This window comes from Triticum urartu, chromosome 5A, assembly GCF_056163025.1.
Source record: "Triticum urartu cultivar PI428250 chromosome 5A, HENAU_Tu73, whole genome shotgun sequence".
In the NCBI taxonomy this organism is placed as follows: Eukaryota; Viridiplantae; Streptophyta; class Magnoliopsida; order Poales; family Poaceae; genus Triticum; species Triticum urartu.
Window position 1 is genome coordinate 499,464,643 of NC_141877.1, and position 72,089 is coordinate 499,536,731.

The following is a 72,089-nucleotide window of genomic DNA, read 5'->3' on the forward strand; positions in this document are numbered from 1 at the left end:
ATTACACTTCACCATTGTTTAGGCCTAGAGGGAGGAATTGGGAAGTAATAAGTAGATGATGGGTTGCTAGAGTGACAGAAGCTTAAACCCTAATTTATGCGTCGCTTCGTAAGGGGCTGATTTGGATCCATATGTTTCATGTTATGGTTTCGTTTACCTTAATACTTCTGTTGTAGTTGTGGATGCTTGCACTGGGGCTTAATCATAAGTGGGATACTTATCCAGGTAAGTACAGTACCCAAGCACCGGTCCACCCACATATCAAATTATCAAAGTACCGAACGTGAATCATATGAACATGATGAAAACTAGCTTGACGATAATTCCCATGTGCCCTCAGGAGCGCTTTCCTTCATATAAGAGTTTGTCCAAGCTTGTCCTTTGCTACAAAACGGATGGGGCCATCTTGCTGCACCTTATTTACTTTTATTACTTGTTGCCCATTACAATTTATCTTATCACAAAACTATCTGTTACCGATAATTTCAGTGCTTGCAGAAAATACCTTGCTGAAAACCGCTTATCATTTCCTTCTGCTCCTTGTTGGGTTCAACACTCTTACTTATCGAAAAGGCTATGATAGATCCCCTACACTTTTGGGTCGTCAAGACTCTTTTCTGGCACCGTTGCCAGGGAGTGAAGCGCCTTTGGTAGGTGGAATTTGGTAAGGAAAACTGTATATAGTTTGCTGAAATTTACTGTCACTTTTTACTATGGAACACAATCCTTTGAGGGGCTTGTTCGGGGTATCTTCACCCCAACCAATAGAGCAAAGAGTTGCTCCTCAACCTACTGAACCTACTGAAAATGTTTACTTTGAAATTCCTTCGGCTATGATAGAGAAACTGTAGCTAATCCTTTCATAGGTGATGGAACATTGCATCCTGATTTACACATAATCTATGTGGATGAAGTTTGTGGATTATTTAAGCTTGCAGGTATGCCCGATGATGTTATCAATAAGAAGGTCTTCCCTTTATCTTCGAAGGGAGAGGCATTGACATGGTATAGCCTATGTGATGATATGGGATCACGGGACTACAAGCGATTGAAATTGGAATTTCATCAGAAGTTTTATCCTATGCATCTTGTTCATCGTGATCGTAATTATACATATAATTTTTGGCCTCATGAAGGAGAAAGTGTCTCTAAACCTTGGGGGAGCCTTAGGTCAATTTTATATTCATGCCCCAATCATGAGCTCTCAAGAGAAATGATTATTTAAAAATTTTATGCTCGGCTTTCTCTCAGTAATCGCACCATGCTCGTTACTTCTTGTACTGGATCTTTTATGATGAAGACTATTGAATTCAAATGGGATTTATTGGCAAGAATTAAACGCAACTCCGAAGATTGGGACCTCGACGAAGGTAAGGAGTCAGGTATAACACCTAAGTTTGATTGTGTTAAATCTTTTTATGGATACTGATGCATTTCATGAAATTAGCTCTAAATATGGACTTGACTCTGAGATAGTAGCTTCCTTTTGTGAATTCTTTGCTACTCATGTTGATCTCCCTAACGAGAAGTGGTTTAAATATAATCCTCCCATTGAAGTAAAAGTAGTTGCACCTACTAAAGTTGAAGAAAAGACTATCACTTATAATGATCCTATTGTTCCTACTGCTTATGTTGAGAAACCACCTTTCCCTGTTAGAATAAAGGATCATGCTAAAGTTTCAACTTTAGTCAACAAAAGTAATATTAGGACACACAAACCCCGTGAGCAAGTTAAAGTTGAACCTAATATTGCTACGATTAAAGATCTCTTGGCCGATAATATTGATGGGCATGTTATTTACTTCTGTGATGATACTGCTAGAATTGCTAGACCTGATACTAAAAATAAACATAGACCTGTTGTAGGCATGCCTGTTATTTATGTTAGAATAGGAGATCATTGCTATCATGGCTTATGTGATATGGGCGCTAGTGCAAGTGCAATACCTCATTCCTTATACAAAGAAATTATGCATGATATTGCACCTGCTGAGATAGAAGATATCGATGTTACCATTAAGCTTGCCAAATAGAGATACTATTTCACCAATTGGGATTGTTAGAGATGTTGAAGTCTTGTGTGGGAAGGTTAAATATCCTGCTGATTTTCTTGTTCTTGGTTCCCCAGAAGATATCTTTTGTCCCATTATATTTGGTAGACCCTTCTTGAATACTGTTAATGCTAAGATAGACTGTAATAATGATATTGTTTATGTTGTCTTAGGGGATATGTCTCATGAGTTTAATTTTGCTAAGTTTCATAGACAACCCCGTGATGAGGAATTGCCTAGTAAAGATGAAATTATTGGTCTTTCTTCTATTGACGTGCCTCTTACTGATCCTTTAGAACAATATTTACTAGACCATGAAAATGATCTGATCATGAATGAAAGAAGGGAAATAGATGAAGTATTCTTTAAACAGGGACCTATTCTGAAACACAACTTGCATGTTGAAATCCTAGGGGATCCTCCTCCACCCAAGGGTGATCCCGTGTTTGAGCTTAAACAATTACCTGATACTCTTAAATATGCGTATCTTGATGAAGAAGATACATCATGTTATTATTAGTGCTAACCTTTTAGAGAAGGAGGAAGAAAAATTATTGAAAACTCTGAAGAAGCACCGCACTGCTATTGGATATACTCTTGATGATCTTAAAGGCATTAGTCCCACTTTATGTCAACACAAAATAAATTTGGAGAAATACACCAAACCAGTTATTGATCACCAACGATGGCTGAATCCTAAGACGAAAGAAGTGGTAAGAAAGGAAATATTAAAGCTCCTTGAGGCAGGTATAATTTATCCCGTTGCTGATAGTCAGTGGGTAAGTCCTGTTCATTGTGTCCCTAAGAAGGGAGGTATTACTATCGTTCCTAATGATAAAGATGAATTGATTCCACAAAGAATTATTACAAGTTATAGGATGGTAATTTATTTTCGCAAATTAAATAAAGCTACTAAAAAGATCATTACCCTTTTCCTTTCATTGACCAAATGCTAGAAAGATTATCCTAACATACACATTTTTGCTTTCTAGATGGTTACTCTGGCTTCTCTCAAATACATGTGTCAGCTGATGATCAAGCAAAGACCACTTTTACTTGCCCTTTTGGTACTTTTGCTTATAGATGTATGCCTTTTTGTTTATGTAATGCACCTGCTACCTTTCAAAGATGCATGATCGCTATATTCTCTGACTTTTGTGAAAAGATTTGAGAGGTTTTCATGGATGATTTCTCCATTTATGGATCCTCTTTTGATGATTGCTTGAGCAACCTTGATCGAGTTTTGCAGAGATGTGAAGAAACTAATCTTGTCTTGAACTGGGAGAAGTGCCACTTTATGGTTAATAATGAAGGTATGTCTTGGGGCATAAAATTTTTGAAAGAGGTATTGAAGTTGATAAAGCTAAAGTTGATGCTATTGAAAAGATGTCGTGTCCCAAGGACATCAAAGGTATAAGAAGTTTCCTTGGTCATGCCGGTTTTTATAGGAGGTTCATTAAGGACTTCTCAAAAATTTCTCGGCCTCTGACTAACCTATTACAAAAAGATATTCCTTTTGTCTTTGATGATGATTGTGTAGAAGCACTTGAAATACTTAAGAATGCTTTGATTTCTGCACCTATTTTTCAGCCACCTGATTGGGATTTACCCTTTGAAATTATGTGTGATGCTAGCGATTATGTTGTAGGTGTTGTTCTAGGACAAAGAGTTGATAAGAAGCTGAATGTTATGCTAGTAAAACTCTAGATAGTGACCAGAGAAATTATGCTACTACTTAAAAAGAATTTTTAGCAGTTGTTTTTGCTTGTGATAAGTTCAGACCTTATATTGTTGATTCTAAAGTATTCACACTGATCATGTTGCTATTAAATACCTTATGGAAAAGAAAGATGCTAAACCTAGACTTATTAGATGGGTTCTCTTGCTACAAGAATTTGATTTGCATATGCTATGTAAGTGTCACTTCAAAGCATATGGAGGACACCATGCTTGAGATAGAACTGCACATAAGGTATTAAAATCCGGTTTTTATTGGCCTACTCTCTTCAAGGATGCCCGTAAGTTTGTCTTGTCTTGTGATGAATGTCAAAGAATCGGTAATATTAGTAGACGTCAAGAAATGTCTATGAATTATTCACTTGTTATTGAACCATTTGATGTTTGGGGCTTTGATTATATGGGACCTTTCCCTTCCTCTAATGGGTATACGCATATTTTAGTTGCTATTGACTATGTTACTAAGTGGGTAGCAGCTATTCCAACTAGTAATGTTGATCATAATACCTCTATTAAGATGCTTAAAGAGTTGTTTTTACGAGGTTTGGAGTCCCTAGATACTTAATGACTGATGGTGGTTCACATTTTGTTCATGGTGCCTTTCGTAAAATGCTTGCTAAGTATGATGTTAATCATAGAATTGCATCTCCTTATCACCCACAGTCTAGTGGTCAAGTAGAATTGAGTAATAGAGAGCTTAAATTAATTTTGCAAAAGACTGTTAATAGATCTAGAAAGAATTGGTCAAAAAAACTTGATGATGCATTGTGGGCTTATAGAACTGCATATAAAAATCCTATGGGTATGTCTCCGTATAAAATGGTTTATGGTAAAGCATGTCACTTACCTCTTGAATTAGAACATAAGGCATATTGGGCCATTAAAGAGCTCAACTATGACTTCAAACTTGCCGGTGATAAGAGGCTTTTTGACATTAGCTCACTTGATGAATGGAGAACCCAGGCCTACGAGAATGCCAAACTGTTTAAAGAAAAAGTTAAAAGATGGCATGACAAAAGGATACAAAAGCATGAGTTTAATGTAGGTGATTATGTATTACTATACAATCTCGTTTAAGATTTTTTGCAGGCAAACTTCTCTCTAAATGGGAAGGTCCTTACGTTATCGGGGAGGTCTATTGTCCCGGTGCCATAAAAATCAACAACTTCGAAGGAACAAATCCTAAGGTGGTGAACGGTCAAAGAATCAAACATTATATCTCAGGTAATCCCACAAATGTTGAAACTAATATTATTGAAACCGTAACCCCGGAGGAATACATAAGAGACACTTTCCGGAATGTTTCAGACTCCGGAAAGGAATAGGTACGTGGTACGGTAAGTCAACCGACTCCAAAATAGTTCTAATGGCAATTTTTCTCCGTTTTCGAATATTTAAGAAAATAGGAAAATAAGAAGCAGACCGGAAAGGACACGAGGCTTCCACGAGGGTGGAGGGCGTGCCCTACACCCCTTTGCGCGCCCCCTGCCTCGTGGGCACCTCGTGCGCTCTCCGGACTCCGTTTTCTCGCACGATACTTCTTTTGGTTGGTAAAAATTCACTATATAATCACCTGAAGGTTTTGACCACCGTATCACGCAAATATCTCTTGTCTTTGTTTCGAGATGTCCTGCTTCAGATTGAGCAACATGTCGTCCTAGGATTCGGAAGGAGAAAGCTATGTGGATAATTACCTTGCAGATCCTAAAGTCTATGGGGATGTGGAGCATTGTGGCTGGACTACGGAAGAATCAGAAGAGGACTATGAAAAAGGGAAAGGAGGAGACGAGCTCAGTTGAAGATGAATTCCCATTACCTCAACCTGGGGACATGCATGTGGAGTTCAAAAAGTCAAGCCTCCTGGATAGAGCAAAGAAACCAAAGATCGAGTTTATCCCTTTTCGCCTCTTGTAGGAAAACAAGTAGGAATTATGCAAAAAGATACTAAGCCTGGAGCAGGAGATCGATGACCTGAGGGATCAAAATTCTGTCCTCAAGCGCAAATTAAGGAAGAAGCCTACGCCATCAACAAAACCATCATCTTCTTAACCAACAAAGAAGAACTGAGTACCGCGTATGGGCACTCCCCTTGGCAACTGCCAAGCTTGGGGGAGTGCCCCGATATCGTATCACCATCACTTTTACCTTTACCGTTTTTCTTAGTTTGATCCTTTTGATAATATCTTGATCTAGTAGAGTAAAGTTTTAGTATGATCTAGTTGTGAGCTTTGCTTTATGATCTTCCTATGTAATCGAGTCCGTGAGCTATATAATAAAGATTAGTGTTGAGTCAAGGGCTTGATTATTTTGCTATGATCTTGAGGGAATAAAATAAAAGAGAAGAAATAAAAAGAAATAAAGAGATCATATGGATCTTATGGAGAGTAATGAGCTCACATATAAAGAGTATGATGAATAAAAGTTGTTGAGAGTTGACAAACATAGTTTTGGTCATCGTTGCAATTAATAGGAAGTAATAAAGAAAGAGAGGTTCACATATAAATATACTATCTTGGACATATTTTATGATTGTGAGCACTCATTAAAGTATGATATGCTAAAGAGTTGACGTTGGACAAGAAAGACAACGTAATGGGTTATGTTTTCTTACATCTGAGATAAATTATACTGTCATGGATCATCCAACATGTTGATCCTGCCTTTCTGTCTCTTGCTAGACAATTTCTTTACACCAAGTAGAGATACTACTTGTGCTTCCAAATATCCCCCCAGTTTTGCCATGAGAGTCCGCCATACCTACTTATGGATTGAGTAAGATCCTTCAAGTAAGTTGTCATCGGTGCATGCAATAAAAATTGCATTCTAAATATGTATGACTTATTAATGTGGAGAAAATACGGACATGAGGGCATCATGATCATTATTATTGGGCACAAGAAGTACCAGAGGGGGGCCACCCACCAACCACGAGGGTGGGGGTGCGCCCTACCCCCTGGGCTCGTCCCCTACCTCGTGGGCTCCCTGGTGGCCCTCCGATGCCCATCTTCTGCTATATGAGGGCTTTCGTCCGAGAAAAAATAATAAGCAAGCTCACGGGATGAAACTGCGCCGCCACGAGGCGGAACCAATCTAGGGCTCCGGCAGAGCTGTTCTGCGGGGGAAACTTCCCACCGAGAGGGGGTCAATCACCATCAACATCTTCACCAGCACCATCTCATCTCAAACCCTAGTTCATCTCTTGTATCCAATCTTTGTATCCAAACCTCAGATTGGTACCTGTGGGTTGCTAGTAGTGTTGATTACTCCCTGTAGTTGATGTTAGTTGGTTTACTTGGTGGAAGATCATATGTTCAGATCCATTATGCATATTAATACCCCTCTGAGTATGAACATGAATATGCTTTGTGAGTAGTTACGTTTGTTCATGAGGACATGGGAGAAGTCTTGCTATTAGTAGACATGTGAATTTGGTATTCGTTCGATATTTAGATGAGATGTATGTTGTCATCCCTCTAGTGGTGTCATGTGAACGTCGACTACATGACACTTCACCATTGTTTGGGCCTAGAGGGACACATTGGGAAGTAATATGTAGATGATGGGTTGCTAGAGTGACAGAAGCTTAAACCCTAATTTATGTGTTGCTTCGTAAGGGGCTGATTTGTATCCATATGTTTCATGCTATGGTTAGGTTTACCTTAATACTTATGTTGTAGTTGCGGATGCTTGCAATGGGGGTTAATCATAAGTGGGATACTTGTCCAAGTAAGGACAGTACCCAAGCACCGGTCCATCCACATAGCAAATTATCAAAGTACCGAATGTGAATCATATGAATGTGATGAAAACTAGCTTGACGATAATTCCCATGTGCCCTCGGGAGCGCTTTCCTTCATATAAGAGTTTGTCCAGGCTTGCCCCTTGCTACAAAAAGGATTGGGCCATCTTGCTGCACCTTATTTACTTTTATTACTTGTTGCTCGTTACAATTTATCTTATCACAAAACTATGTGTTACCGATAATTTCAGTGCTTGCAGAGAATACCTTGCCGAAAATAAATTATCATTTCCTTCTGCTCCACGTTGAGTTCGACACTCTTACTTATCGAAAAGGCTATGATAGATCCCCTACACTTGTGGCTCATCACCCGCCAGCTCCAATGCACTAATCCTCCTCGTTGGAGTTCGTGATCTTTTTGTCGCCTGTAGATGTGAGGTCGTCGTGCCACCGGCGCCAACGAAGCGTCGTTTTGGTGTCCCGAAGGACGCACAACTGCCAGTATTCTCGTCCGCGATCTTCAGCGCCGCCTCCGCGTTGCGAGTGGCGTGAGCGCACGCGGCCTCGTAGAGCACCTGCTGCTCGGTGGGGAAGTTGTGGTTCTTCGCCATCATGGCCGCCACAGCCTCGCGCGCGTTTGCAGTAGATTTGGCCCTCTGCTAGCCGGTGTGCTCGAGGAGGGAGAAGCTGTACCGCTGCTCCTCCTGCATCTGCCGGAACGCCGACAATGGTGGCAGCGTCACCTCCTCTTCTACCATGGTGTGGTAGAAGTGCGTCTGCACATGCTCCACGATCAAGTCGGCATGTACCGAGTCATCGTCAGAGCCCGTATCCATCGTTGGGTCGTCGTTGGAGACCTCTGGGGAGCTGTGTGGCATGCCAGCCTCTATCCTCCTGGCACGGCGGTCCTGCCAGCCAGGGGTAAGGGTGGCCACCTGATGCTTCTGCTCCATCGAGAGGCTCTCCCACAACGTGTTGCTGCTCACAGTTATGGCAGATGTGGTCCATGGGTGGAGGATGAGGAGCGACTGTGTTTTTGTTGTGCCGTTTGTGTTGGGAGTGGCCTTGTTTAAATACTGGATGCCGATGAGGCCAAGGGGTTGGATGTGCCAATGCGGGTGCCGGAGTTGGTTTCTTGGCCGGCATGCATGTTTAATGATGGCAGGTGGACAGATGGGCAAACCGTTTGAATGTGGTAGATATCCATCCCGTCCTGCCCGGTAACGCCTCTCCGGCGGTAAACAGGCACGGATACTAAAGACACGGCACAAGCGGCACTCTTGGTCGGCGAGTCGCTTCAATGCCGACATCAATGAGAGGTCACGTCCCCTCTAGGTCGACATCAATGCGGAGCTGGCGCTCTAGAGCATTAGTAGAAAACAGGGCTTTGGTTCGGGCATGGCAAGCCCATTAGTCCCGGTTCAGTCACTAACCGGGACCCATGGGGGCATTCGTGCCGGTTCGTGAGCCCAGGGGGGCGGCCAGGGCCTCATGGGCATTGGTCCCAGTTCATATGGACCCATTTGTCCCGGTTTTAGGCACGAACCGGGACCAATGGGCCTCGCTCCTGGCCCACAACCATTGGTCCCGGTTCTTGGCTTGAACCGGGACAGAAGGCTGGGCTTTAGACCTGGTTCCAGCCACGAACCTGGACAAATGAGTTGCCTATATATACCCCGTCACCGCAGCACATCACTCCACAGTGCTCTGTTTTTTTTGGCCGGCGAGGAGAGGGCATTTGGGTGCTCTAGCTCACCTCCTATGCACAAGAGGTGTTCGTTGAAATGCCCGAGCCACACTAGTTAAGCTTTCTCCTCTCGAAGCTCGACCTCCAAGCTACATTTTCCACGAGATTTGCATAGGTTTAGCAGTCCGTCACGTCTCGTCCCCGTCTTCACCGCTGCCGATCGGCCGCGTCGATCTCGTCGCCGGCACCACCGTGGTGAGTCTCTTGTTCTTATCTTCTTTCTGAAAGAAAATAATTCTTACTTTAGATAGATACTTGTCTAATTTTCTAACTTTTATTATTGCTTGTTATTATATAGTGCGATGGTTTTGGTATTCGCCCCTGTCGGTCCTCATCCTGTCTATGATTCAGATGTGGTATATATTATCCTTTTATAACTATTTTGTTCATTTATTGTTTATGACAATTATGCCGACCAATGTGACATAGATTTTATTTATGTAGGAGGTAGTTGAACCGAAAATTCCAACCGACCCTATTGTCGAGAGGTGAAATTTAGTTGAAGAAGAAAACAATTATTTGAAGGAAAAAATAAAAAAATGAGGAGGAGAAGATGATATTGGAGTTGCATGTTGCGGATGTCGTAGATGATCAAAAGATCAAGATGGATGCAATGCGGTTGAAGATTAGAAAGATTAGAAAATATTCCATTCATACCGAGGCTTGGTGTCATTATGCCGTTGGATCAATTTTTACCTTGGTTGTGATTATGATCACATTTGTTGTTGCATTGAAAGGTTTTACATAGTTTCAATGTATGGTTTAACTAGATGCTCTGGAGAGCTATATGTTGTTCAATGAGAACTATGTATGTACTTTGTTTTTAATGTGATGATGAACTTCTATTAATTTGATCACTTATCTTTTCATGAGAGCTATATGTTGCCTTCAGTTTTGGGTCTTATAGCTCAAAATAATCAGTAAATGCATGAAAAATAAAAAATGAAGTCAGAAAGGGTTGAAAATTGATGATGTGGCTTTGAATTATGCATTTTGAACATATAAAAACTATGGAGTTCAAATAAGTTAAAAATGAAACCCCTTTGTAACAGACGAGTTTCCGTATGAAACCCTGATACTTCGAAAGAGATTGTTCGTTTTGTACATGAAGTGCATCCAGTTTTTGCCATAACCCTCTCTACTTTCTTGCACATGCTATGTGGATGAAATGATGATACCATGCCAACTTTCAACCTTTTCAGAGTTCATTTGAAATGCTTTTCAACTTCAGGATCTTATAGCTCAAAATAATCAGTAAATGCATGAAAAATAACAAATGAAGTCAAAAAGGGTTGAAAATTGATGATGTGGCTTTGAATGGTGCATTTTGAACACAGAAAAACTATGGAGTTCAAATAAGTTAAAAAATGAAGTCCCTTTGTAACAGACGAGTTTCTGTATGAAACGCTGATACTTCGAACACTAGTGCAGAACCGAGCAATAGCACCGGTTCGTAAGGCCCTTTAGTGCCGGTTCCATAACCGGCACTAAAGTGTGGACACTAAAGCCCCCCCCTAGTACCGGTTCAGCATGAACCGGTGCTAAAGGGCAACCACGTGGCACGAGCCAGCTCCGGGGGCCGGGAGCCCTTTAGTACCGGTTGGTAACACCAACCGGTACTAAAATGTTTGGGGGTTTTTTGGTTTTATGATTTCTTTTTCGTTTAATTTTGTGTTTTCCATTTTAATTCTTTTTCGTTTGCTGGTATTTTACGATACTACACATTGTACACGTTATGCATATATATATATAATAGAATTTCTAGTAGAACCAATCATATATATATCATCAATGTCTCACAAACCACCATATTAATTCACACATACACACATGTATAGCTATATACAATTTCTCCGACATATGCATGTTGCCTTCGGAGCCAGTGGCATTAACCTAATTGGTGCCTTCGGAGCACGATGACAATTGGAAGTGGTTCATGACCTGGTCGATGGGGGCGGTAGCGGGTAATAGTATTCTCCCTTCGGATTTATGACCTGGTCGAGTAAAAATCCCGCTATTTCCTCTTGAAGTGCTTCTACGAGCTCCGTTTCTAGGAGCTTGTCCTGCACCTCTGTGAACTGTTAAGAAGGAGATGAATATGCATGTGTATTAGTTGTGTGACTAGATATCGATAATGGTGTAAAAATTGTGAATAGTGTTCTGACAAGCGTACCCATTCCTGTCTTTGAGATCTGCTCCTTTCGGACGCCATCATGCGAATGTTCTCGCAAACACAGAATGCACACAGATCAGTCTCCTGCGCCTGCTTCAGGGCCTTTATTACGAGAATGGAATTTAATTTGATCAGATAATAATTAATCAAGCATGATAATTAAAGAGATGGCAGTCATCAGACCGCTCCGGGTGTTTGGAGCGTAGCAAATTCTTGTGTTCATCCATATACGAAGCCACCAAGGCGGAATTCTGTAGAACTGTGTAGTGTGGTTCAGTGAGAGAATGTTCGTCCATACATATTATTTGTTCCCCTCCTAGGGTGACTTTTCCATCCAGTCTACCCTTATGCAGCGATTCAGGAACACCAATCGGCTTAAGGTCAGGAATAAAGTCAATACGAAACTCAATGACCTCCTCATTTTGACGGCCCTTGGAGATGCTTCCTTCTGGCCTAGCATGGTTATGAACATATTGCTTTAAGACTCCCATGAACCTCTCAAAGGGGAACATATTGTGTAGAAATACAGGACCCAAAACGTTAATCTCTTCGCATAGGTGAACTAGGACGTGCGTCATGATGTTGAAGAAGGATGGTGGGAACACCAACTCGAAACTGACAAGACATTGCACCAAATCATTCTGTAACCTTGGTATGATTTCTGGATCGATTACCTTCTAAGAGATTGCGTTGAGAAATGCACATAGCTTCACAATGGCTAATCGAACGTTTTCCAATACAAGCACCCTCAATGCAACCGGAAGCAGTTGCGTCATAATCACATGGCAGTCATGACACTTAAGGTTCTGGAACTTTTTCTCTGCCATGTTTATTATTCCCTTTATATTCGACGAGAAGCCAGACGGTACCTTAATACTGAGCAGGCATTCAAAGAAGATTTCCTTCTCTTCTTTGGTAAGAGCGTACCTTGCATGACCCTGATGTATGCCGTCTTTTCCGTGCATACGTTGCTGGTCCTCTCGTGCCTCAGGTGTATCTTTTGTCTTCCCATACACGCCCAAGAAGCCAAGCAGGGTCACACAAAGATTCTTCGTCACGTGCATCACGTCGATTGCGGAGCGGACCTCTAGGTCTTTCCAATAGGGCAGGTCCCATAATATAGATTTCTTCTTCCACATGGGTGCGCGTCCGTTAGCGTCATTCGGAACAGGTTGTCCACCAGGACCCTTTCCAAAGACCACCTTCAAATCCTTGACCATATCATGTACATCAGCACCAGTACGGTGGCGAGGCTTCGTCCGGTGATCCGCCTCACCTTTGAAATGCTTGCCTTTCTTTCTTACGGTATGCCTGCTCGGAAGAAATCGACGATGTCCCAGGTACACATTCTTCTTACAATTAGCCAAATATATACTATCGGTATCGTCCAAACAGTGCGTGCATGCGCGGTATCCCTTATTTGTCTGTCCTGAAAGGTTACTAAGAGCAGGCCAATCATTGATGGTCACGAACAGCAATGCCTTTAGGTCAAATTCTTCCCCCATGTGCTCGTCCCACGCACGTACACTTGTTCCATTCCACAGTTGTAAGAGTTCTTCAACTAATGGCCTTAGGTACACATCAATGTCATTGCCGGGTTGCTTAGGGCCTTAGATGAGCACTGGCATCATAATGAACTTCCGCTTCATGCACAACCAAGGAGGAAGGTTATACAAACATAGAGTCACAGGCCAGGTGCTATGGTTGCTGCTCTGCTCCCCAAAAGGATTAATGCCATCTGCGCTTAGACCAAACCATACGCTCCTTGCGTCATCTGCAAACTCCTTCCCGTACTTTCTTTCGATTTTTCTCCACTGCGACCTGTCAGCGGGTACTCTCAACTTTCCGTCTTTCTTACGGTCTTCTCTGTGCCATTGCATCGCCTTGGCATGCTCTTTGTTTTGGAACAAACGTATCAAACGTGGTATTATAGGAGCATACCACATCACCTTGGCAGGAATCTTCTTCCTGGGGCGCTCGCCCTCGACATCACCAGGATCATCGCGGCTGATCTTATAGCGCAATGCACCACATACCGGGCAAGCTTTCAAATCCTCGTACTCACCCCGGTAGAGGATGCAATCATTAGGGCATGCATGTATCTTCTGCACCTCTAACCCTAGAGGGCAGACAGCCTTCTTTGCTTCGTACGTACTCTCGGGCAATTTGTTGTCCTTTGGAAGCATATCCTTTATCATTACCAGCAACTTTCCAAATCCCTTGTCAGATACACCATTCTCTGCCTTCCATTGCAGGAATTCCAGTGTGGTGCCCAGCTTTTTCTTGTCAGCTACGCAATTCGGGTACAACAATTTTTTGTGATCCTCTAACATGTGCTGCAACTTTTTCTTCTCCAAATCACTTGCGCAGTTTCTCTTTGCATCGGCAATGGCCCGACCTAGATCATCAACGGGCTCATATGATGCCTCTTCTTCAGCGTCTCTCCGCATTGTCGGCTCAGCTTCTTCCCGCATTACCGGCTCAGCTTCTTCCCCCATTGTTGTATCATCGTATTCAGGGAACCCATGGCCAGGATAGCTGTCGTCGTCCTCTTCTTCTTCATTGTCTTCCATCATAACCCCTCTTTCTTCATGCTTGGTCCAAACATTATAGTGGGGCATGAAACCGGACTTAAACAGGTGAACGTGAATGGTTCTTGACGTAGAGTAATTGTGACCATTCTTACAGCCCGCACATGGAAAAGGCATAAAACCATCCGCCCGCTTGTTTGCCCCAGCCGCAAGCAGAAAAGTATGCACGCCCTCAACGAACTGGGGAGAGCATCGGTCATCGTACATCCATTGCCGGCTCATCTTCATTACAGAACACCGAATAGACCAAATTAATACAAGTTCATACATAAAGTTCATAAAACACTTAAATGCAACAAACAAATAACTCTCTAGCTGAAGCATTTAAATGCAACAACAAATGCGATCAAGATCGCAACTAAGGTAAAATGGATCCAACAGCATAATGATACCAAGCCTCACTATCGATGGCATATTTTCTAATCTTTCTAATCTTCAAGCGCATTTTCTCCATCTTGATCTTGTGATCATCGACGACATCGGCAACATGCAACTCCAATTCCATCTTCTCCCCCTCAATTCTTTTCAATTTTTCTTTCAAGTACTCGTTTTCTCTTTCAACTAAATTTAACCTCTCGACAATAGGGTCGGTTGTAATTTCCGGTTCACATACCTCCTAGAAAAATTTCTATGTCAACTTGATGGGCATAATTTGTCATAAACACGAAATGCAATTAGTTTTAAAACAGAATATATATACCACATCTGAATCATAACAAGGACGAGGGCCGACGGGGACGGATATCAAAACCATGTCACTATATGTATAACAAACAACGTACGGGTAAGATAATTATACGAGTAACTATATATCCAAATCACACAAACATCAATTTTTATATAAAATTTCATGAACAAGAGGCTCACCACAAGGTGGTGCCGGCGATGGGACGGTGCGGGCGATCGACGGTGGTTACGACGGAGATTTAGAAGGCACTAAGTAAACCACACCTACATATGCAAACTAAGTGTTACTTTTGACCTCAAATTGCATATTAATCAAATACTAGCACATATATATATATCCTCCCAAATTAGTAAACTCACAAATTAATCACTATATAAAGCATTGCAAGAGCCAATCTAGCAATGAGAGATGAAAGGACAAAGTTGCTAACCTTTGTGATCATTTGAATGGATGGGGGCCTTCAAATCCTGACAAATTTTGGGCAAAATGTGTGATGAGCTCGAGAGGAAGAGGGGAAGAACAGAGAGGAGAGGGGAAAGGGGAAGAACAGAGCGAGCTCGGGTGGACGAAGGGTTTATGTAGGACGACCTTTAGTACCGGTTCGTGCCAAGAACCGGTACTAAAGGGGCTGGAGGGGCCCCAGTCTGACAACATCCTGCCACCACTCTCATTAGTACCGGTTCGTGGCACGAACCGGTGCTAAAGGTTCTCCACGAACCGGTACTAATGAAAGAGACCCGGCTAGCCGTTCGAACCGGCACTAATGTATACATTAGTGCCGGCTCAAATACAAACCGGCACTAATGTGCTTCACGATTGACCCTTTTTATACTAGTGGAAAGAGATTCTCTATTTTGTACACGAAGTGCATCCAGTTTTTTCCATAACCCTCTCTACTTTATTGCACATGCTATGTGGATGAAATGATGATACCATGCGAACTTTCAACCTTTTCAGAGTTCATTTGAAATGTTTTTCAATTTCAGGGTCTTATAGCTCAAAAGAATCAGTAAATGCATGAAAAATAAGAAATGAAGTCAGAAAGGATTGAAAATTGATGATGTGGCTTTGAATGGAGCATTTTGAACACAAAAAACTATGGAGTTCAAATAAGTTAAATAACGAAATCCCTTTGTAACAAACGAGTTTCCGTATGAAACCGTGATACTTCGAAAGAGATTTGTTTTGTACACGAAGTGCATCCAATTTTTGCCGTAACCCTCTCTACTTTCTTCCACATGCTATGTGGATGAAATGATGATAGCAAAAAGAAAATTAACTAAAAAACTTTTATAGAACTCTAATAGCAAAAGGAATGAACTAAAAATCTTTTATAAACCTCTAGTATTTTTTAAACTAAAATTATATAAAATTCATGCCACTGAAATTATCAAAGTATTTTCTGTTCAAAACATGAAAAGCAGAAAGAAACAAAATAAAGTTTAATAAAAAGTAGAAACAAAACAAAATAAAATAAACTTTAATAAAATAAATAAGTAGAAAAAATAACCTTTAATAAAGTAAATTAAATAAACTTTAATAAATAAGTAGAAACAAAATAAAATAAATTAAAATTTAATACAATAAATAAGTAGAAACAAAATAAATTAAATTAAAATTTAATAAAATAAATAAGTAGAAACAAAATAAAATAAAATAAACTTTAATAAAATAAAGAAGTCGAAACAAAATAAACTTTATAAAAGTAAAATAAATAAACTTTAATAGCAACAGTAAGTTTTTTGTTGTAAGTAGAAACAAAATAAAATAAATAAAGCAACAAAAAAATAATAAAAGTGCCTCCTACTAGGCCACCACAGCCTGAATACGACTAGAAACCCAACCATGGGCCAGGATTCAGGCCCGCAGGAGGCCCAATAGGCCCACAAGCACATCGTGACAAATTAGGCTCGAAAGCCTGCAGTTGAGAGGAGCTCGAGAGGGTTGGCGCAGCAGCGCTTATAAACCACTCTCGAGCTCTCTCAACTAGCGAGGTGAGACTAAACTTTCAGCCGTGACACAGGCAGCACACGGCCTTTGGTCCCAGTTGGTGCCACCAACCGGGACTAAAGTGGTACACTGGTACAAGTTCGTGGCACCAACCGGGACCAATGTCCCCCCCTTTAGTCCCGGTTGGTGCCACCAACCTGGACCAAAGGCCGCCGCTTCCCGCCCTTTGGGCTGCTGAAAAGAGACCTTTGGTCCTGGTTGGTGGCACCAACCGGGACCAAAGGCCGCCGCTTCCCGCCCTTTGGGCTGCTAAAAAGAGACCTTTGGTCCCGGTTGGTGGCACCAACCAGGACAAAAGGTTGGCATTGGTCCCGGTTAGTACCACGAACTGGGACCAATGCTTTGTGTATATAAGAAAACATTTATCAGTTTCTGCAAAAAATACTTCTTCTCGGCCCCGAAGCCCCCACTCTGCTCCTCATCGCCGTTGCCACCGGTCCCTGCCCCGACGCCGTCAGGCTACTCCACCTCGCCGTCGCCGCAGAGCCCTGCCCCGACGCTGTCAGTCTGCTCCACCGCATCATCGATGACGCCATCAGGCTGCTCCGCCTCGCCGTCGCCGCCGTCGTCACCACTGCGCTCTGCCCCGAGGTCGCCGCCACTCCCCAGGCCCCTACTCGCCCTGACGCCGCCCGCCGCGCACCCCTGCCCGCCCCGACGCTGCCTGATACGTCTCCAACGTATCTATAATTTTTGATTGATCCATGCTATTATATTATCTATTTTGGATGTTAATGGGCTTTATTTTACACTTTTATATCATTTTTGGGACTAACCTATTAACTGGAAGCCCAGCCCAAATTGATGTTTTTGCCTATTTTAGGGTTTCACCGAAAAGGAATATCAAATGGAGTCCAAACGGAATGAAACCTTCGGGAATGTTATTTTCTCAATAAACGTGATCCAAGAGACTTGGAGTGGGAGTCAAGAAACAATCGAGGAGGCCACGAGGAAGGGGGCGGGCCTACCCCCCCCCCCCCCGGGCGCGCCCTCCACCCTCGTGGGCCCCTCGTTGCTCCACCGACGTACTTCTTCCTCCTATATATATCCACGTACCCCCAAACATCCAGGAGCACCACGAAAACCTAATTCCACCACCGCAACCTTTTGTACCCGAGAGATCCCATCTTGGAGACTTTTCTGGAGCTCTGGTGGAGGGGCATTGACCACAAAGGGCCTCTACATCAACTCCATGGCCTCTCCGGTGATGTGTGAGTAGTTTACTTCAAACCTTAGGGTCCATAGCTAGTAGCTAGATGGCTTCTTCTCTCTCTTTGGATATTAATACAAAGTTCTCCTCGATTTTCTTGGAGATCTATTCGATGTAATCTTCTTTTGCGGTGTGTTTATTGAGATCCGATGAATTGTGGGTTTATGATCCACATTACCTATGAACAATATTTGATTCTTCTCTGAATTCTTCTATGTATGATTGGTTTATCTTGCAAGTCTCTTCGAATTATGAGTTTGGTTTGGCCTACTAGATTGATCTTTCTTACGATGGGAGAAGTGCTTAGCTTTGGGTTCAATCTTGCGGTGCCCAATCCCAGTGACAATAGGGGAAACGACATGTATTGTATTGTTGCCATCGAGGATAAAAAGATGGGGTTTATGTCATATTGCATGATTTTATCCCTCTACATCATGTCATCTTGCTTAAGGCATTACTCTGTTCTTATGAACTTAATACTCTAGATGCATGCTGGATAGCGGTCGATGTGTGGAGTAATAGTAGTAGATACAGAATCATTTCGATCTACTTGTCGCGGACGTGATTCCTATATACATGATCATGCCTCGATATTCTCATAGTTATTCGCTTTTCTATCAATTGCTTGACAACAATTTTTTTACCCATCGTAATACTTATGCTATCAAGAGAGAAGCCACTAGTGAAACCTATGGCCCCCGGGTCTAGTTTCCATCATACAAGTTTCCAATCTATTTTATTTTGCTATCTTTACTTTCACTCTATATCATAAAAATACCAAAAATATTTATCTTATTATTATTATCTCTACCAGAGCTCACTCCTGCAAGTGGCCGTGAAGGGATTGACAACACCTTTATCGCGTTGGTTGCGAGGTTCTTATTTGTTTGTGTAGGTACGAGGTGACTCGCGCGTGGTCTCCTACAGGATTGATACCTTGGTTCTCAAAAACTGAGGGAAATACTTATGCTGCTTTACTGCATCACCCTTTCCTCTTCAAGGAAAAACCAACACAGTGCTCAAGAGGTAGCAAGAAGGATTTCTGGGGCCGTTGCTGGGGAGATCTACGCCAAGTCAAGACACACCAAGTACCCATCACAACTCTTATCCTACGCATTACATTATTTGCCATTTGCCTCTCGTTTTCCTCTCCCCCACTTCACCCTTGCCATTTTATTCGCCCTCTTTTCCTTTCGCCCTCTCTTTTTTGTTCGCCTCTTTTTCCCTCCTGGCTTCTGTGTGCTTGTTCTTTTTGCAATCTGTTGCCATCATGTCTGAAACTGGGGAGGTTATCGTTGATAAGGATAATAATATGGAAAACTTTGATGATATTGACGATCCTCTTGAAAATGCTACTATTTTACACACTAAAAAGTTTCGGATTGGTAGCGGTAATATTATTTGGAAGGGAGTTATTCAAGATTTGTTTACTTGTACCCATGCTTTGCCCACCACGAGTGGATATATCCTTCATAAAACTAGTAGTCTCGACGATGCTATATCTTTCCTCATAGTTGAACTTGAAAGACAATTTTTACATATGCATCCTTCCATACAAAGGATTTTCCTAGAAGTTTCTAATATTGAGAATTCTTCTGTTAAGCGAGCTGCTACCATCTTTTTAACTCATGAGTTCAGATTTATAATAAAAGAAGCCAATTCATTTTTTGCGCATTATGGGTGGATGCTGGCCGTCCTCCCATAGAAGCAATCCTTTTCTAGCAAGAAGACATTATGCGTTTACGATCTTTAGATCATGTTGCTTTTAATGAAAACCTTAGAAAAAAGGTTCCTACTAATGCTCTTGTTAATAGGATCTCTGAACTTAATGATAATTTTTCCATCCAGAACATGGGCTAGGATTTTCCCTTGAACAAAGACTCATGACTTTTTGCCAAAAGAATGCTTATAACGATGAATTGATTGTGCAATATGAGGGGCCAAAGGAGGAACAAACTCCTCACGAGCTTGATCTTGGGGACTTTTGTCCCATTAAATTTATCCATTTTGATTACTTTTGCTTGCCACAAATAAAGCTTGCTGCTGAACGTAGGGAATATGAGATGGGCTTCCGCGATCTACCTTATCATTACCATGGCAATACCTAGATGAATCCTTACTTTTATGCCTAGCTAGGGGCGTTAAACGATAGCGCTAGTTGGGAGGCAACCCAATTTTATTTTTACTCCTTGCTTTTTGCTCCTGTTTAGTAATAAATAATTTATCTAGCCTCTGTTTTGGTTGTGTTTTTTGTGCTTAATTAGTGTTTGTGCCAAGTACAACCGTTGGGAAGACTTGGGGAAAGTCTTTTATATCTTGCTGTAAGAAAATAGAAACTTTAGCGCTCACGAGAATTGTTGCCGTTTTTATTCGGAAAGTTCTATTTAGTTAATTATTTGTGCAGATGATTAATAGATAAATTCCTCACGTCCATAAATTTATTTTAGTATTTTTGGGGTTCTAGAAGTTTGCGTTAGCTACAGATTACTACAGATTGTTCTGTTTTTGATAGATTCTGTTTTTCGTGTGTTGTTTGCTTATTTTGATGAATCTATGGCTACTCACTACTAGGGAAAAGCCTATACACAGAATCTTACCAGCAGCGCGCTTTAAAATCAGGCGCTGCTGCTAAGTAGCAGTAGCGCGGGTTTTTAACCCTCGCTACTACTAACTTGATAGCAGTAGTGCTGGTTTTTTACCCTCGCTACTACTAAGCGGTCTCTACCGTGCCCCCCGGGACATGCCATAGTAGTAGCGCGGGTTTTTAACCCTCGCTACTACTAAGTTGATAGCAGTAGCGCTGGTTTTTACCCCTCGCTACTACTAAGCGGTCTCTACCGTGCCCCTGGGCCATGCCATAGTAGTAGCGAGGGTTATAAACCCGCGCTACTACTAAGTTTTTACCCCTCGCTACTACTAAGAGGTCTCAACCGTGCCCCTCCGGGACATGCCATAGTAGTAGCGAGGGGTAAAATCCCTCGCTACTACTAAAGGTCCCATTTTGAAACTCTACCCCCCCTAGTGGATCGCCTTTTCAGTTTTGTAAAAAGCAAAAGAAAATGATAAAAACTTCAAAAATTAAAATCCTTCGAGATGTAGTTATGTTACTACATCTACTAGTTAGGAAAATTTAAAAACTTAAATTTGGACATGTTTTGCAAAAAGTGTAGGGAAAATGTAAAACGGCTATAACTTTTGCATACGATGTTAGAAAAAAACGTATAATATATCAAAATGTTTCAAAAAATTAAAATCCTTCGAGATGTAGTTATGTTACTACATCTACTAGTTAGGAAAATTTAAAAACTTAAATTTGGACATGTTTTGCAAAAAGTGTAGGGAAAATGTAAAACGGTTATAACTTTTCCATACGATGTCAGAAAAAAACATATAATATATCAAAATGTTCAGCACGAAAATCCACATACGATGGAGACGGCCTATGGCCTGTTTGCAAATTTTTAGAATCCTCAAATTATAAAAGGAAAAAAAGTTATGTTCAAATTTCAGTTTTTTTTAATTTTGGTCAAATCTGGTCAAACTGTGGTCAAACTACTTATTCAAGAAGTATTAGTGTTACTAAATAATTATTCAAGAATATTAGTGTTACTAAATAATTATTTCAGTTTTTTGGAATTTTGGTCAAATCTGGTCAAACTGTGGTCAAAATGTGGTCAAACTCCTTATTCAAGAAATATTAGTGTTACTAAATAATTATTGTTTTTAGAACAATAGTTTTAAACTCAAACAACGAAATGTGTGACTTCATGCTCAAGCTAAACTCCCGAGAGTTAATAGGATTGACATCTTACTATTGTCAGGAAAACAACAAGTGCAGACTTGGAATCGAGGGAGAATAGAACCCGGAAGTTAAGCGTGCTCAGGCTGGAGTAGTGAGATGATGGGTGACCGTCCGGGAAGTTAGATGATTTGGAATGATGAGGGGTGATTAGAGTTTAAATTGAGCAATGATGAGGGTGATTAGAGATTAGAGGTTAAAATAATTCAGAAATTTGAAAATTCGTGCAAAAAATTCGAAAAAAAAAATTCGCGGGTTAGTAGTAGCACGGGTTTTTACCCACACTACTACTAACGGACGTAGTAGTAGCGCGGGTGGCACCCGCGCTGCTGCTATACGTTAGCTGTAGCGCCTTATTAGTAGCGCCTGCCCCCGCGCTGCTAATAGGCCCAAAACCCGCGCTGCTGCTAGGCTTTTCCCTAGTAGTGACTAAAAGTGTTTATAAACCATAGATAAGTTGGAATACAGTAGGTTTAACACCAATATAAATAAAGAATGAGTTCATTACAGTACCTTGAAGTGGTGTTTTGTTTTCTTTCGCTAACGGAGCTCACAAGATTTTCTATTTAAGTTTTGTGTTGTGAAGTTTTCAAGTTTTGGGTAAATATTTGATGGATTATGGAACATGGAGTTGAAAGAGCCTAAGCTTAGGGATGCCCATGGCACCCCAAGGTAAAATTCAAGGACACCAAAAATCCTAAGCTTGGGGATGCCCCGGAAGGCATCCCCTCTTTCGTCTTCGTCTATCGGTAACTTTACTTGGAGCTATATTTTTATTCACCACACGATATGTGTTTTGCATCGAGCGTCTTGTATGATCCGAGTATTTGCTTTCTAGTTTACCACAATCATCCTTGTTGTACACACCTTTTGAGAGAGACACACATGATTTGAAATTTATTAGAATAATCTATGTGCTTCACCTATATCTTTTGAGCTATATAGTTTTTGCTCTAGTGCTTCACTTATATCTTTTAGAGCATGTCGGTGGTTTTATTTTATAGGAATTGTTGATCTATAATGCTTCACTTATATTATTTTGATAGTCCCTTAGAACAACATGGAAATTTTCTTTTAGGAATAATATAAAAACTTTCATAGAAGTGCATTGAATACTATGAGAAGTCTGATACTTGATAATTGTTTTGAGATATGGAGATGGTGATATTAGAGTCATGCTAGTTGAGTAGTTGTCAATTTGAGAAATACTTGTGTTGAAGTTTGTGATTCCCGTAGCATGCACGTATGGTGAACCGTTATGTGATGAAGTCGGAGCATGATTTATTTATTGATTATCTTCCTTATGAGTGGCGGTCGGGGACGAGTGATGGTCTTTTCCTACCAATCTACCCCCTAGCAGCATGCGCGTAATACTTTGTTTCGAGAACTAATAGATTTTTGCAATAAGTATGTGAGTTCTATATGACTAATGTTGAGTCCATGGATTATACGCACTCTCACCCTTCCACCATTGTTAGCCTCTCTAGTATCGTGTAACTTTCACCGGTACCATAAACCAACCATATACCTTCCTCAAAACAGCCACCATACCTACCTATTATGGCATTTTCATAGCCATTCCGAGATATATTGGCATGCAACTTTCCACCGTTTCGTTATTATGACACGCTTCATAATTGTCATATTGCTTGCATGATCATGTAGTTGACATTCTATTTGTGGAGAAGCCACCGTTCATAATTCTTCATACATGTCACTCATGCATCATTGCACATCCCGGTACACCGCCGGAGGCATTCACATAGAGTCATATTTTGTTCTAAGTATTGAGTTGTAATTCTTGAGTTGTAAGTAAATTAAAGTGTGATGATCATCATTATTAGAGCATTGTCCCAGTGAGGAAAGGATGATGGAGACTATGATTCCCCCGCAAGTCTGGATGAGACTTCGGACGAAAAATTAAAAAAAAGAGAAAAAAAGAAAAGAGGCCAAAAAAAGAGAAAGAAGGCCCAAATAAAAAAATAATGAGAGAAAAGGAGAGAAGGGACAATGTTACTATCCTTTTTCCACACTTGTGCTTCAAAGTAGCACCATGATCTTCATGATAGAGAGTCTCCTTTGTTATCACTTTTATATACTAGTGGGGATTTTACATTATAGAACTTGGCTTGTATATTCCAATGATGGCTTCCTCAAAATGGTCCTAGGTCTTCATGAGCAAGCAAGTTGGATGCACACCCAATTAGTTCTTTTGTTGAGCTTTCATACACTTATAGCTCTAGTGCATCCGTTGCATGGCAATCCCTACTCACTCACGTTGATATCTATTGATAGGCATCTCCATAGCCCGTTGATACGCCTAGTTGATGTGAGACTATCTTCTCCACAACCACCATTCTATTCCACATATAGTGCTATATCCATGGCTCACGCTCATATATTGCGTGACGATTGAAAAAGTTTGAGAACATCAAAAGTATGATACAATTGCTTGGCTTGTCATCGGGGTTGTGCATGATTTAAATATTTTGTGTGGTGAAGATAGAGCATAGACAGACTATATGATTTTGTAGGGATAACTTTCTTTGACCATGTTATTTTGAGAAGACAGGATTGCTTAGTTAGTATGCTTGAAGTATAATTATTTCTGTGTCAATATTAAACTTTTATCTTGAATCTTTAGGATCTGAACATTCATGCCACAATAAAGAAAAATTACATTGAAAAGTATGTTAGAAAGCATTCCACATCAAAAATTCTTTTTTATCATTTAGCTACTCGAGGACAAGCAGGAATTAAGCTTGGGGATGCTTGATACGTCTCCAATGCATCTATAATTTTTGATTGCTCCATGCTATTATATTATCTGTTTTGGATGTTAATGGGATTTATTTTACACGTTTATATCATTTTTGGGACTAACCTATTAACCGGAGGCCCAGCCCAAATTGTTGTTTTTTTGCCCATTTTAGAGTTTCGCAGAAAAGGAATATCAAACGGAGTCCAAACGGAATGAAACCTTTGGGAACGTGATTTTCTCAATAGACGTGATCCAGGAGACTTGGAGTGGGCATCAACAAACAATCGAGGAGGCCACGAGGCAGGGGGCGCGCCTACCCCCCCCCCCCCCCGGCGTGCCCTCCCCCTCGTGGGCCCCTCGTTGCTCAACCGACGTACTTCTTCCTCCTATGTATATCCACGTACCCCCAAACATCCATGAGCACCACGAAAACCTAATTCCACCGCTGCAACCTTTCGTACCCGAGAGATCCCATCTTGGGGCCTTTTCCGAAGCTCCACCGGAGGGGCCATTGATCACGGAGGGCCTCTACATCAACTCCATGGCCTCTCCGGTGATGTGTGAGTAGTTTATTTCAGACCTTCGGGTCCATAGCTGGTAGCTAGATGGCTTATTCTCTCTCTTTGGATCTCAATACAAACTTCTCCTCGATTCTCTTGGGGATCTATTCAATGTAATCTTCTTTTGCGGTGTGTTTGTCGAGATCTGATGAATTGTGGGTTTATGATCCAGATTATCTATGAACAATATTTGATTCTTCTCTGAATTCTTTTATGTATGATTTGTTTATCTTTACAAGTCTCTTCGAATTATCAGTTTGGTTTGGCCTACTAGATTGATCTTTCTTGCAATGGGAGAAGTTCTTAGCTTTGGGTTCAATCTTGTGGTGCTCGATCACAAGTGACAGTAGGGAAAACGACACGTGTTGTATTGTTGTCATCGAGAATAAAAAGATGGGGTTTATATCATATTGCATGAGTTTATCCCTTACATCATGCCATCTTGCTTAAGCCGTTACTCTGTTCTTATGAACTTAATACTCTAGATGCATGCTGGAGAGCGGTCGATGTGTGGAGTAATAGTAGTAGATGCAGAATCGTTTTGGTCTACTGGTCGCGGACGTGATACCTATATACATGATCATGCCTAGATATTCTCATAGTTATTCACTTTTCTATCAATTGCTCGACAGTAATTTGTTTACCCACCGTAATACTTATGCTATCTTGAGAGAAGCCACTAGTGAAACCTATGGCCCCCGGGTCTATTTTCCATCATACAAGTTTCCAATCTATTTTATTTTCCTATCTTTACTTTCAATCTATATCATAAAAATACCAAAAATATTTATCTTATTATTATCTCTATCATATCTCACTCCTGCAAGTGCCCGTGAAGGGATTGACAACCCCTTTATCGCGTTGGTTGCGAGGTTCTTATTTGTATGTGTAGATACGAGGTGACTCGCCGTGTGGTCTCCTACTGGATTGATACATTGGTTCTCGAAAACTGAGGGAAATACTTACGCTGCTTTATTGCATCATCCTTTCCTCTTCAAGGGAAAACCAACGCAGTGCTCAAGAGGTAGCACTGCCTGCCGTGCCGCCCTGCTCCTGCCCCGACGCGTCCCTCTGTGAGCACCGCGCCCCTGCCGACCCTGCCGCCGTCGTGCTTTTTAGTTATATATGCTATTCTTTTACATGTTTTTAGATGTTTTTACATGTTTTTAGATTTTCATATATGTATGTATGTATTTTTTAGATATATGTATTTTTTTAGATATATGTATTTTTTATGTATGTTCATATATGTATGTATGTATTTTTTACATGTTTTTTGTGTGTATGTATGTATTTTTTCAATTGTAATATGCATGATGTCTTAAAAATACATTAATTTTAGTACATTAATGTTCTATGATTTAGTACATTAATTTTAGGTTAGTTTCATTTGTAGAAAAGTTTTACATATTTAGGAAGAAGGAAGAGAAGGAAGAAGAAAAAAATTTATATATGCAAAAGTTACATTTTTAAAAAAGTTTTATATATCTAGCTGGGAACGGAAGGAGAAGAAAAAGAATGAGAGGAAAAAGGAAAATAAGAAGAGGAAGAAAGGAGAAGAAGAGGACAGGAAGAAGAGGGGAAATACATAAGAAGAGGAAAAAGAAGAAAAAGAAGACGAGAAGAAGAAAGGAATAGAGGAGAAGAAGAGAAAATATTCTTTTTTTTTCTTCGATCTTCTCCTCTATTCCTTTCTTATTCTCCTCTTTTTATTTCTTCTTCGTCTTCTTATTTTTTATCGGGTATGTCATTGTCGATATACCCCGTCCCGATAACTTCGTTTAGTTTTAGGATTATTTTAGTTTATGTTTAGTTTAGGAAGAAGGAAAAGAAAAAGGAGAAGAAGAGGAGAGGAAGAAGAGGAGAAATAAATAAGAAGAGAAAAAAGGAAAAAAAAGAGGAGAAGAAGGAAGGAATATTTTTCTTCTTCTCCTCTCTTCCTTTCTTCTTCTCTTTTTTTCTTCTTTTTTTTCCTTCGATCTTCTCCTCTTTTTATTTCTTACCCCTCGGCCCTCTCGCTCGACCAAAACTCTCGAGGACACCCAAGCCTTAGAAAAAAAACGATGTCGGTCTCCTACCCCCTCCCGCCGCGCCCCTACCCGACAAACTCTCTTGAGGCCACCCAAATATACAAATTTAAAAGAGTGTTGTCATTGAGGCCACTCCAAACCCTTGAAGAATTGCTGAGGCCACCCCAAACCCTTGAAGCATTGCCGAGGCCACCCCAAACCCTAGAGAAGCGTCGAGGCCAGTAATATGATTCCTTATTGTGATTAGCTAGCTAGTTCTACGTTTGCCACTAATATATCCATCTGTCATGTTTGAATAATAATTGCCATGTTGTAAATATTTTCAAAAACTATGGAGCACCCCCGAGACGAAGCAACAGAAGCGATGTTGGGGGACATAATCACAGCCGAAAGTGATGCCGTCATGTCGTTTCTCAACGAAACCGATGGTCTGGAAGGACAGGGTGAAGAAGCTGGCTACAGTGATGGAACAATGGAGGAGGAAGGACATGATTATGATGGCTCCGGTGACCGAATGCTGGTGGAAGAAGGACACCTTGATGACGGCTCTGGTGACCGAATGCCGGTGGAAGAAGGACACCATGATGACGGCTCCGGTGACCGAAGGGAGTCCGGCCAGGTATATATATTAATTAAGCTTGTGCTGACTATAGCTAATTGATGCATTAATTGTTTTTGGTATGTACACATATTAAGTAATAACTCTTGTCTTTTTCTTTTCTCTAGCCCTCCGAATCGAGCACAATTTCGGAAAGAAACAAGGCCCAAAGAAAAAGTTGCTCTCGGATGAAAGGTTTAGGATCACAGCAATCGCGTGCGATGGCCGACCGATTGAACCCATTTGGACAAAGGAAGCATTTGCTGCTTAGTGTGGGGTTCTTGTTAGGGACAAGATCTCGATCAGCATCCACCAATGGTATAAGCCGGCTAAATATGACCCTGAGGTGTCTTATGTCAACGATATGCAGAAAGATGATCTTTGGACCGCGCTGAAGGCAAATTTCACCCTACCGCCAGAGGAGGATCCGTAGAAGCCAGTTATAGAGCAATTGATCAAGTCTCATGCTCTTAATAAGATGGCAGAACTATTCAGGAGATGGAAGAATGAGCTGAAACCAATGTTTGTCGGCAAAGAAGAGACACCAGAATTCACCGGCCGGTATGAGTGAGGGAGTCCTGGACTAAGGGGTCCTCGGGCGTCCGGCCTGTTATCCATGGGCCGGACTGATGGGCTGTGAAGACATGAAGGCCGAAGACTGCACCGTGTCCGGATTGGACTCTACTTGGCGTGGAAGGCAAGCTTGGCGACCGAAGATTCCTTATGTAACCGACTCCATGTAAACCCTAGATCCCCTCGGTGTCTATATAAACTAAAGGGGGTAGTCCGGAAAGGACAACACATATACTCATGACATACTCACATAGGCTAGACTTCTTGGGTTTAGCCATTACGATCTCTTAGATCTACTCTTGTAACACTCATATTCATCAATATCAATCAAGCAGGACATAGGGTTTTACCTCCATAGAGAGGGCCCGAACCTAGGTAAACATTGTGTCCCCCGTCTACTGTTACCATCGATTCTAGATGCACAGTTCGGGACCCCCTACCCGAGATCCGCCTGTTTTGACACCGCCATTGGTGCTTTCATTGAGAGTTCCACTATGCCGTTGACAAAAGGCTCGATGGATCGCCTTGTCATTAAAGACAATATTACCACAGGGGTAGTTTTGGCCTCGGGCCAAAATCTCTGGCTGGGTGACTTTACTATGATCACTCGTTCGGCCGCAGGGCCGACGATGACCTCTCGGGCCATCGAAAATCCCCTTGGCATCAACTCCGAGCACTCCAAGCAGATGGATCCGATTGATTTTTCATCCTTAAACGAGCTCCTAGATCGCATCGCTGCTTTGGGAATCGCCACAGATTATGACCGGATCGGGCCTAAAACCGATCAGGGAGAAACCGAAATCCCACCGGTCACCCACCAGATCGCGGCAGTCCTGGAGCAGGACGGCAAGTCTTCTTCTATATTGAAGACGGACTATGTTCAGGTCGCCGTTCATGAAGAGCCGGATACTCAACTACGAAATGACGCAACCAGCCCTCCGAACATAGCATCGGACGGCGTTCCAAACAATCAAAAGATATTCCGAAACCCGGACTGTCTAGTCCGGAAGGTCATCGGACCCCGGACAACCGGTTAGGTTGGGGTTCAGATTTAAATAGACAGGAGTCGCATCAAACAAAGTAACACAACCTTCCGGGGAATTATTCCTAGTCGGGAGGCGCGGTGCGCGGGCAAAATCACACTTGACGTGGTATTCGGATCACCGGAGAACTATCGGTCCGAGGAAATAACCTTCCAGGTGGCCCCTTTCAGCAGCGGATATCACGCCCTGTTGGGGCAGGATGCTTTTACACGCTTCCAAGTTATACCTCACTATGGACATATGAAGCTCAAAATGCCCGGACCAAACGGTATAATCACTCTCGTCAGTGATTCGGACATAGCACTTCGCGCTGAAAACAAAACTGCATCCTTAGCCCTGGAGGCGCTATCTAAAGCCCTCGCGTCCGAAGAATTAACTCCACTACGCTCCACAGTGGACAGGGATGATGTGATCCTCGACAAACACCCCAAATCCACCTCTTTCAAACCGGCAGAGGAAATAGTCAAATTCCAGGTCCACCCAACGGACCCCAAGAAGACAGCATCCATCGGAGCTCAACTGAACCCAACAGTTGACGTCGCACTACAAGCATTCCTGTGTGAAAACTAGGACATATTTGCATGGCGCCCTTCAGACATGCCAGGGATCCCACGCAAGCTGGCCGAACATAGCCTCAATATATTAAAGGGGTTTAAACCGGTTAAGCAAACACTGCGGCACTTTTCTGAACCCAAGCGACAAGCCTTGGGGGAGGAGCTGGCCAAACTCATCGAGGCCGGATTCATTCGAGAAATCAAACATTCGGACTGGCTGGCAAACCTGGTGATGGTACCAAAGAAGGAAAAATCCTCGCACCTGTGCGTCGATTTCAATGACCTCAACAAAGCCTGACCTCAGGATCCCTTCCCCCTCCCCCGCATTGATCAAATCATTGACGCCACCGCAGGACAGGACTCACTGTGTTTCCTTGATGCATACTCCGGATACCATCAAATCAAAATGAAAGAATCCGATCAAGCTGCAACAACATTCATTACCATATACGGGCCATTCTGCTTCAATATCATGCCCTTTGGGCTTAAGAACGCCGGCGCCACATATCAACGCATGATTCAAACATGCCTGGAGAAACAGATTGGAAAAACAGTAGAAGCTTACGTTGATGACGTCGTCATCAAAACCAGGCACGTGGAAACACTAATAGACGACTTACGTCTTACCCTCGACAACCTAAGGGTGTATGACATCAAGCTCAACCTGTAAAAGTGTGTCTTCGGCGTCCCCGCTGGAAAACTGTTGGGCTTCATCGTCTCCAATAGGGGAATCGAAGCAAACCCAGCCAAAATCCGGGCTTTGTCACAATTGGCTAAGCCAACAGACCTTAAATATGTTCAAAAACTTGCAGGTTGCATGGCAGCTCTAAGCCACTTTATCTCCAGATTAGGAGAAAAGGCACTACCACTCTATCGCCTTCTACGACGAACCGACCACTTCGAGTGGACAGACGCGGCAACAGTCGGACTGGAAGAAATAAAAACCCTTCTTGCGAGCAATCCAATCCTGGCCGCACCAAACGCCGGCGAACTGATGTTATTATACATATCGGCAACACATCAGGTGGTGAGCACCGTACTCGTCGTTGAACGAGAACATGATGGACATAAATTCCCGCTTCATAAGCCAGTATACTACATGTCTACTGTCCTTACACCATGCAAATCCCATCACTTGGCCTTTCGCGATCTAGGGACTCGACATGGTTGGACCCCTTAAAGGGGAAGGCATAAGAAAAAATATCTGATGGTTATCGTGGAAAAATTCACTAAGTGGATAGAGGCTAAACCAGTCGAAACGGTTGAGTCCGACCCGGTGATAGACTTCATATCCGATGTTGTGCACAGTTATGGTGTCCCACACAGTATCATCACTAACAATGGCTCCAATTTCACAGCCGACGAGGTAAAAACCTGGTGCACTACTCTAGGTATCAAACTCGATTACGCCTCCGTCTACCAACCACAAACCAACGGTCAAGTAGAACGCGCCAACGGTCTTATTATGAGCGGCATCAGGCCCAGACTAGTGCGGTCTTTGAAAGAATCAGACAAACACTGGGTTGAGGAGCTCGACTGCATACTCTGGGGGCTGCAGACCACGCCCAACCGTACTACCGGATACACAACTTTCTTCATGGTGTATGGTGCAGAGGACGTATTGCCCTGCGATATTATTCACGACTCACCTAGAGTGCGTACGTACGAAGAAAGAGAAGCCGAGCTCGATTGGTAGGACAACCTAAATGCCCTGGAGGAGGAACGCGATGTCGCAAAAGCTCGTTCAGCAGTTTACCAACTGCAGGCTCAAAGATATCAAAGTAGAGAAGTACAGGCCAAGATTTACAACGTCGGCGAACTCGTTCTACGCCTCCCGGAGAAGAAAAAGGACAAACTCAAGCCCAAATGGGAGGGTCCCTTAATAATTGACGAAGTTCTCACCGGAGGAGCATACCGTCTTCGCGATGCATCAGACAATTGCCTCGAGCCGAACCCCTGGAACGCGGCCAGACTCCGGAGATTCTACGCCTAGCGCTACACTCATTGTTAGTCTCCTCCTCCCATGGAGTTTCCATTATTTTTTCTCCCTTTTCCGATTAATTTCTTTTTCTCACTTTAAAAGCCTTAAGTACGGCTAGACCGCACACCATCGGCAGATACATCTTTAAACATGTATGCCACTTGTACCTGGGGGCTTATCGGACAGAAGTTCTTGTCATTTCTTGAGTATCAAGCTCCTCACATATGAGTTTTTTCCATATGTACCTTTCCTTCGCCACTATATGCATCGATATGACTAAAGTTTCGGCCAAGCTGGGTTGCCTGGCTCCCGTGCTTATGCCCTACGTTCTCGTTAGTTCGGCTAGGGCATAAAGGGAGCACCTCTGCGATTGTTACTACCGGGTCATCCGGATGTGTACCTCAGACTGGGTGAAGCCGAAAGCTAGCATTCTTAAGGGAATATTCAGTCGGTGAATTAAAGATGTTTTCTAAACTCACTCCATTGTGCACCCCCAGAAGTTATACGAACTATAGTGCTCGCATCACAATTCTGACATGTACATTAAATGCATGCACACCCATGGAAAGGAACCCTTAACGGAACTATTCTCTCTGGAAGATGTTTCTTATGATATCCATGTAATATAACATAGCTAGCCGGATACAACTTGTCTGTTCAAGCAACTATGACCCTATGCCTAGTTTTCCAAGCATACCGCGGCCTATTCGGCCGCGACGGTATTCGGAAACACTCCGCACCTTAGAGTCCAGAGGTTGAAGAGAAAAGGTCTGCCATGACAAATGATATATAATTCAGCTAGATGAGGAAAAGTACACAATCACTTGGACTCGAACACCTCTTCCTCTAGACCTTCCAACAGGCAGTCTAACTTACAATCCTGTTGAGAATATTTGGCGGCCACCTCTACTTGGTCATATACTATACTAACGGGAATTTCTTCCCCATTCGGCCCTACCAGCCCGACACGAGCCATGTGATTAGGATCCAGCTTGGTATGGCGCGTCGTCACCATGGCCCAGGCCTCTCGCGCACCCTCTCGGCAGGCAGATATCTTCCACAGCCGGATACGCCGCCGAGCTCCCTTGAACAGCTCTACCAGCTTCTCCATGCTTCCTGGAGGGGAGTCGGATGGCCATAAAGCCTTGGCTACACTCCATATAGCCTGTCGAGCTTGCTCGTGCAACTGCGACAGGTCCTGCTGAAGATCATTTGATGATCCGGACACTTCCACTTTGGGGTGGTTCGTCAACAAACCTGCAATTACAGCTATATCAGCTACCGCTACCTCCAAACGGCCACATACTGAATATGCTGCCTCGGAGCTTCTTCTTCTCCTTCACAGAGTCGGCTAGCTGCGCTCGCAGATCTTTCAGTTCTTCGCCTAGGTTGATGTTCAAATCCTGGAGTTTGTTTTTCTCTTCAACGACCTTTGTCAATACACGCTTGCCCGCTACTAGCAATTTTTGGCTCTGTGTTCTTCTCTTCGAGCGGCGTCCAGCTACTCTTGTACTTGGTCTAAACGACCCAACACAAAAATTAGAACCCAGATTCACACTGTCGGTGTAGCCTTTTGAATTTTTGATGGAGGAAAATATTACCTAGAGATGCCTTTTATTTCTCCAGTTCGGCGTTAGCACCAAGTAGTTGACGCTGACACTTTTCTAGTTCCTGAGCCAGGTGGGTATTCTTCTCCGTAAGAATCTGGTTGTACGTTGATCCTTAAATCAGTTTATTCCACTCCTTTAAGTCCCGGGGGCTACTGGCATATGGTTGTCGTAGTCAGACAAAGTGAATTTACCTGCACATCTTTCAGATCTTGCTTTGTGGCCCTGCTGATCCCATCTCAAGAAGCCCGGATGTACGCATAGGCTGCGTTGAAGGCGTTAAACGACTCTTCCGAAAAGCCTGGATCTTGTAAAATGGCCCGGCGGTGCCAATGATTCATAGCACTCTCCACTTCTGAGTTGGTGACCGATACATTGTCTGAATCCTCGGCTAGAGGACAGTCCGGCGTCGCCCCTGCATCAGCCCCCGTCTTCACGACGGGATTTGTATCCTGGTTGTGGGAAGTACGGCCGCTCGGACCCTCGGATACAATCCGGTGCGCCTTCCTCCTGGCAAATGGAAAATGGGAAGGTCACAGTTGAACATGACTGCTCAGGGGCAGGTTGGCGAATTCATACCTCTTTGATGAAGGCACGGCCGTGTCTTCATTTGCTTTCCTCTTGGAAGGATTATCCGGCGCGGGAGCCGATCTCTTCGAAGCCGCCGAACGTCTCCCGCTGAAGCATGATACGGTGCGATGGGTGAGACGGAGTAAGAGCACTCTTTTAGAGAAGGTGATTTCTTAATTATTTACCCGAGAAGCAGGAAGAAGGCGTGGATAGTCTGCGGTAATGGCCACTTCTGTGCCGTCGTAGCTGGTCTGGTAGAACACTCCCCCCGCAAGCACCACAAATATATCTGTGTCCTCTTCGAACCCGGGATCTAGTTCCCGGTTGTGGTCCTCCGGCTGTGGGATGGGAATATAAAATCCCTCGGTGACCTTTCGCCAGTGTTGTCATAAGAAAACAAGCTAGAAGTTTATCAAAAGCAATTTTATGCGGATAAATTCCTTTTCCTTCCCTTTGAATAGTTCGGCTAATATCTTAGCCAAAGCGGCAGGGGTATCCGGACCTTTCCGGCCACAGCGAGAAGCATCGTCCTCCCCATTATAGTGCCACCTGGGAAGCCCTCTATATTGGAGCGGTTGAACCCCTCGCGCTATGGAAATCGCCATAACCTCGATTACTGTGAGTCTGGACTGAGTAAGCTCTCTTATCCTACTCATCAGCTGACGAACCTCTGTGCCGTCTTCCTCTTCGAGACTCCAGGGACGCCAACTGTGGCGTTTCTTCAGCGGGACACGAGCAAATTCGGGAAGACCCTTTCAAATCGGGTCAGGAAGCGCAACGTCCTCTATATAAAACCATTCGGAGGGCCATTCATCAGGTGCCTTGCTTGGTGTCTGGATGGATATCCGGTATCGGCGATGCGCCACACTTCGGCTCTGCCCACTTCAAATATTAACCCTTCGTGATTGCACGGGACGAGACAAAACAGCTTCCTCCACAACTCGAAGTGAGCCTCGACGCCCGGGAAAAGTTCACATAAAGTGACGTAACCCGCAATGTTCAAAATAGAGGCCGGAGTGAAGTTGTGCAGCTGCAGGCCGTAATATTCCAGAAGCCCTCGGAGGAACGGATGGATTGGAAATCCGACGCCTCTTAGCAGGTAGGGGACAAAACACACTCGCTCCCCCCGGACGGATTGGGGAAGTCCTCTGCCTGAGTCCCCTCATTGAAGGAAGCTAGCCCTGATCGAACAGGGACTAGATCTGCATGGGGAAGGAACCCCTGCATTTGCAACTTCGTCAAAGGGCTATGAGACATAGAACACCTCTCCCACTCGCGTTTCTCTGGGCCGGGACGAGCGGAGGAGCTGGGAACATTAGCCATGCCGGAATGGTTTCTCCTAAAGCAGTCTCTAGGGATTTCTCCTGCATAGCGTTGAATGGATCTGGGGTCCAATCTCTTTAAATAGGCGCTCTTCCTCGCATGAAGGTGGTGTAATTCGCAAAAATACCCTGACTTTCCACATTCACTCGACACGTGGAGGACAAAGACTATTCAGCGCGCGGAAGCCAAGGAGGCGACATTGGATCAATGGCCGAATACATACTTGGAGATCGTCGAAGGGAGAACCCGCCTTGCAATGCCGAAGACAGTATGTGTGCCGAGGACCTCGTTATTGAAGACTGGTTCGGGGGCTACTGAGGGAGTCCTGGACTAAGGGGTCCTCGGGCGTCTGGCCTGTTATCCATGGGCCGGACTGATGGGCTATGAAGACATGAAGGCCGAAGACTGCACCGTGGAAGGCAAGATTGGCAACCGAAGATTCCTTCTTATGTAACCGACTCCATGTAAACCCTAGATCCCCTCGGTGTCTATATAAACCGAAGGGGGTAGTCCGGAAAGGACAAAACATATACTCATTACCATACTCACATAGGCTATACTTCTAGGGTTTAGCAATTACGATCTCGTGGTAGATCTACTCTTGTAACACTCATATTTTTCAATATCAATCAAGCAGGACGTAGGGTTTTACCTCCATGGAGAGGGCCCAAACCTAGGTAAACATTGTGTCCCCCGTCTCCTGTTACCATCGATCCTAGACGCATAGTTCGGGACGCCCTGCCCTTTTGACACCGACAATGATAAGATCAGAGATCAGTGGGATGACTTTGTGGCCCACAAGACATCGGACAAGAGTAAGAAGATGTCTGCGACAAACAAGAAAAATGCTGCGAAGAAGAAGGTTCACCATCGCACAGGGTCAGGTGGCTACCTCAAAGCCCGGCCGTTGTGGGCAAAGGCTGAGAATGACCTGTTTAATAAAGGGGTCGAACTAGAGACATTGAACTGGCCAGACCGTTGCCGGACTTGGTTCTTCGGGGTTGGCGGAACCTTGGACCCTGTATCAGGGAAGTGCCGTTGGACGAACGAGCAAATGCGAATACCCGTCATGAAGCTTCGGCAGTATATGGATGCAGCGCAGCAAGGGGCGTTTGTTCCAGACAGAGAGAACGACGAGCTCACAATGACCCTCGAGAATCCTGAGCACCCTAGACGGACCCGAGGCACGCCAGGCTCCGTTTCCTGGAAGGTTGGGTTTCTGGACGCAGCCGGTTACAAATGCCAGGCGAGGAGGAAGAAAGTGGAGCAGACCCAAATTCAGGCGCTTTACGCAAGAGTACAAGTGATAGAGCAACGAGAAGCAGATCGCAGCAAGCAACCTGCCGAAGCTTCCCCCGAAGCTACCCCGCCATCTCAGCGGAGAAACAGCATGGCTTCCACCGAGCTGCTTCAACTGGAGCCTATCTTCACGGCTCCTGCTAGCTACCCCTTGGACTTAATCACAGAGTCTCAAAATTGCCACCTCATGACGCAATGGATGAAATTTAAAGTCAAGGCGGTTGTTGGCTCTGTTGCACCTCCTGAACCTGGCGCAACTTTTCATTGCCGGCCGATTCCAGAAGGATATGCTAGGGTGATGGTGGATGAAATAACGGACGGATTTGAGGACCTCGAGCTTGACCACCCTACAGGTGAAGGGGAGACTCGGCTGGGTTCTTGTCTGTTGACTCCATGCCTACGGCAGAAGAAGCTCATCAACCTTCCGAACTGGATGCCTCCGCCTCCTCCTCCTCCTCCACCTCCTCCGGTGAGTGATCAGGGCACTCAGCCTCCTTCTCCGGCGCGTGGCAGCACTCCGCCTACGCCGGCGCGCCCGAGCAGCTAGGCTCCTCCTGATCCGCCTCGCCAGCAAGGGCGGAAGAGACCCGATGCCGCTCCGGCTGCTCCGGCGCGTCATAGTCCTTCTCCTCCGCCTCTTAAGCAAGGAAAGAAGACAGCCGCAGCTGCTCCGTGTGCTCCGGCGTCTAGCAGTACAGCCAGAGGCGGGAGGCAATACAGATTCGGTCCTTCTCTGAAGACTCCAGAGAAGTTACCATACGAGAGGAGCCTTGAGGAAAACGCGAAGATCGTGCGAGCCGAAGTGACGAACTTATTTGAAGGGGTGAAAGCAAAGAAACATCCGCCTCCAGAGGAGAAGATAGATCTGGTGAAAGCGAAGCGCACTGTGGATGCCCTGAAGAAACCACCAAAGTCTCCATCGAAAGGAAACTATGAGCGCATTATTGAAAAATCATTTATCGAAGCAGAGTGGTCGGGAAGTACTGTCAGTGATCAAAGGTTAGCGGAATGATGAGCTGGGAAAAAATTGCCCAGCTCGGCGAACAAGCCAACCAATCGTGCCCCCCGCTCAAGGTGTCTAGCGATATTGTCGCTAATGATCCGAGGATGGTGCCCGATTATACCAATCTTGGAGATTACCTACCCGACGATGTACATTATGATTTCTTGGAGGTGGACGAACACAGATACGAGTACAGGAAGCCTCTCGTCAAAGATGAAAGATCTCTAACAACGATGATGCGAAGATTCCATGATTGGTACATGAAAACCTGGACAGAGTCTGGGGGAGGAATATTTTGACGCTGAGAGTTAAAGATGAGCATGACCTCGTTGGAACTGATCTGTTGAATGTTCCATTTGAGGAGTTCTTCCATTTTTCAATCAGAAGGCCTTCGATAAATTAACGGTCACTTGCTACTGTCTGTAAGTACTACTTCTGCCATTAAGTCTCTATATATAGGTCAGCTCTTTCATTGCATGTATTTATAATTATCCTCACTATATTATGCAGATTGAAGATCGTCGAATTGAAGAAAAGACAAATCGGTGATATTGGGTTCATTAACACAAATCTCATAGATGCATATTCGGTTGAATTTCAGGAAAAACATACCGAGGCCAACTTGCTACGATCATTGGTATTAAATCAAAACAAAGCTATAATACTCTTTCCTTACAACTTCAACTGAGTGTTACTTTCTTGTGCATATTCGGTTTCCCTTATTAGTCGAGGTTATAGTAATGTAATTGATGAGTTATGCATGCATGCGCAGGTTCCATTATATTCTCCTAGAGATTAAGCTTGAGTAGGTACTAGTAACCGTCTTAGACTCGAGACGAAAAGATACCAAGGAGTATGCGGACATGATTCAAATGCTCGAGAAGTAAGTTAAATCGATCATTATCGCACCATATCGGCAACTTTGTTCACTTCCTAAAATCAAGTAATTGTTTTCTTTGTCTGGCAGGGTTTGGAAAAAATTCACCTCAAAAGCTCCAGAACTGCCGAAGAAGATGGAATTTAAACACCCGAAAGTAAGTACTACTAGCAAGTTCCGCGCATCTCCTAGTGATTCAAGCGCTAGTTTTATCAATACCATTTAGCATGCTTGCTTATCAGTTTGATTGACCTCTATTTCTTGTAAAGTGGTTGTCGCAGGAAGCCGGGAATAATTACTGTGGATACTACGTTTGCGAGTCCGTCCGCCACATGACCTATGAGCGGGGCTACACTAAAAAACAATATGAAGTGCGTAAGCAATAATATTCAGAATTTTATTGTATTACCATCATTTGTGTTTATTTTCATTCTTTCATATATATGTATTGACCCCCTTCTTTAAATTAGATGTTTCGGATGCAGGATGAACTCCTAGCACTAGATCGCATGCGAGCAATTCAAGAGGAATTGGCGGCATTCTTTCCTGACCACGTGCCTGATAAAGACGGAGAATGCCATGTGGACCCTGAGTTCATATATAATTAGGGGATTATATTGTAAGAGATCTTATATTGTATATATGTAGCTGGTAGCGTCGGATAGATATACGAAAACTTGTTGTTCGACCAATCTCTCAGACAAGGAGAGGTCGATATCACTTCTCTCTATATGCATATGTTCATGACGATCTTTTGTTTCCTTCATTTTTGCTTACTAGCTAGCGTGTCGAGTCCTCTCTATACGTATAGGACACTTCTCTCTATTAATTAGCTAACTAACACAATATATGAAACACCTAAATTAACCCTCCAAAACCCACTAAACCTACCCCTTCAAAAAAACAAAAACCTCAGCTCCTACGAGTTGCTGACGCGTGAATGCATGTTGGTCCCGGTTGGTGCCACCAACCAGGACCAAAGGGCCTCCTGCCTGGGCTCGCCGCACCGGCCACGTGGAGGCCCATCTGTCCCACCGGGACTAAAGGCCTAGGGCTTTCGTAACGACCCTTTAGTCCCGATTCAGCAAGCGGGACAAATTACCCTTACGAACCGGGACAAATGGCCGTTTTTCTACTAGTGGAGTGGCATGAATATGGGGCAACCACTTCGGGCAGGAAAGGGTGCGAGTGAGGGAGAGGGTTTTGGGTGGGTCCAAGGAGTCGGACACGTGCATGGCAGTGGTTCGGACGCCCGCTAGGCCCCCTGGTTGCTTCCAGTTTTGCACAAATCGGATGCCCCGACCGATCTGCCGACGCATGGGGTATCACGTTGGATGGCACATTGCATTCGGACCACGTGACCGGACGGATGCAGGCAGTTTGAGGACAGCATTCGAGATTCCTTAAGAACGTAGGAGCCAACTCCTCCTCAGAATCAGTGTGCATGCACGCAAGAAGAGTAGAGTGGTTATCAGAACTTACTACCTGTTGAATAACAAAACAAAAGTAAAGTTTAAATCTAGCTCACCAATTTCTGATAGAACCGATCATTGGCCACAGTTGAACGTGAGTGGTGAAGAGAGTTTCAGAGATTGATGATCTCCAAGCAATTTGTCTCCATAAAATTGCTATGGACTAAACACACGAAAACTCACAGGGGCACATGGGTGCCTGGTGACTTGCAAAGTCGTTGAATCCCGCAGGAGATCACAAGTTTTAAACCTTAGTTGCCGAAACTTACGATTTTGTTAGTGGTAGGTTTTGAAACTTACGATTTTATCGGTTGCTCGTACCAAGTTTCAGAAGTTGAAACTTGATGAAGTTTAAAAAAAGCAATCATCAAAACATATTCAAAATGATTTCATTTGAAAGCGCATGTGATCGAGAACATGTATATACAAACGAAACTTAATTTAGACTTTTAGTTCAAAAGATATGAAAGATTAAAAATGAAAAGTCAAAAGAAAAAAGAGGGTTGCGTGCCCCCGCACCTATGCTACAAATCCTCTCCTTATATAATATGGAATTTTGGTTGAAGAATATGACTACCCGCAATGTACACAGAAGACTTAAATGATTATTATCTTCTACAGAGATTACAAATGACCGTATTGTATAATGAAAATAATCATCGGATATACACTTAGACCACTATTTGATATTTTTAAATTCTACTCAACTCCTTGCCGCCGTTCCGTGCACCTATTATTGCATACAGTCTTCTATTATTACAAAAATTTCATAATTCAAAACATCTCAGACATATGTGCAGTGCAGAAGGCAAAAAGGATTAGATAAACCAAATGGTAATAATATTACATGACGCCTCGTGCTTCAATAATTCTATAATGACCACCAACCATATCATTTGAACATAGCCCCTAGCTATTGTTTCCCATTGGCTACACCCAGAATCCATGAACTTCCAACCCTCTGCTAGCTGTAGATAAGACTGCATACTGATCCACCTGGAAGCCATGAAAGTTACCTTAAAAAAATGCAAATTCTCATGGTAATAAAAACAGTATCAGTACTACAATTTCATCTCACCCGAAATAAAATCGCATATAACCCCATAGATTGAGCCTTAACATAGGGTGAATTCCCACCCACTAATTTTTGAACATACTCGTAGTATTTGTATATGATAATAAGACATATGCTACATGAACAATACATCATGAAATGGTAGCAAACAGGTAATATAGAAACAAATGCTCATTATCATCACATATTTTTTGTACAACCTTGCCATATATGTATTCTTTGGCTATCTTTAGTGAAAACAACTCGTTGGTTACAATTTCAAACATGTATTTACAAATGAGCCTAGGCCCTTTAGCCCGACCCGGACAACTTCATAACCTGTCCGTACAATTGTTGGAACTTGGGTATCAAGGTCTATCTCAGTCGACTCAACTGAACAGTCGCCTATAGCTAGTGAGGCACATAGGTGTCAACAATTGCTATGCATCACACATCGTCGGCAAATTTGATAATTTTGACCTGTGAATGAAATCATTTCACAAAATGAATTGCCCCTAAAAAAATTCACTCAGGTGACCTTTTTAAGTGACGCCCGACACGAAGGCGCCACACTACACTGTGTAGCGCCTGACTGACAGGCGTTGCACGCCTAGCCAGCGTTGCACCCGTGTGATCCAAAAATTACTAAATCAGTGTGCAGCGCCTGAGAGCTAGACGCCACACTATATAGTGTAGCGCCTAGCTTCTAGGCGTTGCACTAGTGGTTGTGCAACGCCTAGAAGCTAGGCGCTACACTATATAGTGTGACGCCTAACTCTTAGGCTCTGCACATTGACTTAATAATTTTTAGGCGGTCCGAGGTGCGACGTTGGCCAGGTGTGTAGCGCCTGTCAGTCAGGCGTTGCACAGTGTTGTGTGACGCCTTCGTGTCGGGCGCCACTCAAAAAGGTCAGCTGAGTGATTTTTTTTTTTAAAAAGGGTTCATTATGTGAAATGAATTCATTCACGCGTTAAAATTGTCAAATTTACCCGCATCGTCCAGGAGAGCACATCAACATTTCTCTTTTGCAGGCTTGTTTCTGCCACCTACCTCTAGTAGTACGTGCATACGCTTGTGCTGTGGACACCCATACATGGCTATAGGCAAGGGTCCACACTAGCTTGCCCATGCGTTCTCTCTGTCTATAAAAGATCCTTCAAATTTGTCCTTTTCTCCCTGTCTTACCTTGTTGTTCAATGTAAGTACATACTTCCTCCATTTCACAATGTAGTGCTTCATCTATCCACGTGCTTCAACTTTTACCGTAAATTTAACTACCAAGACCGATTGCGGCGGGAGCAAAAATTATATCAATGAATTCGTATTCGAAAGAAGTTTTTAATTATATAAATTTTTCTTCCGCCACAGTTGGTCTCGTTGATTAAATTTATGGTCAAAGCTGGATCTCAGGAAGCGCGGGCGTACTATATTTTGGAATGGAGGGAGTATGATATTAACGACACAAATGCCTAACATACTAGATTAATTATCACCCTACCATAATGCACATCCTCGTGGATTATATATTTCGCTCTCCCGCACCCCTCAACCATAATTAGTACATGCTATTACGGTCCAGAAACAATGGATGTCATATCTGCTAACTACAAAGCGTTTGTGGCAATTTTTTCAGTCTCGATATCTTTCATCTCAGTATCTCGAACATACTAATAGCAATAGGATGCGTATGAATGCATTCATAAGGGTAACGTACATGCGTGTTCGTGAGGGTCTGCTTCTATAATGTGTTTCTAAAAAAAAGGAGCATCCGCTAGCAAATTGCTCCAATTCCATCACAAGAATACATTGAAAGATTCAAAGCTGATGTTGTTAGCAAATATATCAAGTAACGTCTGTTAAAAAAAATCAAGTAATGCAGCGTGCGAGTACCCACATTGTAGGGTAATACAAGGACGCAGCTTCGGTGCCTTAAAGGCATCTGTTTTTGGGTCACTGACATGTGGGCCAGCCACCTGTTGTGCTCACGTGTCATAGACACAAAGGTAGGTATCTTAAGGCACCGAAGCATCGTCCGTAATGCAATGGGGTAGTGGCACGAAGAGCCGAAGACATGGCGTCTGCTTTTCACTAGGTTCTGTAAACCTATGAGATCAAAGGGTGAAATCATAGATGATGTTTCGAATAGTTTAGCTGGCAGGGTGTGAGAGCATCTCCAGCCGTTCGGCCCCCAGGGCGCCGAAAAAGAGCCGCCTGTTGGTGAGCCGGCGCTAGATTGGCACGTGGCGACGACTTTGTTCCCAGTCATCGGCCCACAGGTTGCCTCGGGTTCGGCGATGTTCCGTACAAATATATGCAAACTCGGCGATTTTTGCACGAACACGGCGAAACATCATTGAAATTTATACAAAAAACATGAAAACATGCAACTACGCCCAAACTACATCTAAACTACGCCTAGTCGCCACCGCCGCCGCCGTCGCCATCATCTACATGCCGAGAAGCCTATAGAAGTGGGCGTAGTCGCCGCCGTCGCCATCGTCGTCGTCGTCATCGCGCGGCTGGCTTGGGCCCGCGTAGTCCCTGCTGCAGCACTGGCCAGGGTCGCCGAGGCACGGTGGTGCGCTGGACGGCCCGGCCTCGTCCTCCTCGTCGCTGTCGAGGACGATGACGCGACCCTCCTCACGCCCGCGGCGCCGGGTCTGGAGCTCCGCGTACGCCCGGCGCTGGCGGCGTACCTGCTCCCGGACGTAGTCCTCCTTAGCCCACTTGAGGGCGGACTCATCGTCGGGGGCCGCCATCTCGACGTGCTCCGGCTTCATCGGGAGCAGCCCCGGCTCCGGCTTCAGCCGGACCAGGCGGAAGGAACTGCGTGGGGAGGGCCGGGCACCCTCGTTGATGACAAGGGCGCCGCCGTGGGTGCGGCATCTCCTCCGGTTCGGGCTTGACGGGGCGGAGCGTGGCCGGCGAGCCAGAGCCCGACGACGAGGACGACCCCGGCTCCATCCGCCGCGGCGTCCAGGAGCTACCACGGCGGCGAGAGAAGGATGGCCGCGGCGGGTACTCGAGGCGCGGCACGTTGCCGGTCTCGATGTGGTCGAGGACGGACTCAAGGGTGCGGCCTGGCATGCCACACCACTCGTGCCGCCCGTCGGCATTGAGGCGGCCCCGTGGGATGACATCGTTGGTGGAGGTGACCTGCTCCTCGCGGCGGCGTTGTAAGTACATGGTCCAGAGGGTGTGGCTGTCAGCGGCGTAGCGCGGCTTGTTCCGCTGCTCCTCCGCCAGGGACGAGCGGATGCGGGCGATCTCGGCCCGCCGCGCCGCCCCTTCGGGCACCGGTGGCACCGGGACGCCGCCGGCGCTCATCCTCCACATTCCCGGCACCTGCATGTCCGGAGGCGTCCGCTGAAGGAAATATGCCTTAGAGGCAATAATAAAGTTGTTATTTGTATCATGATAAGGCTTATATCATGATAGATGTTTATTATTTATACTAGAATTGTATTAACCAGAAACTTAGTACATGTGTGAATACATAGACAAAACAGAGTGTCCCTAGTATGCCTCTACTTGACTAGCTCTTTATTTAAAGATGGTTAAGTTTCCTGACCATAGACATGTGTTGTCATTTGATGAACGGGATCACATCATTAGGAGAATGATGTGATGAACAAGGCCCATCCATTAGCTTAGCACAAATGATGGTTAAGTTTTATTGCTATTGCTTTCTTCGTGACTTATACATGTTCCTCTGACTATGAGATTATGCAACTCCCGAATACCGGAGGAACACTTAGTGTGCTATCAAACGTCACAACGTAACTAGGTGATTATAAAGATGCTCTATAGGTTTCTCTGATGGTGTCTGATGAGTTGGCGTAGATCGAGATTAGGATTTGTCACTCCGTGTATCGGAGAGGTATCTCTGGGCCCTCTCGGTAATGATCATCACTATAAGCCTTGCAAGCAATGTGACTAATGAGTTAGTTGCGGGATGATGCATTACGGAACGAGTAAAGAGACTTGCCGGTAACGATATTGAACTAGGTATGATGATACCGACGATCTAATCTCGGGCAACTAACATACCGATGACAAAGGGAACAACGTATGTTGTTATGCAGTTTGACCGATAAAGATCTTCGTAGAATATGTAGGAGCCAATATGAGCATCTAGGTTCCGCTATTGGTTATTGACCGGAGATGTGTCTCAGTCATGTATACATAGTTGTAGAACCCGTAGGGTCCGCACGCTTAACGTTCGATGACAATTTGTATTATGAGTTATGTGATTTGATGACCGAAGTTTTTTCGGTGTCCCGAATGAGATCACGGACATGACGAGGAGTGTCAAAATGGTCGAGACATAAAGATAGATATATTGGAAGGCTATATTCGAACATCGGAAAGGTTCTGAGTGGTTCGGTTATTTTTCGGAGTACCGGAGAGTTATGGGAATTCGTCGGGGGAAGTATCGAGCCTTCATGGGCCTTAGTGGAAAGGAGAGAAGGGCCACAAGGGGAGGCCGCGCGCCCCCCCATGGGCTGGTCCGAATTGGACTAGGGAGGGGGTGGCCTTCTCCCTCTTCTTCTCCTTCCTTTTTCTCCTACTTCGACTAGGAAAGGGGGAAACATACTCCTACTAGGAGTAGGAATCGCCCCCTTAGGCGTGCCCCTTGTGGCTGGCCCTCCTCCTCCTCCCCTCCTTTATATACAGGGGAGGGGGCACCCCATAGACACACAAGTTGATCTTTAGCCATGTGCGGTGCCCCCCTCCACAATTTTCCACCTCGGTCATATTGTCGTAGTGCTTAGGCGAAGCCCTGCGTCGGTAAATTCATCATCACCGTCACCACGCCGTCGTGCTGACGAAACTCTCCCTCGGCCTCAGATGGATCTAGAGTTCGAGCGACATCACTGAGCTGAATGTGTGTAGTCGCGAAGGTGCCGTGCGTTCGGTACTTTATCAGTTGGATCGCGAAGATGTTCAACTACATCAACCGCATTACTAAAAGCTTCTGCTTTCGGTCTACAAGGGTACATAGACACACTCTGCCCACTCATTGTTGTGCTTCTCCTAGATAGATCTTGCGTGATCATAGGAAAATTTTGAAATACTATGTTCCCCAACAGTGGCATCCGAGCCAGGTCTATGCGTAGATGATATATATATATGCACGAGTAGAACACAAAGAGTTGTGGGCGATAATAGTCATACTGCTTACCAGCATGTCATACTTTGACTCAGCGGTATTATTGGATGAAGCGGCCCAGACCGACATTACATGACCGCTTTCATGAGACCGGTTCTACCGCCGTGCTTTGCACATAGGTGGCTAGTGGGTGTCTGTTTCTCCAGCATTAGTTGAATCGAGTGTAACTATGTCTGGTCCTTGTTGAAGGTTAAAACAAAACACTTGACGAAAAATCATTATGGTTTTTGATGCGTAGGTAAGAAAGTTTCTTGCTATAAGCCTGTAGCTGCCACATAAAACTTGCAACAACAAAGTAGAGGGCGTCTAACTTGTTTTTGCAAGGCATGTTGTGATGTGATATGGTCAAGACGTGATGAGATATAAATTGTTGTATGAGATGATCATGTTTTGTTAAAGATATCAGCAACTGGGAGGAGCCTAATGGTTGTCTCTTTATTGCATAAGATGCAAGCGCCATATTATCGCTATGCGATAGCAATAGTTGGAAAAACATAGTTGGCGAGGCGGCCATGTGAAGACACGTTGATAAAGATCAAGATGATGGAGATCATGGTGTCATGCCGGTGACGATGGAGATCATGACGGTACTTTGGAGATGGAGATCAAAGGCACAAGATGATGATGGCCATATCATGTCACATATTTATCTTTTATGCATCTTATTTTGCTTAGTACGGTGGTAGTATTATAAGATGATCTCTCACTAAAATTTCAACGTGTAAGTGTTCTCCCTGAGTATGCACCGTTGCGACAGTTCTTCGTGCTGAGACACCACGTGATGATCGGGTGTGATGAGCTCTACATTCACATACAACGGGTGCAAGCCAGTTTTGCACAAGCAGCATACTCAGGTTAAACTTGACGAGCCTAGCATATGCAGATATGGCCTTGGAACACTGGAAACTGAAAGGTCGAGCATGAATCATATAGTAGATATGATCAACATAGTGATGTTCACCATTGAAAACTTATCCATCTCACGTGATGATCGGATATGGTTTAGTTGATATGGATCACATGATTATTTAGACGACTAGAGGGATGTCTATCTAAGTGGGAGTTCTTAAGTAATATGATTAATTGAACTTTAATTTATCATGAACTTAGTACCTGATAGTATTTGCATATCTATGTTGTAGATCAATTGCTCGCGTATAGCTTCCCCGTTTTATTTATGTTATGTTCCTAGAGAAAACTAAGTTGAAAGTTGATAGTAGCAATGATGCGGACTAGTCCGTGATCTGAGGATTATCCTCATTGTTGCACAGAAGAATTATGTCCTTAATGCACCGCTAAGTGACAGAACTATTGCAGGAGCAAATGTAGACGTTATGAACGTTTGAGAAGCTCGGTATGATGACTACTTGATAGTTTAGTGCACCATGCTTTACGGCTTAGAACTGGGACTTCAAAAATGTTCTAAAACTCCATGGAGCATATGAGATCTTCTAAGAGTTGAAATTGGTATTTCAGACTCATGCCCGAGTCGAGAGGTATGAGACCTCTGACAAGTATTTTTTCCTACAAGATGGAGGAGAATAGCTCAACCAGTGAGCATTTGCTCAGAATGTCTGAGTACTACAATCGCTTGAATCAAGTGGGAGTTAATCTTCCAGATAAGATAGTGATTAACAGAGTTCTCTAGTCACTATCACCAAGTTAGTAGAACTCCGTGATGAACTATAATATCCAAGGGATAACGGAAACAATTCCCAAGCTCTTCGCGATGCTGAAATCGGCGGAGGTAGAAATCAAGAAAAGCATCAAGTGTTGATGGTTGACAAGACCACTAGTTTCAAGTAAAAGGGCAAGGGAGAGAAAGGGGACTTCAAGAAGAATGGCAAGTAAGTTGCCACTCCCATGAAGAAGCCAAAAGCTAGACCCAAGCCTGAAACTGAGTGCTTCTAATTGCAAAGGAAATGATCACTTGAAGTGGAACTGCCCTAGATACTTGGCGGATAAGAAGGATGGCAAAGTGAACAAAGGTATATTTGATATACATGTTATTGATGTGTACTTTACTAGTGTTTACAAGCAACCCTTCAGTATTTAATACTGGTTCAGTTGCTAAGAGTAGTAACCCGAAACGGGAGTTGCAAAATAAACATAGACTAGTTAAGGGCGAGGTGATGATGTGAGTTGGAAGTGATTCCAATGTTGATAAGATCACCATTGCACACTCCCTTTACCTTGGGGATTAGTGTTGAACCTAAAATAAATGTTATTTGGTGTTTGCGTTGAGCATGAATATGATTGGATCATGTTTATTGCAATATTGTTATTCATTTAAGTCAAAGAATAATTGTTGTTCTATTTACATGAATAAAACCTTCTATGGTCATACACTCAATATAAATGGTTTATTGAATCTCGATCATAGTGATACAAATATTCATAATATTGAAGCCAAAAGATGCAAAGTTAATAATGATAGCAACTTATATGTGGCACTGCCGTTTAGGTCATGTTGGTGTAAAGCGCATGAAGAAACTCCATACTGATGGACTTTTGGAATCACTTGATTATGAGTTACTATGCTTGCGAACCATGCCTAATGGGCAAGATGACTAAAGACTCCATAATCCAGAACAATGGAGCGAGCAACTGACTTATTGGAAATAATACATACTGATGTATGCGGTCCGATAAGTGTTGAGGCTCGCGGTGGGTATCGTTATTTTCTGACCTTCATAGATGATTTGAGCAGATATGGGTATATCTACTTAACAAAACACAATTCTGAAACATTTGAAAAGTTCAAAGAATTTCATAGTGAAGTGGAGAATCATCGTAACAAGAAAATAAAGTTTCTATGATCACATCGCGAAGGCAAATATTTGAGTTACGAGTTTGGCCTTCATTTAAAACAATGTGGAATAGTTTCACAACCCACGCCACCTGGAACACCAAAGTGTAATGGTTTGTCCAAACGTCATAACCGTGCTTTATTAGATATGGTGCAATCTATGATGTCTCTTACCGATTTACCACTATCGTTTTGGGGTTATGCATTAGAGACAACTGCATTCACATTAAATAGGGCACCATCTAATCCGTTGAGGCGACACTGTACGAACTTTGATTTGGCAAGAAACCAAAGCTGTCGTTTCTTAAAGTTTGGGATTGTGGTGCTTATGTGATGGGTTTCAAACTGATAAGCTTGAATCCAAATCGGAGAAGTGCGTCTTCATAGGATACCCAAAAATAAACTATTGGGTACACCTTCTATCACAGATCTGAAGGCAAGATTTTTGTTGCTAAGAATGGATCCTTTCTAGAGAAGGAGTTTCTCTCAAAAGAAGTGAGTGCGGGAAAGTAGAACTTGATGAGGTAACTGTACCTGCTCCCTTATTGGAAAGTAGTTCATCGAAGAAATCAGTTCCAGTGATTCCTACACCAATTAGTGAGGAAGCTAATGATGATGATCATGAAACTTCTGATCAAGTTACTACCGAACCTCGTAGGTCAACCAGAGTAAGATCCGCACCAAATTGGTACGGTAATCTTGTTCTGGACGTCATGTTACATGACCATGACGAACCTACAAACTATGAGGAAGCGATGATGAGCCCAGATTCCGTGAAATGGCTTGAGGCCATGAAATCTGAGATGGGATCCATGTATGAGAACAAAGTGTGGACTTTGGTTGACTTGCCCGACGATCGGAAAGCCATAGAGAATAAATGGATCTTTAAGAAAAACACTGACACTGACGGTAATGTATTGTCAACAAAGCTCGACTTGTTGCGAAAGGTTTTCGACAAGTTCAAGGAGTTGACTACGATGAGACCTTCTCATCCGTAGCGATGCTTAAGTCTGTCCGAATCATGTTAGCAATTGCCGCATTGTATGATTATGAAATTTGGCAAATGGATGCCAAAACTGCATTCCTTAATGGATATCTTTAAGAAGAGTTGTATATGATGCAACCAGAAGGTTTTGTCGATCCAAAAGGTGTTAACAATGTGTGCAAGCTCCAGTGATCCATTTATGGACCGGTGCAAGCCTCTCGGAGTTGGAATATACGCTTTGACAGTGCGATCAAAGCATATGGTTTTATACATACTTTTGGAGAAGCCTGTATTTACAAGAAAGTGAGTGGGAGCTCTGTAGCATTTCTGATATTATATGTGGATGATATATTATTGATCGGAAATGATACTGAATTTTTGAATAACGTAAAAGGATACTTGAATAAGAATTTTTCAGTGAAAGACCTCGGTGAAGCTGCTTATAAATTCGGCATCAAGATCTATAAAGATAGATCAAGACACTTAATTGTACTTTCACAAAGTTCATAACTTGATAAAGTTTTGAAGAAGTTCAAAATGGATCAAGCAAAGAAAGGGTTCTTGCCTATGTTACAAGGTGTGAAGTTGAGTCAGACTCAATGCCCGACCACTGCAGAAGATAGAGAGAAAATGAAAGTCATTCCCTATCCTTCGGCCATAGGTTCTATCATGTATGCAATGTTGTGTACGAGACATGATGTGTGCCTTGCTATAAGTTTAGCAGGGAGGTACCTAAGTAATCCAGGAGTGGATCACTGGACAACGGTCAAAATTAACCTTAGTGGAATAAGGAAATGTTTCTCGGTAATGGAGGTGACACAGAGTTCTTCATAAAGAGTTACGATGATGCAAACTTTGACATCGATCTGGATGACTCTAAGTCTCGATCTAGATACATATTGAAAATGGGAGCAATTAGCTAGAGTAGCTCCGCGCAGAGTATTGTAGACATAGAAAATTGCAAAAAAACATACGGATCTAAATGTTGCAGACCCGTAGACTAATATTTCTCTCACAAGCAAAACATGATCACTCTCTGGGTGTTAATCACATAGCGATGTGAACTAGATTATTGACTCTAGTAAACCTTTTGGGTATTAGTCACATGGAGATGTGAACTAATCACATAAAGATGTGAACTAGATTATTAACTCTAGTGCAAGTGGGAGACTGAAGGAAATATGCCCTAGAGGCAATAATAAAGTTGTTATTTGTATTTCCTTATATCATGATAAATGTTTATTGTTCAAGCTAGAATTGTATTAACCGGAAACTTAGTATATGTGTGAATACATAGACAAAATAGAGTGTCCCTGGTATGCCTCTACTTGACTAGCTTGTTATTCAAAGTTGGTTAAGTTTCCTGACCATAGACATGTGTTGTCATTTGATGAATGAGATCACATCATTAGGAGAATGATGTAATGGACAAGACCCATCCATTATCTTAGCACACATGATCATTAAATTCTATTGCTATTGCTTTCTTTGTGACTTATACATGTTCCTCTAACTATGAGATTATGCAACTCCCAAATACCGGAGGAACACTTAGTGTGCTATCAAATGTCACACCGTAACTGGGTGATTATAAAGATGCTCTACAGGTGTCTCTGATGGTGTTTGTTGAGTTGGCATAGATCGAGATTAGGATTTGTCACTCCGTGTATCGGAGAGGTATCTTTGGGCCCTCTCGGTAATGATCATCACTATAAGCCTTGCAAGAAATGTGACTAATGAGTTAGTTGCGGGATGATGCATTACGGAACGAGTAAATAGACTTGCCGGTAACGAGATTGAACTAGGTATGATGATATCGATGATCGAATCTTGGGCAAGTAACATACCGATGACAAAGGGAAAAAGTTATGTTGTTATGCGGTTTGACCGATAAAGATCTTCGTAGAATATGTAGGAGCCAATATAAGCATCCTGGTTCCTCTATTGGTAATTTACCAGAGATGTGTCTCGGTCATGTCTACATAGTTCTCGAACCCATAGGGTCCGCACGCTTAGCATTCGATGATGATTTGTATTATGAGTTATGTGATTTGATGACGAAAGTTTGTTCGGTGTCCCGGATGAGATCACGGACATGATGAGGAGTCTCGAAATGATCGAGATGTAAAGATCGATATTGGAAGGCTATATTCGGACATCGGAAAGGTTCTGAGTGGTTCGGGTATTTTTTGGAGTACCGGAGAGTTACGGGAATTCGTCGGGGGAAGTATTGGGCCTTCATGGGCCTTAGTGGAAAGGACAGAAAGGCCACAAGGGGAGGCCGCGTGCCCCCCCCATGGGCTGGTCCGAATTGGACTAGGGAGGGGGCGGCGCCCCCTTCTTTCCTTCTCCATCTCCTTCTCCTTCCTTCTTCTCCTACTTGTACTAGGAAAGGGGGAAACCTACTCCTACTAGGAGTAGGAATCCCCCCTTGGGCGCGCCCCTTGTGGCCATCCCTCCTCCTCCTCCCCTCTATTATATACGGGGAAGGGGGGCACCCCGTAGACACACAAGTTGATCTTTAGCCGTGTGCGGTGCCCGCCTCCACAGTTTTCCACCTCGGTCATATTGTCGTAGTGCTTAGGTGAAGCCCTGCATCGGTAATTCATCATCACCATCACCACATCATCATGCTGATGAAACTCTCCCTCGGCCTCAGCTGGATCTAGAGTTCGAGGGACGTCACTGAACTGAATGTGTGCAGATCACGGAGGTGTCGTGCGTTCGGTACTTGATCGGTTGGATCGCGAAGACGTTCGATTACATCAACCGTGTTACTAAACGCTTCCACTTTCGGTCTACAAGGGTACGTAGACACACTCTCCCCGCTCGTTGCTATGCTTCTCCTAGATAGATCTTGCGTGATCGTAGGAAATTTTTGAAATACTACGTTCCCCAACACCAGGTACTCGGCCTCGTAGAGCAGGCGCGCCTCCATCTCTTGGAGGTGGCGGTGGCCGAAGCCGTTCGCCACCGCGCCATCGCCTGGGTACCTCTCGGCCATCTTTTTCATCGGCCGGGAGAGGGGAGAGTGTTGCTTTCTACGTCGGAGAGGGGGGAAATGAGAGCTGGGGCGTCCACCGGCGGGGAGGTCACCTTTTATAGCCATAGCTGGGCGGCGACGGGCTGCATGCCGGCGACTCTTGGCGGGACGCTCGTCGTGACGCATTCACCGCGCCGCCCATGAGGCATCAATGGAGGATGACTGGTGCGGCAGCCTTCGCATTGAATCCCGTGGGAACCGAGGCGATGAGGGCGACGAAGCGGCGTCTCGCTGACTCGGCGGGCCCATCCTCTTTCGTGCCAAAAAAGCTCGCCCCGGCGCCCCCGGGCGCGCCGGGTTTGGGCTGGGTCCGCCGGCGTCAGTTTTGCCGCAAACCAGTGAAAAACGGGCTCCTGGGGACGCGACGCGGAAAAATCGCCTTGGAAGGGCCTGTTGGGGGTGCGGCTGGAGATGCTCTGAGTCACTATGAAAAACCTTGCCGTCGTGCGTCCCAGATCTTCCATAAGATAACGAGGAGGATGGTGGACCAAATCTCTTGGTCGTGGCCTGGTGGACTGATGAAATTCCATAGAAGGAGCACAGAGTCGACAACCTGGAACCACATTTGTCGCCAAACAACCATGGACCGAGGGGATACAATGAACATGTGCAAGGTGTCTTTGACCAGGGCGTTGCTGTAAGATTGAATAGAACTATTCTTTATTGATTATTGCAGCCGCATATAGCAGTATATATAAGAGATTTACAAGCCAACTAGACCTATTACAATATGACTAGGACTAGATAACTTGAGAGGCAAGTAATAGTCTAACATCCCCCCGTAATATCAACGGGGGGCTCGACAGCGTTGAGACTGGATCGAATATTACAAAATGATGTTGATGGTAGTCCCTTGGTAAAAATATCAGGAAATTGAGCCATAGAAGGAACATGCAGCACCGAAACTTGTCCAAGAGCCACCTTCTCATGAACAAAATGGATATCAATCTCAATATATTTAGTCTGGCACTGTTGAACAGGATTCCCGGACATGTAAACAGCTGAGATGTTATCACAATAAACAATGGTAGCATGTGCAAGCGGTCGATGCAACTCTGAGAGCAACTGATGAAGCCAGACTGTATCAGCCACATCATGTGCAACCACACAATATTCAGCTTCAGCAGAAAAGCGGGAGACGGTTACTTACCTTTTTGAGGACCAAGAAATCAAATTGTCACCAAGAAAAACACATAAACCGGATGTAGATCGTCAAGTGTCGGGACAACCAGCCCAGTCTGCATCAGAATACGCGGTGAGAGAGGTAGGGGAAGAATTGTTTATGTGGAGACCATGGTCGAGAGTACCTTTGAGATACCTAAGGATGCGCTCGATATGATTATAGTGAGGTATGCGAGGATCATGCATATAGAGACAAGCTTGTTGGACAGCAAAAGAAATTTCAGGACGAGTAATGGTAAGATGCTGAAGGGCACCAGCAAGACTACGATAAATAGTAGGATCATTGAAAGGATCACCATTGGCAGAAAATTTGAAACTAGTGTCGACAGGAGTATGGGAAGGATGACAGTCTAGCATACCAGCACGGTTGAGAAGATCTAGGATGTATTGACATTGGGAAAGAAGCAGACCCGACGAATCACGAATCACTGCAATGCCTAAAAATGATGAAGAAAACCAAGATCTGTCATAGAAAACTCAGAGCAGAGATGAGTAATGATGCGGTCCCAAAAGGTTTGAGAAGAAGCAGTGAGAATGATATCGTCAACGTAAAGAACTAAGTATGCAATGTCAGAATTATGATGATGGACAAAGAGAGAAGTGTCAGAAAGAGAGGAAACAAAACCTATGGTTTGAATAAAGGAGGAGAAGCATTGAAACTATGCACGTGGAGCTTGTTTGAGACCATAGAGAGATTTTTGAAGAAGACAAACATGGTTTGGATAAGAAGGGTCTTCAAAACCGAGAGGTTGCTGATAGTAGACGGTCTCTTGGAGAAAACCATGAAGGAAGGCATTTTTTATGTCTAATTGGTGAATAGGCCAGGTGGAGGAGACAGCAAGGCTGAGAACAGTGCGTATGGTACTAGGCTTAACTACAGGAGAGAAAGTTGCATCGTAATCAATGCCATGTTGTTGGGAATAGCCGCGACATACCCAACGTGCTTTGTAGCGAGAGAGAGTACCATCGGAGTGAAACTTCTGAGGAAACACCCACTTACCGAAGACAATGTTGGTATTGGAAGGACGAGGAACAAGCTGCCAAGTATTATTTTCAGTAAGGGCCGAATATTCTTCTTGCATAGCTGCAGCCCAATTAGGATCAAGAAGTGCAGTTTTGTAGGATTTGGGATCTTCGGACAAGGACAGGGTGGCGTGAAGGTTAAGACGATCTAAGGGTTGACGAAAACCTGATTTGGAACGAGTGCGCATAGAGTGGTCATTGACTGAGGGAATAGTGGGAACAACGTGAATGGGAAGAGGAGCAACACGGATGTCCGGTGCAGCGGATGATGCGGACAATGGAGGGGATGGTGATGAATCAGTATGTGTGGGTGATGGTGCGGGAGGGGATGGTGGCGCATCAACATGTGTGGGGGATGGTGCGAGAGGGGATGGTGGCGCATCGGTATGTATGGGCGATGATGCAGGTGGCGAAGGTGGAGGGTTATGATTGGGTGTCGGCAGTGTAGGGGCATTAGGTTGGGATGATGGTGAAGAGGTATTTGGAGACTGAGATTGCAGAAGAGGAGCATAAAAAGGGAAATGAATAGGAGGGTGGTTAGGTGGGGAAGTAGTGAGTTGTGATGGAGAAGTACGTTGAGCAAATGGAAAGATATGTTCCGCAAAGGTGACATGTTGAGATACAAGAACCCAACCGGTGTATAAGTCAAGGCAGCGATAGCCTTTGTGTTCATCCGAAAAACCGTGGAGAACACATGGGAGAGAGCGGGGAGAGAGCTTATGAGCGGTGGTAGTGGAAGTGTTAGGAAAGCAGAGGCAACCAAAAACAGGAATGTCGGAGTAGTTTGGATGACACAGAAACAGAGAAAAGTAGGGGGTGACATTGGGATTGGCTTTGGTGGGACGGATATTAAGAAGATATGTAGCGGTGTGGATAGCCTCAACCCAGTATTGGGAATGCATGGAAGATTGAAGAAGAAGGATACGAATAATATCATTTATAGTACGAAGAGAACGTTCAGCTTTGCCGTTTTGAGGAGAAGTGCAGGGACAAGAAAAATGGAGAAGAATGTCGTGGTTAACAAAGAAGGTATGATTTTTAACATTATCAAATTCATGACCATTATCACATTGTATGAAGCGAATAAGGAGAAAGAAGTGCACGGAGACGTATCGCTAAAAATTGAGAAAGAGAACGTGAACATCGGATTTGTTGCGGAGAGGAAAGGTCCAGACAAAGTGTGTAAAATCATCTAATATAACAAGATATTATTTAAAACCAGAGACACTAGCAATGGGCGATGTCTAGAGATCACAATGTATTAATTCAACATGATAAGTGCTTGAAGAGCTAGACGAACTAAAAGGAAGACGCACATGCTTGCCTAAATCGCATGACTCACAAACGGAGGAATCGTGAGAATCTCTATTACAAGGTATAGTAAATTCACTAAGAAGAGATGCTAAAACTGCATGGTTGGGATGCCCTAGACGCCGATGCCAGAGATCAACAGATGCCATCATGGAGGTTGGAGAGGCAATGGCAGGAGTACCATTGAGAGAGTATAAGTCACTGGAGCTATTGAACAACGTGATCTCGACCTTGGTCTGATAATCCTTCATAGATAAGCCAAAGGGGTCAAATTCGACAAAAACAAGATTGTCGCATGTGAATTGACGATCAGAGATTAAATTTTTGATAAGGGTAGGAGCAACATGTACATCACGAAGAAGAAGACTTTTGGTGGTGGAGGGAAGTTGAGCCTGACCAACACAATAGATGGGTATAGAAGAACCGTCACCGAGGGTGATGGATTTAAAAAGTGGTGAAGTGCAAGAGGAGAGAAACGTACTAGATGCAGACATATGACTAGAAGCACCAGAATCGAAAATCCAATCCGTACCTGTGTTGCCTTGGGAGGCAAAATTGTTCATGGCCTGGATGAAGGCGGCTTGGTTCCAGCTTGGCGGTGTAGCAGATGTCGGTGTAGGCAGCGGGGCCGGTTGGTACGGCGGCGAGGGAAGTAGAGCCGATAGTGGAGGCGATGGCAGCAGGGCCGGCTGGTACGACGGCGATGGCAGCAGGGCTGGCTGTGGGGTGTAGTAGTGGCCGCCGTCAGCGTAGTAGGGAGCGCCATATGATGGAGCAGCATGGTAGGCATGAGTCGGCGGGCGACGCGTGAGGAGTCCTGGGCTACCAGTATGGGGCCGCACGCCGGGCTGCCAGGCACCGGTGTAAGCCGGTGGGGCACCGAGGTGAGCCGGAGAGGACCATGGCATGGGCCAAGCTTGGACGAGCCCCGTCCAGGGATCATGTGGAGGACGCCAAGGCGTAGCTGCTGGTGGCGCACTTGGGGCCCGCGACGCTGAAGGAGTGGGCACCAAGCGCGTCGTAGGCGGTCGGTAGACGGGGTTCTTGCCGCGATAATTAGGGTTGGGACGCCAGCCTCGCGGTGGAGCGGGCGCGGTTGAGGAAGAAGGCACCGCTTGGGAAGGGGGCACCGTGGGTGCCGGACCGCGCGGAACGGCGGCAAAGAGCTAAGGGCGAGCGTCCTTGTTGGTTTGAGCACGGTCGGCCCACTGGAGGATGGAGCGCGCCTCGGCAAAGGTTGGTTGGGGCCACATCATGGGTATGAAAGAAGCCTGCTTGTCAAACTGTTCGCTAAGCCCGATGAGGAGGATGTTGATAAGTTGCCGGTCTTCAACGGGATCACCAAGTTCACGTAGTTCGTCGGCGATGGACCTGAGGCGTTGGCAATAGACACTGAGGGAGGAGCCGCCTTGCACCGTATTCCTGAGCTCAGTGTGGAGTAGATTGGTGCGAGCATCGACGTTGTCTTGGAACAACTGCTGAAGGGCCGCCCAGAGACCGGCGGCGGTGGCGGCTTCCCGGAAGACGAGATTGAAGATCTTGGTGGAGACGCGCATGTAGATCCATTGGATGATAGCGAGGTCATCCTTGACCCATTAGGGATCATGGGATTGTGGCACGGCGGTGGTGTCGACGTGGGAGCGAAGATTGCAGCGCCCGAGGTGAACTTCGAAGAGGTGGCGCCAATGGTAATAGTTGTGGGAGGTGAGATCGACGGTAATGGGGATATAGGGACTAATATCGGAGATTGTATCGGTGAAGGAGAGCACCGAAGGCATGGGTGGTGGTAGTGGTAGAACTAGGGCGGAGGAGGAGGAAGCTGCGGTGGCGGCGCGGGCGAGGGTAGCGGCCCGGCGCTCGAAGTAGCCGGACGGTGGCAGCGGTGGTGGGGTGGGCGGCGGAACCATACCCGAGGACCAGAAACCCTAAGATACCATGTAAGATTGAATAGAGCTATTGTTTATTCATTATTGCAGCCGCATACATCAGTATATAAGAGATTTACAATTCAACTGGACCTATTACAATACGATTATGACTAGATAACTTAAGAGGCAAGTAATAGTCTAACAGTTGCAAGTAGGGCATGCACTGTTTGGGCTCATGTGCTCGTGATGTATGTTAATTTTGGAACTTTTGTCCGAAACATTCTCATTATAGTATATTTCTTTGTAGTTGATTGATGTTTTGGTTAATGAAAAATAGTTTTGACTTTAGACCGGCGCTAGCTTTGTCCCCCTCCCCCCATCGAGAGGAGCACCCGACCATGCGTGCAAGTATTGTTGAAACCACATGCATATATATGTTCAAGTGACGTTGTCATTCGTAAACTAATGCAAATCGCTTTCCAAGTGGGATATGCACTTACTAATGCAAATCGGTTTCCGAGTGTGGCAATAGTTCTTCCGCAATGATGTCAGTGCAGTACGTTGTTATACCGGTTAAAAGAGTCCTGACCCCAGCTCCAACATCGTTACTAAAATCAGATTACATGCATGCCACATTACACGGCAGCTCGGCGAAAACAATTCAAATCAAAGAACATATATATAACAGGCCGACAACGTACTACCACTGATATTGATGCGGTGGATGTGTTTTAGCTGATAAGTATAGTGTTAAGTTATGAGATGTTGGAGATTGTAATAACTTGGATTTTGCAGTGTCGTTTTAGTAGTGAGGCGTCAAAGTCTACAGTTGCATAATGATAGGAGGTATCCTTTATTTATTTATTTAGTGTATGATGGGAGGTATCCTGTTATGTATGATTGAACCCTACTGGCCGGTCACAAAACTTGTTACATTATAATTATCAATTTCGTAATGAATGAAAATTGAAGCGATAATCAGAGCAGGTCCTGAGATTTCGGGCCACGGGCAAAACTAAAATTCGAGTCTCCTTAAAATACTGAAATAATAATCAAAATGTAAGTAAAATAATAGGCATCTTGAAAAATAACGCTTTATTACATAAAAGGTTTAAACATTACATCCAACCTTTGCATAACTAAGATGCGCACAGCCAAGCAAGGTCCTCTCATACAAACAAAAAATAAAAAGGTGAAATACAAAGAAACTTGTAAAGTCCGTATAACATCTAAAGTGAAGGTGGGTCAATCCTAAGATCATGCTGTCACCCATGTTGGGTAAAAGTGTCCCTCGCTGTATCCTCCAATCATGTATAAACCTCCGTAAATAGGTCTCGATTCTCCACGTGTTGTAGAGAGGATCATCAACAAAGAGTGCCGGTACATCTGTAGATAACCTGCATGAGAGAAGTACGTTTATCGGTAAAAACCATATCATTTCTACATAGCCAAAGCGACCAAATAACGACAAGCGCTTCTACCCTAAGAAGAATTCTAAAGTTGTGATCAATTCCATGTAACCAATTGCCAAATACATTAGCAACACTACAAGAAGAATACATGCCAGAAGCTATCTGGATGACTCACCATATAGAACGAGCCAATTTGCTTTGGAAGAATAAGTGTTTTATTGTCTCATTATGGTGACAAAAGACACATTGTGTATTTCCATACTAATTCCTCTTAATAAGGTTATCTTCAGTAAGAATGACTACGCGACAAAGATACTATGCAAAGATTTTATTCTTACAAGGTATTTGTTAGAATACAACTTGTAATAGGATTAAGACTCCTACTCGGTTTGTAATAAGGCTAGATCAGGTTGGCGCCCATCGTGGGGCTATCACACGATGGTTTCGAGTTCTTGAAGGGCAGCTTCGAAGGACTCAAGGGATACGCTGTGGGCCGGATGACTAAAAATCGTCGCGGCAAGCTCTACATCGACGATGCAGGATGGAGTCCCGAGGCCAGCTCAATTGAGTACGGGTATCGGGTCCCCTTTGGTGGAATTCACGTCTTCATCGGCAAGATCGGCGAATCGGGCCCTGAGCCGGACATCTGCACCAACATCATCGAGACGGCTCAACGCGCCAGGTCTGCCCAGGTTCAGCTTGCCGTAAAGCATGCCTTCATAGGGGTCATCCATGGAGCGGAATATGAGGATAGACCGGCATCTGGTGGCGAGACTGTCATCTATTCTGATGACGAGTCTTCAACCGGAGAGACCGAGTCACTGTATCAGCTGCAGGATGGCCGGATTAGTGGTGGTTCCGATGACGACAGTATTCCGGACCCCCTTGATCCGCCGAGTCGGGTCGCAGTCTTCATGGCCGGTACACAATCAGCACATCACTCTTCTACCGCCACAACAATGATCTCCAGTTCAGCAGCAACAACAACAGCGGGAGCAGGGGACTCTGCGCCGCCTCCGGTTCAGGTTTTGTCCGATTTGTTCGACGCTTTGGCAACAATGCTGGCAGCAGAGGTGGACACGGCAAACCGGGATCAGCACAACGCGGAGATTGCAAAGGTGAAGGATCAGATAACTCAGGCTAAAGCAGACCTGGCTGCGGAGAACACCAGGATGACTACAGAGCGGGCCGAGTTAGAGGCTCAGGCTTACCGGCTTATGCTGGATCAGAGTGCGTCAGATGATGTCGTGAGGAGAAGATACCGGTCGCACCTTCCGCCGGTTTTTGAGGCAAGAAATCTCTTTAACACGCCAGGAGCAAGCACCAGCAACCAGCCAGTGGTAAACCGGGCGGAGGCACCTGGGACCGGGGGACCGGTTCAGCCGCGCATGATGGAGCCGCCGCCTCAGCCTCCTCAGAACGATGTCCCATCACAACACGTCTCAACGCCTCCGGATCATTACTCTAACTCGTTGGATAACATCGTTGCTGCCGCTTCACGATTGGCGGCCCTCCCGATCGATGGCGAGTCCCCAGTAGTAGTTGAGACACGACGGGCTAGGGAGCTCCTTCAGAAGGCCTTGACTCAGCAGCAGGCTTATTCATATAGCCGTGAAAGGATTCATTCTACTCCCCGCCCGAGTCGGAGCTACAACAGGCATATCGATGAACCGGCCGTATCAAGCAGCGCGCGGAATCGTAATCCGCCCCGTGGCAATAACCCGGCGGGCGGCGGTGGCAATGCTCAGGATGTAGTGGGTCGCGCTAGGGCACGTCGAGAGGCCGAGTTAGCGGCGCAACATGAGGCCCGCCAACTCACTCCGGTTCGTCCAACAATGTCGGTGGAGCCAGGGGTTACCTCCAGTTCATTGGGGGTACCATGTCTCGTCCCAGCATTGTGAAATATACGGCTACCCGAGGATTTCAAAGGCCCGCGCAAGGTGCTGAATTACACCGCCGATTTATCCCCCCAGTCATGGGTGGAAAGCTATGAGATGGCAATGGAGATGCTGGATGTGGATGAAGCGGTGTGTGCCAAATAATTTACCATGATGTTGGAGGGAACAACTCGCAGATGGTTGAAAAATCTGCCGGCCAACTCTATTGGGTTATGGGCCGAGTTAAGGGCCCGGTTTATACAGAATTTCAAGGATACGTGCAAGCAGCCCATGTCAATCATGGATTTAGCTGCCTGTGTCCAGGAGGAAGGGGAATCAACAACCCGCTGGGTACGCCGGGTTTCGGAGATTTTGCATTCATCAGACCGAATCAACGCTGACACAGCCATTTTAACATTGGAAGGCAATTGCCGGTTTGCACCTTTGAAGCTGAAGTTGGGACGGCTCAGACGCCATTGTAATGACATGGGAACACTTATAGCGGCTCTGGCGAAGTATGCCGACTCTGATAGTACCAAGGACCCCGAGTCTGATGATGACAAGACAAGGAAGGGAAAGAAGAGCGGCAACACCAAAGGGCAGCAGCGTAACCCAGCAGGTCATGGGAACAATGGTAAACGCAAGGTGGATAATAGCTTGGACTTTGTGGCTGACACCAACACCCAGGATAAACGGTCAGCGGCGTAAGGATAAACCGCCCCAGCGGGGTGGAGGGTTAGGCCCCAATCTGGAGTGCCTGTCAAATCAGCCTTCCCCAAAGCACGGATCAAAGGAGAGGCCAGCTACGCATCTTTCGAAGGATTGCTTCATTATGCGGGAGTTCAAAAATTCAAATCTCCTTCAATACGACAATGGACCGCCCGGCGGTTCAGGAGGCGGTTTCCATGGGCCGGGTTATGGTGGTGGCAGTTCCAGTTCAGGATTCCAAGGAAACCTAATCGGACATGGCAATCAAGGCAGTCAGAGCAACCAGGGAGGTTACAACCATCAGGGGAATCAACAACAGCAGCAATCGGGTTACCAGAGCAATCCGAAGCAGTCGAATAGTGGGCAGTATCATGTCTTCACCACTAGCTTATGTAAGCGCGATCAGAAGCTTCATAAAAGAGCCGTGAACTCCGTTGAACCGGCGGTACCTCGTTATCTGCGCTGGTCTGAACAGCCCATCCTGTGGAGTCGAGAGGATCATCCGCCCAGGTTGACAATCCGGGTCATCTAGCCTTGGTGGTGGCACCTCAAGTTGGGGGGTATAAGTTTACCAAGGTGCTTATGGATGGAGGAAGCAGTATCAATATCCTTTACTATGAAACCTTCCGTCGCATGGGGTTAACAGATAAGAATCTTAAACCGCCGAACATCGTGTTTTATGGTGTGGTGCGTGGTAAATCGTCATACCCAGTTAGCAAGATAGCTCTGGAAGTTGCTTTTGGAGATGATCATGATTTAAGATCAGAGGTGTTGACTTTTGAAGTGGTGAAAATCAAGAGTCCATATCATGCCCTGTTCGGACGGCCGACTTATGCTAAGTTCATGGCAAGGCCTTGTTACGATTATCTGCAGCTTAAGATGCCGGGTCATAAGGGGACCATCATAGTGCATGTGAGCCGGAAGATTGCTTTGGAATGTGAAAAAGGTGAAGCGGCTTATGCCGAGTCGGTTTGTGCCATAGAGGATTTAAATTTTTATAAGGACAATGTTGATCCGGCAAATATGACTTCTCTGAAAAAGCCAACTACCGAGCATGATCCGGCACTGAAATTTAAATCGGTTGAGGAGACTAAACCGGTTGACTTTGTTCCTGGCGATTCATCCAAGCAGTTCAGCATCAGCGCTAACCTGGATCCAAAATAGGAAAGCACTCTCATCGAGTTCATCCGTGAGAACCGGGACATCTTTGCATGGAAGCCTTCTGACATGCCAGGTGTACCAAGGGAACTCGCTGAGCATACTCTTAATATCGATCCTAAGTTTAAACCGGTCAGACAGTTTCTCCGCGCTTCAACGAAGAGAGGCGTAAAGCTATTGGTGAAGAGGTAGCCTGGCTCTTGGTAGCAGGGTTTATCGTGCAGGTCTTTCACCCTGAGTGGCTAGCTAATACGGTGCTAGTACTTAAGAAAAACGGTACATGGCGTATGTGTGTGGATTACACAGACTTAAACAAGGCCTGTCCAGCTGACCCCTTTGCTCTCCCTCGTATCGATCAAATTATTGATGCTACGGCAGGTTGTGACCGTTTGAGTTTTCTGGATGCTTATTCTGGTTACCATCAGATCAAAATGGCAGTTAAGGACTAGGAGAAGACAGCCTTCATAACTCCCTTTGGAGCCTTCTGCTATGTATCTATGCCTTTTGGGCTCAAAAGTGCCCAGGCGACTTATCAGCGCTGCGTCCAGAATTGCCTGCATAAACAGATTGGCGCAAATGTTCATGCATATGTGGATGATATTGTGGTGAAGTCTAAAAAAGAGGAAACATTGATAGGTGACTTGAAAGAAACTTTTGATAACCTCCGGGTTTATAAGATGATGCTTAATCCGGCCAAATGTGTCTTTGGTGTACCGGCAGGAAAGCTCTTGGGTTTTCTGGTGTCTAACAGGGGATTTGAAGCTAATCCGGAGAAGATCACAACTATCATATCCCTGGATAAAACGGCGTGTATCAACGATGACCAGTGTTTGGCGGGCCGGATTGCAGCCCTAAGCCGGTTTATCAGTCGCCTTGGGGAGAAGGCAATACCTTTGTATCAAATGCTAAAAAAGACAGATGACTTCGTATGGACTGATGCTGCTGATAAAGCATTCGAGGACTTAAAGAGACAGTTAGCCGAGCCACCTGTACTTGCGGCTCCGGTCGACAAAGAGCCCTTACTGCTATATGTGCCTGCTAATGCCTAGGCTGTTAGTGTGGCTATTGTGGTGGAGCGCAGGGAGGCCAGAAAAGAGTATCTGGTTCAACGGTCGGTTTATTATATCAGCGAGGTGCTTATTGCGTCCAAACAGAGATACCCACATTGGCAGAAGCTGGTGTATGGAGTTTTCATGGCAAGCCGGAAACTCAAGCATTATTTTCAGGGTCATCCTATCGCAGTTGTCAGTTCAACCGCCTTGGGAGATATCATCCAAAACAGAGAAGCAACTGGCCGGATTGCTAAATGGGCTATCGAGCTTGGACCTCACGGGTTAAAGTATACGCCTCGCACAACAATCAAATCCCAAGCACTTGTGGACTTCATCAATGATTGGACAGAGTTGCAAGCACCAGAGGAAAAGCCAGACAACACTTACTGGACTATTCATTTTGATGGGTCCAGACAATTGGAGGTCTCGGGGGCTGGAGTCATATTAACTTCCCCACGAGGTGATAAGTTTTGTTATGTGCTCCGTTTAATATTCCCTTGTACTAACAATTCAGCTGAGTAAATTTAAGCCGGGTTTAGTGTTTTGGTGACTCGGACCTGGTGGCTCAACAGGTATCTGGCACTTGGGATTCTAAGGATCCACTCATGGTGGCATATAGACGAGAGGTAGATATAGTGGCTGGTCATTTCAAGGGTTATCAGGTTGACCATATAGACCGGCGAAAGAATGAAGCGGCAGATGCTTTAAGTCACTTAGGCTCTCAACGTAAACCGGTGCCACACAATACCTTTCTAGATGTGCTACATAATCCATTAGTCAAGATACCTATGGAGGAGGATTTGGCTGTGCCTGACCCGGAGGCTCAATTGGTGGCGCCTCTTCATGTTATTCCGGACTGGGCGGTCCCATACCTAGCATACATGAACCGGGGGTAGTTACCAGACAATGAACCCTTGTCCCGACAGATAATCCGGCGATCCAAGTCAATGACCATTGTCAATTAGGAGCTACATCATTGCAGCATCATAGGAGCGTTTTAGCATTGTGTCTCTCCTCAAGAAGGTTGTGAGATTTTGCGTGAGATCCATGAAGGAGATTGTGGTCACCACGCCGGTTCAAAATCCTTGGTAGCTAAGGCCTTTTGTCACAGTTTCTATTGGTTGACGGATCATGCTGATGCTGAGGATTTGGTAAAGAGGTGTGACGGTTGTCAGAAGTTTGCGCGCCGCGCTCATGTTCCTGCTCAAGAATTAAGAATAATTCCAATCACTTGGCCGTTTGCACCTTGGGCTAGATATGGTTGGACCTTTTAAGAGGTCCAAGGACAAGAAAACCCACCTGCTAGTGGCGGTTGATAAGTTTACCAAGTGGGTAGAGGCAGAGCCAGTAAGTAAGTGTGATGCGGCCACGGCGGTTCAATTCATCAAAAAGGTGATATTCCGGTTTGGTTTTCCACACAGCATTATAACTGATAATGGTACTAATCTGTCCAAGGGTACTATGGAAGAATTTTGTCAACGTGAGCACATTCGGCTTAACGTGTCATCAATGGCTCACCCCCAATCTAATGGTCAAGCAGAGAGGTCCAATCAAGAGATTTTGAGAGGTATCAAACCCCGGCTTATGGTTCCTTTCAAGGGGACGCCGGGTTGTTGGGTGGAGGAGTTACCTTCCGTGTTATGTAGTATCAATACCACACCGAACAGATCTACGGGTTACACGCCTTTCTTCATGGTTTACGGAGCAGAGGCAGTTCTTCCTAGTGACACCCATCATGACTCGCCCCGTGTGGCGGCTTATGTTGAATTTGATAATGAGAAAGCACGCCAGGACTCACTGGACTTGTTAGATGAGGAGCGTGATCTTGCGGCAGCACGTTCGGCGATTTAACAACAAGATATACGACGTTATCACAGCCGCCGGGTTAAAACCAGAACTTTTCAAGAAGGTGATCTGGTGCTCCGGCTCATCTAGGATCAGACTGATATGCATAAGTTATCCCCACCTTGGGAAGGGCCTTTTGTGGTCAGCAAAAATTTGCACAATGGATCGTACTACCTTATCGATGTTCGAGAGCACAAAGACTCATGTAAATCGGAGGAGGAGACCCAGCGGCCGTGGAATATAGCTCATCTTTGGCCTTACTATACTTGAGACATAGACTCTTTTTATGTACATAATCAATATAATAAACCGGAGCCTCAGCTAAAGCGGGGTCTCTGTTGTTTTTACATCATGTGAGTTTACATGGGGGCTTCTGTTCATAAAGCAGAGTTATGTTGATCCGGCTTATAAAGCCACACATATAAAAGGAAATCACTAGGGGGCTTGGTCGTATCCGAACCTTAGCTACGCCTCTTGATCGGCTTAAATCCAAAGGGAAATCACTAGGGGGCTTGGTTGTATTCGCACCATAGCTACACCTCTTGATAGGCTTAAGGCCAAAAGGAAATTATGTGGGGCCAAAGAGAGTATTGCACCAGCACAACTCAAACATAGGCACCAACCGAGCACAGCTCAAATGTTGCTTGGGGGCTCTTTGCTCCTCAAAGAACAAAGAGTCTGCACCCTTGCAATAGGCTATCAAACCAGGCTTGGAAGCCAGGTGTATTCACCTAAAACCCCGGGTTATCCTGCCTCTTTAAGTGAGCCACCCTGTCCAGGTAAACCTGGTATGACCCGTCGAACGTTTGACAAGTCAATCTCATAGACCCTGAACTTGTCAAAGTTAAAACGATGATTGGTTAAAGATTGAGGTCCATCTTAAAAGGCTTTGAAAAATGGTTTAACTCGGTGGCCTGGCAGCCCATGAAAATCCTCGATCTAGGGCCTGGCAACCGAGGAAAAGCCTTGCATATTCCTCTTGTGTTTTTTGCAAAGTTTTTTCTCTTTTAATAAGATTCATAAATATTTTCTGATAAACCAACGTTTATTAAAACCCGGTATGGCTTACAACGCTAAGTTTTCAGTACATGATCGGCTATAATCTGGCGCTCATTGATCCGGTCTGGTTTTGACTACAAGTCACCAGTATTATATGGACAAAACCGGTGTTTATCATAACCCGGTACGGTTTTACCGTCAATCGGCAAACATGGAAGGAGTCATCAATACTCCAGATTGGTGTTATCACCCTTATTATAGCAATTGTTGGTCAACCAACAAGGTAACAAGTATCATCTGTTTTATATCTGGCTTGTTTTTAAATACAGCCTTGGCTTTACACCTAGGCTATCTATTTGGGCATCATGACTCGTCCAGCGGTAAACCGCCAGGACGCGTTCAATCTCTTGTATGCAGGAACAAGTTAAAATACAACCACTGGGGATTATGCATATAATAAGATACCAAAGGCATGTCGAGTTATCAGTATCAAGCAAAATAAGTATGCTCGATGGCATAACAGACAAGTGTTTGAACTATAAAATATTTTTTTAGTAAGAATGGTAGGCTACGACGGACTAAACCGGCCTCCGGTTCAGGATTCATCACCAGGACGACTTGAAGATTGAGGATCATCTTGAGTCGGTGCATCCTCCTCCTCCCTACCTAGTGGCTGGAAATCAATCGTTGCCCAATCGATTCCAGTTAAAGCTTGGAACACGGCTTCTTCACTTATAAGGGTGGAAGGATCAATGTCAGGGGCATAAGTGTGCTTACGAATTGGCGGAACAAGATCTTCTACATCATGTGTTGGTGCAGGGTATCTTGTCTGATCAGCATCGTAAACCCGCTGATAATGAGACAAATCTGTTTGTTCTGCCAATTTGCTCGCTATGGGTCGCATTTCCCTTATTAGCCTTCGGAGATCATCATTGTTCAATTCTGAACCGTCTTCCTTCATGCCGGGATAGCCTTGGCCAATATCTGCCGGTTCAAGATCTAGAATCCATGCCTTGGCCCGGATTAGCACAGTCAGCGCGCCTGACCTTGCAGCTGATTTTTAAAGTTCATCCAACTGGGCAGGCAACATTGAAAACTTCTCGATAGTTTCTTTTATTAATGTTGGAGGAGGCCTGTTATAAGCAGCGGTGCAAATAACCCGTTGGTACCCGGAATATAACTTCTCTATCAAAGTATAGGTAGCCTTCAGCTTCATCCGCATATCAGAGTCCAGATGGGTAATACGGGTCCCTGTGACATTGCAAGCATCAGTAAACTAGTAACTGATGAGATAACATGAATTGCATAACATCAGATGAGGATACTTACCAAATACAACAGAAGTCATAGCATTTACTTGCCGCTTTAAACCGGTCAGTTCTTTGACAACCGGTTTAAGGGTTGTTTCTGCGTCTTCGACTCTCTTTGCTAAAGCGGCTTTTTCCGTGTCCCAATCTGCCCGTTCCTTCTTAAAGGTTTCCTTCAGTTTCTCCATGGCTGCTAAGACATTGGTCAGTTCCTCCTTGGCTTTACAAGCCTCCGCTTGCTGAGATTTAATGTTCTCTTGAAGATCAGTTGTTTGGCGTCCTTTTTGCTCAGCTCAGCCTATAAAAGAAGGATATATCATCAGTAGGGCATATATATATATATATATATATATATATATTTGAAGTACCAAGCACATAACAAGTTATGCACTTTGCGCTTGGGGGCTAATGCCTATTCGCTTCATTATCAGACAATTTTTTCAAAGTCCCAAGTGTAATGCAAGCATTATTCTTGGCACTTGTGGGCTAATGTACATCTGCTCAAGTAAACAGTGGTTAAAGTCCCGGTTCACCTTGGAAAGATAAACCGGCCCTTAGGGACTAAACAAGCGAAAGTTACAGGATTACAATGCTAAAGTACTGGTTCATTTTTTAAAAAGGATCAACCGACCCTTGGAGGATAAGTATGCAGAGTTGCGCTATTATGAAGTCCCAATTTTTGATTGCCATCATAAATCGGCCCTTGGGGGCTACTAGAATTGGTACTTACAATTGTACTTAAGAGAGAAAAGGTTATGTAATTGTTGGAAATATGCCCTAGAGGCAATAATAAATTGATTATTATTATATTTCCTTGTTCATGATAATCGTTTATTATCCATGCTATAATTGTATTGATAGCAAACTCAGATACATGTGTGGATACATAGACAACACCATGTCCCTAGTAAGCCTCTAGTTGACTAGCTCGTTGATCAATAGATGGTTACGGTTTCCTGACCATGGACATTAGATGTCATTGATAACGGGATCACATCATTAGGAGAATGATGTGATGGACAAGACCCAATCCTAAGCATAGCACTAGATCGTGTAGTTCGTATGCTATAGCTTTTCTAATGTCAAGTATCATTTCCTTAGACCATGAGATTGTGCAACTCCCGGATACCGTAGGAGTGCTTTGGGTGTACCAAACGTCACAACGTAACTGGGTGGCTATAAAGGTACACTACGGGTATCTCCGAAAGTGTCTATTGGGTTGGCACGAATCAAGACTGGGATTTGTCACTCCGTGTGACGGAGAGGTATCTCTGGGCCCACTCGGTAGGACATCATCATAATGTGCACAATGTGATCAAGGAGTTGATCACGGGATGATGTGTTACGGAACGAGTAAAGAGACTTGCCGGTAACGAGATTGAACAAGGTATCGGTATACCGACGATCGAATCTCGGGCAAGTACAATACCGCTAGACAAAGGGAATTGTATACGGGATTGATTAAGTCCTTGACATCGTGGTTCATTCGATGAGATCATCGTGGAACATGTGGGATCCAACATGGGTATCCAGATCCCGCTGTTGGTTATTGACCGGAGAACGTCTCGGTCATGTCTGCATGTCTCCCGAACCCGTAGGGTCTACACACTTAAGGTTCGATGACGCTAGGGTTATAAAGGAAGCTTGTATGTGGTTACCCGAAAGTTGTTCGGAGTCCCGGATAAGATCCCGGACGTCACGAGGAGTTCCGGAATGGTTCGGAGGTAAATAATTATATATAGGAAGTGCTATTTCAGCCATCGGGACAAGTTTCGGGGTCATCGGTATTGTACCGGGACCACCGGAAGGGTCCCGGGGGTCCACCGGGTGGGGCCACCTGCCCCGGGGGGCCACATGGGCTGTAGGGGGTGTGCCTTGGCCTATATGGGCCAAGGGCACCAGCCCCAAGAGGCCCATGCGCCAAGAGAGAAAAAAAAGGGGAGAGTCCTAAAAGGGGAAGGCACCTCCGAGGTGCCTTGGGGAGGATGGACTCCTCCCCACCCTTGGCCGCACCCTTCCTTGGAGGAAGGGGCAAGGGCTGCGCCTCCCCCTCTCCCTTGGCCCTATATATAGTGGGGAAAAAGGAGGAGCAAACCAATCTAAGGCCTGGCGCCTCCCTCTCCCTCCCGTGACACATCTTCCTCCTCCCGCAGCGCTTAGCGAAGCCCTATTGGAATCCCACTACTTCCACCATGCCGTCGTGCTGCTGGATCTCCATCAACCTCTCCCTCCTCCTTGCTGGATCAAGGCATGGGAGACGTCTCCGTTCCGTACGTGTGTTGAACGCGGAGGTGCCGTCCGTTCGGCGCTAGGATCATCGGTGATTTGAATCACGACGAGTACGACTCCATCAACCCCGTTCTCTTGAACGCTTCCACGCGCGATCTACAAGGGTATGTAGATCCACTCCTCCCTCGTTGCTAGATGACTCCATAGATTGATCTTGGTGACACGTAGGAAAATTTTGAATTTATGCTACGTTCCCCAACAGTGGCATCATGAGCTAGGTCTATGCGTAGTTTCTATGCACGAGTAGAACACAAATAGTTGTGGGCGTTGATTTTGTTCAATATGCTTGCCGTTACTAGTCTTATCTTGATTCGGCGGCATCGTGGGATGAAGCGGCTCGGACCGACCTTACACGTACTCTTACGTGAGACAGGTTCCACCGTCTGACATGCACTAGTTGCATAAGGTGGCTAGCGGGTGTCTGTCTCTCCTACTTTAGTCGGATCGGATTCGATGAAAAGGGTCCTTATGAAGGGTAAATAGCAATTGGCATATCACGTTGTGGTTTTGCGTAGGTAAGAAACGTTCTTGCTAGAAACCCATAGCAGCCACGTAAAACATGCAAACAACAATTAGAGGACGTCTAACTTGTTTTGGCAGGGTATGCTATGTGATGTGATATGGCCAAAAGGATGTGATGAATGATATATGTGATGTATGAGATTGATCATATTCTTGTAATAGGAATCATGACTTGCATGTCGATGAATATGACAACCGGCAGGAGCCATAGGAGTTGTCTTAATTTATTTATGACCTGCGTGTCAACATAAACGTCATGTAATTACTTTACTTTATTGCTAACCGTTAGCTGTAGTAGTAGAAGTAATAGTTGGCGAGACAACTTCATGAAGACACGATGATGGAGATCATGATGATGGAGATCATGGTGTCATGCCGGTGACGATGATGATCATGGAGCCCTGAAGATGGAGATCTAAAGGAGCGATATGATATTGGCCATATCATGTCACTATTTGATTGCATGTGATGTTTA

General features: G+C 44.6%; 1 pseudogene; it reads left to right on the forward strand.

The window, feature by feature from the left end:
* Window positions 1-9,576: 9,576 nt before the first annotated feature.
* Window positions 9,577-44,231, forward strand: LOC147972264 (uncharacterized; annotated as a pseudogene).
* Window positions 44,232-72,089: the final 27,858 nt, after the last annotated feature.